The sequence below is a fragment of the Pelophylax lessonae genome, assembly GCF_965119305.1.
Source record: "Pelophylax lessonae genome assembly, chromosome: 4".
Lineage (NCBI taxonomy): Eukaryota > Metazoa > Chordata > Amphibia > Anura > Ranidae > Pelophylax > Pelophylax lessonae.
The window spans coordinates 600,364,837-600,436,925 of NC_138771.1; the positions used below are offsets into that span (position 1 = coordinate 600,364,837).

General features: G+C 44.1%; 2 protein-coding genes across 2 annotated transcripts in view; one reads left to right on the plus strand and one right to left on the minus strand.

The window, feature by feature from the left end:
* TMED1 (transmembrane p24 trafficking protein 1) overlaps positions 1–12,085 on the minus strand; it is an 18,933-nt gene extending 6,848 nt beyond the window's left edge. Inside the window, exons 1-3 of the mRNA XM_082256933.1 lie at positions 11,852–12,085; positions 8,244–8,341; positions 7,940–8,123 (exon numbers count right to left, since the gene is read on the minus strand). Coding sequence (XP_082113059.1) covers positions 7,940–8,123; positions 8,244–8,341; positions 11,852–12,013 — 444 coding nt within the window. The 5' untranslated portion in view covers positions 12,014–12,085. The remainder of the gene's footprint in view (positions 1–7,939; positions 8,124–8,243; positions 8,342–11,851) is intronic.
* An 8,890-nt stretch (positions 12,086–20,975) lies between these two features.
* LOC309553394 (protein HIDE1) lies at positions 20,976–59,608 on the plus strand. The gene is made up of 8 exons (XM_082254572.1): positions 20,976–21,109; positions 46,517–46,816; positions 48,219–48,269; positions 50,769–50,861; positions 50,949–50,973; positions 53,223–53,263; positions 54,006–54,055; positions 59,290–59,608. Exons 1-8 carry the CDS (start codon positions 21,088–21,090, stop codon positions 59,389–59,391), a joined length of 684 nt encoding a protein of 227 aa, XP_082110698.1. The 5' UTR covers positions 20,976–21,087; the 3' UTR covers positions 59,392–59,608.
* The last annotated feature ends 12,481 nt before the right edge of the window (positions 59,609–72,089 follow it).

Below are 72,089 nucleotides of genomic sequence, written 5' to 3' on the forward strand. Positions count from 1 at the left end.
AGTTGACCTAGAAACCTGGGAAAAGGCCTGCATCAATTTTTGGAACCTTATTCCAGGGGGCCCCTGGGTCCTCACCAAAAGGAAAACACCTCTTAAAGGCTTTGGGGAAGAAGGGCTTCCTTTCTGACTCAGCCCACTCATTTCTGAAACGGTTTGATGCACCAGAAAGGTGCGACACTTAGGATGTATACAAGCCTGGGTGAACCTATCGTGCAGGGATAGCTCCTTTTCCTCTTATAAACTGCCTTTAATAGACCATCTACCTGTTCTAAGGACAATTTATATTTAGAGGGTATGTTTTGAACCCCTTCCTCCTCTTCTTCCTCTGACTCCTCTTTGGAATGTGAGGGGGAATGACTTCCTTGGGTGGGAGGAACCATTTCTGTTTCCACCCAAGGAACCAATTGGGAGCCCCGAGAAGAGTGTGAAGCTGATGGCTGACTCAAGGAGGGATGACTGGAAAGATTGAATGGTAGCATCCAATTCCTTCCTTACAGATGCAATTAAATCGCTACATGCTGAAGACGCTTTTTCTTTCACCAAGGCGTCAATACATCCTTGGCAGAGTGACTTTTTCCAAAGTTCAGACAACTTTGTTTGGCATGAGGGGCCTTTTCCTTTAGCTATCGCTTCAGAAATTTTAACCAGTAAAACATGATAGAAAAACACAAAAAAATCTTTCTAAGGAGTCAGCCTATACCTCAGGGCCACCTAGGTGCACAGAAGACATTAAGATAAGCCCCATGTGCCTTAACAGGCCACCGGGGGGGGGGGGGGGGGGTAAAAAGGAAGGAGAGAGACCCCACAGTAAGACCAGGTAAATACAGTTACCCCTTACCTGGGCCTTGCTGGTGCCTGTCCCACTTGGTGCAGAAGCTGTCTCCATCACGGCGCTGGCGTGTTCTGTGGCTTTAGGGTACCGGTTGCGGAGACCCAAAGCGCCCCTGCGCTGGACCAGAACCAGAATAAGCACCAGCTTGCTCCTCCCCTCTTCCCCTGCATCCGGGGAAATGACGCCGCGCGCCCCCTGTACGAGCGCCGCTCCACCTGGAAACCTCGCTTCCAGCCGGACGAGCGGCACTCGATCCGGGTAAAGCGCCAGAAAGTTGAAGAAGCGGTGAGAAAAATTAAAGTTACTTACTGGTAACGTCTTTTCCAGTAGTCTTTCAGGACAGGCACTTCTGAGAGAACCTGGCTCCTCCCTTCTTAGGAAACACCGCCCCAATTTATTGGATTTAAGCCTCCCTCCAGCTGGCTGCCACAGTTCTTTACGAGTACCTCCGGCCACTGGGGAGACACAAAGATATATCATACTAACCTCCATCCTCTGATCATCTTATATTCAGACCTTCTTCGGGTGGGTATTAGTGCTGTCCTGAAAGACTACTGGAAAAGACGTTACCAGTAAGTAACTTTAATTTTCCCTTATCGTCTTTCAGGACAGGCACTTCTGAGAGGATAAGAGAGTACTTACTTTCAGGGTGGGACTACCGCTTGCAGGACTTTTCGCCCAAAAGCCTGATCTTTAGCGGATAGCAGGTCCAGTCTATAGTGTTTGGAAAAAGTTGTGTAGCTGGACCAAGTTGCTGCCCGACAGATCTGCTCCGGGGTAGCACCAGCTCTTTCCGCCTGAGAGGCCGCCATTGCTCTTGTAGAGTGCGCCTTAATACCCATAGGGACCTCCTTACCGAAAAGCCTATAAGCATCACAGATGATTAATCTAAGCCATCTGGCTATTGAACGCCTGGACGCTTTAGTACCCTTCTTTGAACTATTAAATAAAACAAAAAAAAAAGAGTCTGACTTCCTGAACTCCTTCGTGATGTTTAGGTATTGCAGAATGCATCTTCTGACATCTAAACTATGAAAACGAATTTCCTGTTCCCTCACAGGCTCTGAACAAAACGTCGGTAGCACTATCTCCTGGTCTCTATGGAACCTTGAGACTACCTTGGGTAGAAACGCTGGATCGGTTTTAAAGATAACCCGATCTGCAAAAATTTGTAAAAAAGGTGCTTTAACCGAAAGGGCCTCTAGCTCACTAACCCGCCTGGCGGTCGTGATTGCCACTAAAAAAACTGTCTTGAGGGTTAAATTTCTCACCGAACAAGACTCCAATGGCTCAAATGGCTCTTTAATGAGAGCCTGCAAAACTAAAGACAAATCCCACATTGGAAATGGGAGATTTCTTGTTGGTCTTTGCCTATTCAGGGCTTTGAAAAAACGGATCACCCAGGGATCTTTTGCTAAAGGTATTTCGAGGAATACGCTAATGGCTGAAATTTGGCCTTTTAGGGTGCTGATGGCTAACCCTTTGTTAGCCCTCTCTTGTAGGAACTCGAGTACTGATACTGTACTTCCTGCGTCTAAAGAGCTTGCTTTGCACCAGTTTCTAAAAAACTTCCAAGTTTTTAGGTAGATGCTCTGTGTCTCTTTCTTCCTGCTTCCTAGCAGAGTCTGCACCAGTTGGCCCGAGAAACCCTTGCTCTTTAACAGTTCTTCTTCAGTAGCCAAGCTGCAAGGTTCCAATGTTGTGTCTGAGGACAGAGTACTGGGCCCTGGGAGAGGAGATCTTCTCTCACTGGTAGCAACCAGGGGGGCTCTACCGCTAAGCGATTTAGGGTCGAGAACCACGGTCTCCTCGGCCAATGTGGTGCTATAAGTATTAGCGTCGTACTTTCCTCCTGAAACTTCCTCAAGACCGCTGGTATTAGCACTGGTGGGGGGAAGGCATAGGATTTGGGGAACACCCAGGGTTGAGCTAGAGCATCCACCCCTAGAGCTCCGTCCCATCTGCTCAGGGAAAAATATTGAGGTGTCTTTGTGTTCTGCCGTGAGGCAAACAGGTCGATGTTTGGCATTCCCCATCTCTGGGTAATTCCATTGAACACCTCCTGATTTAACGTCCAGTCTCCTTCTCTTACCTTCTTTCTGCTGAGAAAGTCGGCTAGTTGATTTAACTCTCCCTTGAGATGAACTGCCGAAAGAGAGAGAACTTGGACCTCGGCCCATTGCAAGATCTTCTTTGCCAGACCCCATAGGAGATTGCTTCTGGTTCCCCCCTGTCGGTTTAGATATGCTACCACTGTGGCATTGTCTGACCGTACCTGAATTCGGTGTCCCTGCAAGTCCTCCTGGAAGGCTCTGAGGGCTAACTCTACCGCCCTCAATTCCCTCCAATTGGAGGATTGTTTTGCTTCCTCCAGTCCCCAGGTCCCCTGGGCTAGCTTGGATCCCAGATGGGCCCCCCAGCCTATGCCGCTTGCATCTGTGGTGATGATGGTGGAGGCTATCTGAACCCAACAGAGGCCTTGTGATAGGTTTTCGGCTTTTCTCCACCACCACAGAGATCTTTTCACTGCGGTTGGGATCTGTATGAAGGTATCCAGGGAATCCTGGCTGCGGTCCCAAGCTTCCACGATGAATAGTTGCAGGGGACGAAAGCGCAGGCCTGCCCACTGAACTGCTGGGATGGCTGCTGTTAGTAACCCCAGTATAGACATGGATTGTCTGACTGAGATCGCTTGGTTTGCTTGCAACTGTCCTACTGCCTTGTTTATTTTCTGCTTTTTGTCCGGGGGTAAGAAGATTTTTTGGACCCTGGAGTCTATCTCGTACCCCAAGAACAATATCCTTTGTGTTGGTACTAAGGAGGATTTTTCTAAATTTAGTAGCCAACCCAGGTCTTCCAGAATCCGTGTTGCATCCCGGAGATCCCTGGACAATTGTTCTTGGGAGTGGGCGAACAACAGCAGGTCGTCTAGGTATGCGATTACCGACAAACCCTGTAGTCGCATAAATGCCAAGGTCTCTGCCATTACCTTCGTGAATATTCGGGGGGACGAGGAGAGGCCAAAAGGGAGGGCCTGAAATTGCCAGTGTTGAATGTCCTCCCCTGTTTTTACGGCTAACCTCAGGAACTTTTGGCTTTTCTCTGCAATGGGAATGTGCAGGTATGCATCCTTGAGATCTATCGAGGCCATATAGCACTGTGGGGGAAGGATGGTTCTTATTGAATAGATAGAGTCCATCCTGAACTTCCTGTATCTGATTGAACGATTCAGGGGTTTTAAGTTTAGGATTAACCTGTAACTGCCTGAGGGCTTTATCACCACAAAGATGTGGGAGTAAAAACCTTCTCCCACTTCCTTTGCTGAAACTCTCCGAATGACGTTTTGTATTTTTAGTTCCTTGAGAGAGGAGAGTATGGCCCTGGACTTCTTGTTCGCATTTTGGCAGATGGGTGATTAACATTCTGGCAGGAGGGGGGCTTGAGAACTCCAGCTGATAACCCTGTCTTATTATCTGCAGGATAAAGGGGCTGGAGGTGATCTCTTCCCACCGAGGGAGAAAGGTCCCCAGTCTTCCTCCCACAGTGGTGAGGTTGTCATTGAGACTTCTTGGGCTGTTCAGGAGGGCGAAAAATAGCCCCCCCGCGGCCCTTCCCTCTTTGACTCCAGGATCTTTTCTGTCCTTCAGATTTCTTTGGAGCCGAAAAATTTTTCTGGGGATAGGACTTTCTATTGAATCCCGTCTTTTTCCCCTGTTTAATTGGGAAGGATTTCTTTCGGTCTGCCGTGTGATCCAGGACGGTTTCTAATCCTGGACCAAATAAGCGGTCCCCTGTAAATGGGATCCCACACAATTTGGCTTTAGAGCCCCCGTCTCCTTGCCAAGTTTTTAACCAGAGGGCTCTTCTAGCCGAATTGGTTAAGGCCGATGACCTGGCCGTCATGCGCACCGACTCCGCAGAGGCATCCGCTATGTATGCTACTCCCCGTAGTAACATGGGAAATGAGGATAATATGGTCTCCTTACCAGTCTCAGCCTCAATATGTGCCTTTATCTGAGTTAGCCAATACTCCATGTTTCTGGCTACTACCGTAATTGCCATGGCAGGCTTAAGATTTCCTAGAGCTGAGTCCCAGGCTTTCTTCAGGAGGGAGTCTGCTCGCTTATCCATGGGATCAGGGAGTGATCCCATATCCTCGAAAGCCAAGTCCGTATGCCTGGAGACTCGCGAAAAGGCTGCGTCCAGTTTAGGTGATTTGTTCCAGACCGCCGAATCATCCTCAGAAAAAGGAAATCATCTTTTCAGAGCTCCTGAAAAGAAGGGTTTCCTTTCTGGATCCTGCCACTCGCTCTTTATAGTGTCTACTAGGACTTCGTGTACTGGAAAAACCTTTTTCTTTGGTTTGCCCAGACTCGCGTACATTTGATCATGCAAAGATAATGTTTTCTTCTCTTCCTGGATTCCTAGAGTGGTGTGGATAGCCGCTATCAGGCCTTCCACCTCTTCCAGAGACAGCTTGTATCTAGAGGTTCTTTTGGATTCCCCATCCGACCCCTCTGCCTCAGATTCCCCTGGGGAATTGGGGGGTGTGCTATCGCACTCTTCCCCTTGATGTACAGAACCCGCAGGTGCCTCCCCACTTGTAGAGGGTAGTAACTGCGGTGTTGGAGCATTTTCCTGCCGTGCCGACTGGGGGGAACTCTGTGGAAGCTGGGTGTTAGCAAACAATTCCTTAAAGGATTGGAAAGTGCTAGCAAGCTCCTTGACAGAGGTGGCTAAATCTGCGTTTTGACTTTCCGTGTGTTCCTTCACTAAACTCTCCAGACATTCTTTGCATAAGGGTTTAGTCCAAGTTTCCCCCATATTCTCTTTGCAGGAAGGGCATCTCTTCTTGGAAACATGGGCTGGCTTTTTCTCTGAGGCTTTCTGTAATTTCAAATATAAAAGGCATAGTTTAAAATCCACTACCTAATGCTCCCCAGCCTGCACAGCTTGCCCCACCAGAGGGTGTTGCTAGGGACGACCATCACCAAGAAGATCCCACAGTGTGACCCTCAGCCTCCCTACTCCCCTTAACTCTAAGGGAACAGAAAAATTGAGCTAGTGGGAGAAGTAAGGGAGAACCACCCCAGGCCTCCTTACCTTATGGTGGCTGGTGCTGTTATCTCCCGGAGCGGTAACTGAGGTATGTGCCTCCGACATGCTTCCTGGAGTGGCTCTTCTTAACCTGGCAGCTGTCCCCCAGCTTGCAGGACGCACCAGCCTTTCATATCTGGCGCGCTCACCGCCGCGACCCGGAACCGGAAGTCGCGGTTTGCCGCCGGAAGTGCCCGCCCCTACCGGAAGTGACGTCCCCCGTCATCCGGCCCGGCTGCTCCACACCGCCGCAAGCGGGGGGGGCGGAATGCACCATGGCGGACGCTCTCCCCAAGCGTGGTGAGCGGGCCCCCCAGCCAAGAAACTCCGCTGAGCGAGGCTGTGGTGATAAAAATTTTCTGCGGCCGACAGGTAAGCGGGTCCCCCCCGGTGCTGTCTTTCTTGGCCGCCTTCTGAGAGTACCTGACTCCCTCTAACTTCAGCCTCCTGGCTTCAGCTAAGGCTCCTCTTGGACGGTGTCTCCCCGCTGGAGGAAACACCAGAACTGAGGCAGCCAGCTGGAGGGAGGCTTAAATCCAATAATTTGGGGCGGTGTTTCCTAAGAAGGGAGGAGCCAGGTTCTCTCAGAAGTGCCTGTCCTGAAAGACGATAAGGGAAAAAATAGCCTCACCGCCAGCCAGAAATGCCATCCAGGGGCTGCACTCCCAGGGGTCCTTGCTCGTCTGAGCACTGAAAGGGAAGAGGGAGCCCATGCACTGCAGTAGGTCGCGTGAATGGGAGGAAGCAACCTCTCCATAAAAAAGGTAAGGTGGACGCAGGGCGCCCGGTCTCTCAGGACAGCACCTTAAGAGCCCCAGACTCCCCCACACAGGTGTTCCTTGGCTGGGGAAAACACAAAAACTGAGGAATGGTGGTAGAAGCCTCCTTTTAAAATCTGGTGGATGGAGTGTTTCCTGTTGGTGAAGTGTTAATGATTTGGCCTCAACACCAAGCAATAAGTCTTGTGGAAAACCAATACAGCTCACCATCCAAATAACACTGTCCCTGCAGTAAAGCATGGAGGTGGTAATATCCTGTTATGGGGGTGTTTCTCTGCAGCAGAGACTGGAGCACTTTTCAGAACAGAAGAAAAATGGATGGGGCAAAATGCCATCAAATTCTTGAGTCAAATCCGCTGCCCTCTGCAAGAAAGTTGTCAATGGGAAGAAGGTTTACCTTCCAACATAACAATGACCCAAAAGCACACAGCAAAAATGAGCACATAGTGGTTAAAGGAGAGAAATGAGAATGTCCTTGCATGGCCTAGTCAGAGCCAAGACTTAAACCCCATTGGAAATCTGTGGAATGACTTGAAGACTGCAGTCCACAAACAGTCACCATCAAATTTAATTGAACTTGAGCAGTTCAGCAAAGATGAGTGGGCAAATATTGCAAAGTCTAGATGTGCAAAGTTAGTAGAGACATATCCCAACAGACTAAAGGCTGTAAATTAAAGCAAAAAGATGGTTCAACAAAATACTGACACAAGGGGGTGATCCTTTTTCCAACTCAGCGATTCCGTTATTTTCTGACATGTTGGTTTTCTATTTTTCATTTAGATGTTAAAGGTTGTGCTGAGTAAATACAGCTGGATAAAAAACAAAAACTGTCTTCATTTCAGCCTGCAAAGCAACAAAGTGCAATTATTTTAAAGGTGTGTGTGTGTGTGTGTGTGTGTGTGTGTGTGTGTGTGTGTGTGTGTGTGTGTGTGTGTGTGTGTGTGTGTGTGTGTGTGTGTGTGTGGTGGGGGGTTGATTCTTTTCTATACCGACTGTATAGTTGATTTTAGTGACCCCCCCCCCCCCCCCAGACAAAACAAGCATTTAGTCCTTGCAGTGCAGGGGAATCTCCTCAACAAGGACAACTGTCCCCCCCCCCCCTCCCATTCTATAGAATCAGATTGTATGGTATATGGCTAGCTTACAATTGCACCGCTATGTGCTGAGAGTTTTGACAATTGTGAACGAGAATGGAAACACAAATGTAACATGAGAATCCCCCTAGACATACCTTGATGTCCTCCATCTTTATATCTAGAAGCTCATCAGGTTCCACCATATCAGCCCAGCTGTCCGGCTCCTCGTCTCCCTGCTGACTGTCAAATATGATCTCAAAAAACACCAGCTTCTCAGAAATGGTGCTGAACGAGTTGTCGAAGCAGATCATGTAGTCTCCAGCTTCTGTGGGCTCCACGCTGCTCCCAACAAGAGAGAGAGAAATCAGTTCAGGCCAAAGGTCAGTGACACAGAGCGCACAGGGAAACTATGGAGAGATGTAAAGGAGTAAAGGGCAGCACAGAGGATCATCTACTCACGTGTGGACCCCGTCTGATCTCCTATGCTCCATGATCAGCAAGATCCCTGAAGGGGTGGTGACGGAGAAGTCCACATCTAACCCGGCTCCACCAATAACCTGCAGGGGCAGCAAAGAGACAATGAAATCACTGAATATAGATGGAGCATAATCCTACCTACTGTGCTAACAGGGACCGACATTGTAGAAATATGGGGAGCGGTCATTGCCACTCTGTTTTCAAGTGGTTATCCCCATCCTGCAGCTTCACCACGTTGTTGTAATTCACTGATCTCTAACAAATACGCGTGTTGGATGTCCAAACATCATCACCTAAGCTGGCCATACAAGGATCGAAAACTTGATCTATGTACAGTTCAGGAGAAATCAATCCAATTGACTGGTCATGAACCAGCTTGCTGGAAAATGTTGCTTCAATCAGTGTGTGATCCAAAGATGAGCCAATGGGCTGAGCCACCATGAGCCAATGGGCTGCAACACTGATCTGTGTATTCTGACCGCGGGGGGAGGATTCCCCCATCCACTTCAAGTGTGTGGATGGGGGAATTAGACCTACGTCGCTGGACTCCTCCCCTTGTGGGCGGCGCATGCGCACCGCCAGAGACTCGCTCCCGCTGTTTTCAGTCACAGCGGGAGTCGGGCCAGGGGAGGAGTGGCGGCGATCGCCGCTGCTCTTCCCCGATCGTCGGGGAATCGAGTTTGGAGATCCGCCCGCTTGTGTAAACAAAGCGGGCGGATCTCCTAAGTGACAGGCAGGGTCAGATTGCAGGGTTCAGCATAGCTGAACATGTGATCTGTCCCTGTGTCACTCAGTCACCTCCCGCCACACACGTCAGTAAGCACCAGGCATACATTAACCCCTCCCTCTCCAATAAAATTAACCCCTTCCCTGCCAGTGTCATTTTTACAGTAACAGTGCATATGTATAGCACGGATTACTGCAGTAATGTCACTGGTAACCCCAAAAGTGTAAAAAATGTCAGTCAAGGGTCCGATCTGTCCGCCGCAATGTCGCAGTCCCGCAAAAAAACAAACAAAAAAAAAAAAATGCAGATCGCCGCCATTACTTGTTTTTTATTTTTTAACCAAACACGACAAAAATCTTTCCCTTAGTTAGTAAACGCAATAACTTTTGCGCAAACCAATCAAAATACGCTTATTGCGATTTTCTTTACCAAAAATATGTAGCAGAAAACAAATTGGCCATAAATGATAAAAAAAATTTTGATTTTTACATTTTTTGGGGGGGGGGGGGGGGGGAATTTCATATAAAAAAATGTGAGAAATATTGTTATTTTTTCAAAATTTTCGCTCTTTTTTGTTTATAGCGCAAAAAGTAAAAATCGCACAGGTGATCAAATACCACCAAAAGAAAGCTCCATTTGTGAGAAAAAAAGGACGCAAATTTCGTTTGGGTACAGCGTTGCATGACCGCGCAATTGTCAGTTAAAGTCGCACAGTGCCGAATGGCAAAAAGTGGCCTGGACGTAAGACAGCAAAATCCTCCGGTGGTAAAGTGGTTAATGAATTAAAAATAAAAAAGCAATAGTTACCCCAATATTTGTGTATAATGTGAAAGATGAAGTTACACCGAGTAAATAGATACCCAAAATGTAACGCTTTAAAATTGCCTATGCTCGTAAAATGCCTACAAACTAATGTACTTTAAAATCTCCATAAGCGATGCTTCAAACACCTTTACAGGTTACCAGTTTAGAGTTACAGAGGAGGTCTAGCGCTAGAATTATTGCTCTCGCTCCGACATTCGCAGCCATAACTCACGTGTGCTTCCAATACCATTTACTTATGTATACGCTTCTGCACAGATGGTGCTTTCATTTTTTTTTTTTTTTTTTTTTTTTTTTTTTTACATTTTATATACTGCCTAATTTTTTTTTGATAACTTTTATTCCCATTACAAAGAACGTAAACCTCTCTTGTTATAGAAATAAGGATGACAGGTCCTCTTTATGGAGAGATGTGGAGTCAAAAAGAGAGATTTACCTTTAAAAGTTAGAAAATAAAATTTGATCTTTCGCTTTATAATATAAATACATACAAATATATTTTATTCTAGCCTGGACCAGAAACGGGAGTCGACCAAAGAGAGTTTACTCTTAGAACGCCTATGGGTGCAGCCAGCCACACCACCAGATCCTCTCTCCGGCAAACGCTAAGCCTCAGAAACACCAGCAAGTGGCGGAGGGGGCGTCCCCTCCCGCCGCTTTAGAAAACAGGCTGCTTGCCACGTCGACCAAGGGTCACTGGCGCCCCCTCTCACTTCAACCAAGGGTCACTGGCGCCCCCTCCCCCCCCTCACTTCAACCAAGGGTCACTGGCACCCCCCCTTTCAACCAAGGGTCACTGGCGCCCCCTCTCACTCCAACCAAGGGTCACTGGCGCCCCCCCTTCAACCAAGGGTCACTGGCGCCCCCCCTTCAACCAAGGGTCACTGGCGCCCCCTCCCCCCCCTCCCTTCGACCAAGGGTCACTGGCGCCCCCTCCCTTCGACCAAGGGTCACTGGCGCCCCCTCCCTTCCACCAAGGGTCACTGGCGCCCCCTACAACAGCAAACGTGTAAGGAGAGAGCGAACCGCTCCGGTGAGGGGATGATCCCAAGCACATCCAGCACAGGTGCAGGCAAGGATCCGCAATCCAGGACAGCAACAATGGGAGGAAACAAGGACCTGCACAACTGGGTGGAGATGCAAATCATAAAAGTCCAAATTTTATTGGATTCCAAAAATAAAAACACATCCAATGTGTGACCACAGCAGTCGGAGACATGGAAAAAAGCACGGCGGTTGACGCGTTTCACGGAATCTACCGCTTAGTCGTTGGTTACGACTAAGCGGTAGATTCCGTGAAACGCGTCAACCGCCGTGCTTTTTTCCATGTCTCCGACTGCTGTGGTCACACATTGGATGTGTTTTTATTTTTGGAATTCAATAAAATTTGGACTTTTATGATTTGCATCTCCACCCAGTTGTGCGGCTCCTTGTTTCCTCCCATTGTCACTGGCGCCCCCTCCCTTCGACCAAGGGTCACTGGCGCCCCCTCCCTTCCACCAACGGTCACTGGCGCCCCCTCCCTTCGACCAAGGGTCACTGGCGCCCCCTCCCTTCCACCAAGGGTCACTGGCACCCCCCCTTTCAACCAAGGGTCACTGGCGCCCCCTCTCACTCCAACCAAGGGTCACTGGCGCCCCCTCCCTTCCACCAAGGGTCACTGGCACCCCCTCCCTTCCACCAAGGGTCACTGGCGCCCCCTCCCTTCCACCAAGGGTCACGGACGCCCCCTCCCCCACTCACTGTGACCAAGGGTCACTGGTGCCTCTTCTTCCAGGGGCACCCCTCCTTGGATCAAGAAGTCAGACAAAGGCCACTGTCACCCCCCTTCGACCAAGAAGAGTGGGCACTCCAACTTCGACCAAGAGTCACGGCTGACACCCCCCATGTCAACTAAGGGTCACATAGCCTCCACCTTCCACCTAAATCTCCTGTCTCACAGGTAATCCCTGCCCCAGGTGTACTCTCTGCCCCAGGTGTACTCTCTGCCCCAGGTGTACTCTGACAGCCCCCCTCCCCCCAGTCTCTGGAAGGGTCTCACCTGGTACTCCACCTCCATGCTGCCATTGTACAGCGCCGTCTGATAGAAGCACTCCTGTCTCCCGGCCGGCAGCAGGAAAGTCAGCTCCGAGTCCTGGGGTTGTCCCAGCCCGGCCGCTAACACCGGCAGCAACAGCCAAAGCAAACCGCGGAAGGGAGCCATAGAGGCGGCTAAGACAGCGCTCACACGCCGAGGCCGCTTCCGTAACACCCAACTTCCCCTCCTACTGGCTACACCAACCGTCAGTCACCTCACCTCAGAGTCTCATTGGCGAGCGTCCCTTACAGTGAGCAGCCGTTCATTGGAGAACGCGTACAAATCACCGCCCCACCTTCGTTTTCCCTGTAAGGGCAAGAAGCTGATCTGGACCAATCAGATTTCTGCGTCGAGGGGCCAGTAATACCTAGAAACCCTGACCCGTGTACACGCCTCACCTGAACACAGCGGAGGCTCTGTCTACAGGGGGCGGGGACTAGAGAGGAATGGAATCTGCGCTACGATAAGATGGCGGCTGGAGACAGCTTCCATAATAGTGTATTTTTTTTACTGTACCAATATGAAAGAGGAAATCAAATAACAATTACTGTTTTTTTATAACAATTATTGAATATATCTTTATTCTAATGTATATTTATGTTTTGGATAAGGAGGTGTTAGAATATTTGTTTCACCTCCCCCCATCCTTTCTCATTGCCATACCACACAGCCACAGGAAATCCAAAATGTTATGCAAATATTTCATGTGAATCTGTTGCAAAGTGTTTTACATGGAGATCCTGCCAGTAACAGAACTTCCTATTGCGGGCTGACCACACTAAGCCACTGCTTTACAATTACCAGTAGAGCGTTGTCAGCCTGCCATGTGCATGCAGTTTGTCATCGGGGTGGGGGTTCTTTTTAGGGCTATCAGATAAGCAGCCCAAAAACCAAGCTGAAGGTTCGTGCATGGCAGGCTGACAACGCTGCTAGTAATTGTGAGGTAGTGGTTTAGCGTTGTCAACCTGGAGCAGGGATTTACTTAAAGCGGAGTTCCACCCTGGGACATTTTTTTAAAAATAAAAATACCCCTGGGACAGTCAGGGCTAGTGCATTCCACAATGGCTAGCCTCTGATCAGTCCCGGGTTGCACTTACCTGCAAGAAGAAATACTTACCTTGAAAATTTATTCTCCAGCGCTGCCATCTCAGGTGTGGGCAGCTTGAAGCCAGCGCGTCCTCTTCTGCGTCCTCTTTCGTCTTCTTCGGTCCCACGATGCACTGCACCGGCCCCGCCGTCACATGCCCAGAAGCTGTTTAGCAAGGTATGACGGCGCCCGCACCGGAACTGACGTCGGGGCCGGTGCAGGCGCATTGATTCCTGGGAGCGATGACGTTCAGCTCCCAGGAATCATTGCAAGCCAGGAAGTGACGAATCGCCGTGGCCACCGAGGGGAGGAAGAGGAAGTAAGGTAAGTATATTTTCTTCTAAACATGGTAAGTAAAAAAAAAAAAAAAAATGCGATTATCCATTTGTTTTTCAGGTGACCCGGAGGGAGAAGATGGAGGTAAGTTTAATTTTAGGGTGGAACTCCGCTTTAACCACTTTACCACCGGAGGATTTTGCTGTCTTACGTCCAGGCCACTTTTTGCGATTCGGCGCTGTGCGACTGTAACTGACAATTGCGCGGTCGTGCGACGCCGTACCCAAACAAAATTTACGTCCTTTTTTCCCACAAACAGAGCTTTCTTGGTGGTATTTGATCACCTCTGCGCTTTTTACTTTTTGCGCTATAAACAAACAAAGAGCATAAATTTTGAAAAAATAACAATATTTTTCAAATTTTTTTATATGAAATTCCCCCCATTTAGGCCAATTTGTTTTCTGCTACATATTTTTGGTAAAAAAAATCACAATAAGTGTATTTTGATTGGTTTGCGCAAAAGTTATTGCATTTACTAACTAAGGGAAAGATTTCTGTCATTTTTGGTGGTTTTTTTTTTTTAACGAGTAATGGCGGCGATCTGCAATTTTTTTTGCGGGACTGCGACATTGCGGCGGACAGATCGTACCCTTGACTGACATTTTTGACACTTTTGGGGGTACCAGTGACATTACTACAGTAATCAATGCTATACATATGCACTGTTACTGTAAAAATGACACTGGCAGGGAAGGGGTTAATTTTATTGGAGAGGGAGGGGTTAATGTATGCCTGGTGCTTACTAAGGTGTGTGGGGGGAGGTGACTGAGTGACACAGGGACAGATCGCATGTTCAGCTATGCTGAATCCAGCAATCTGTCACTGCCTGTCACTTAGGAGATCCGCCCCTCTTTGTTTACACAAGCGGGCGGATCTCCACACTCGATTCCCCGACGATCGGGGAAGAGCAGCGGCGATCGCTGCTGCTCCTCCCCTGGCCCGACTCCTGCTGAGACTGAACACAGTGGGAGCGAGCCTCCGGCGGCGCGCGTGCGCCGCCCACAAGCGGAGGAGTCCAGCAACGTAGGTCGACGTCGCTGGACGATAACGAGCCACATTGCTGCAGTAGCAGCAATGTGAGCAGACGGCAAGTGGTTAACCACTTGCCGACCGCCGCACGACTATCTACGGCGGCGGTCAGCCCCTCACAGGCAAAGTGATGTAGGTCTACGTCGCTCGCCTGTGAGGGTTTAGGGAGCGAGCGCGCGCCGCCGGAGGCGCGCTCCCGCTCCCGCGTGGTCACGGACCCCCCCGCGCGCGTGACCGGCGGACCCGATCGCCGCCGGCCACTCTGCGATCGGCGGGGGAGAGGGAGAAAGTCAGGCAGCTTGTGTAAACAAGCTGCCTGTCATTCTCCTCTCTGTATGAGAGCTGATCACATGGATCTACTATGTAGATCCATTGATCACTCTGCATACAGTTGAAGCCACAGCCAATCACAGTTAGAATCACGCCCCTAGGGACACACACAGCCCCTCCCTCTCAAATAAAGTTAACCCCTTCACTACCAGTGTATTTTTACAGTAACAGTGCATATATATAGCACTGATTACTGTAGAAATGTCACTGGTAACCCCAAAAGTGTCAAAAATGTCAGTCAAGGGTCCGATCTTTCCGCCGCAATGTCGCAGTACCGCAAAAAAAATCGCAGATCGCCGCCATTACGCGTTAAAAAAAAAAACAACAAAAATGACAAAAATCTTTCCCTTTGTTAGTAAACGCAATAACTTTTGCGCAAACCAATCAAAATACGCTTTTTGCGATTTTTTTTACCAAACATAGGTAGCATAAAACAAATTGGCCGAAAATATTAAAAAATTTTGATTTTTACATTTTTTTTGGGGGGAATTTCATATAAAAAAAAGGGAAAAATATTGCTATTTTTGCAAAATTTACGCTCTTTTTTTGTTTATAGCGCGTGATCAAAAAATCGCACAAGTGATCAAATACCGCCAAAAGAAAGCTCTGTTTGTGGGAAAAAAAGGACGCCAAATTCGTTTAGGTACAGCGTCGCACGACCGCGCAATTGTCCGTTAAAGTCACGCAGTGCCGAATCGCAAAATACCCTCTGGTCGTTTAGCAGCCAAATCCTCCGGGGCTTAAGTGGTTAAAGAAGAAGTTCACCTAGTGAACGAACTCCAAATATCCTGGCCACCCGTCTGGACCCTGCTGCATGTAGCGGCTGTGATGCCAGAGCAGTGCTCTGTACACCCCAATACACAGCTCCGGGGAAAGTAGCCATTTTCTGGCACTTTTTGCTTACATGTGAAAATCTGGTTTTTTTTTTGCTAAAAAATTAGAACCCCCAAACCTTATATTTCTTTAAAGCAGAGGCCCTAGAGAATAAATTGGTGGGTTTTGCAAATTTTTTATGTCACACAGTATTTTAAATAATTGAGAAAAAAATATACTTTTTTACATTTTATTGCAAAAAAACCCCAATACTTAACCCAATTTTTTTTTTTTTTTTTTGGGAAAAAAAGGTTGATGTCACTTCCGAGTAAATAGATACCAAACATGGCACGCTTTAAAATTGCACAATGGCGGCAATTTTACTATCTATAGTCGCCACTTTAAAAGCCTTTACAGGTTACCACTTGAGAAGTACAGAGGAGATCTACTGCTAGAATTACTGCCCATGATCTGATGTTTGCAGTGATCCCTCACATGTGTAAGACGATCGCGGTTTGTGCGTGTGCAGGAACGACAAATGTGTTCTCCTTTGTGCGCTAGCACGGGGGGGGGGGGGACTTTACTCTTTTTTTTTTTTTTTTTTTTTTTTAAACATTTTATATATTTTTACACTTTTGCTTTTTTTTTTTTTTTTTTGAACATTTTTATTGCAGTCAAAAGGAAGGAAAACATCCCATGTGACAGAGTAATAGGCAGTGACAGGTCCTTTTTATGGAGGGATCTGGGGGTCTACAGAACCCCAAACCCCTCCTATGCAATTGAAAGCATTCAAAACACCAAGAACGGCATTGTTGAATACTTTCAATTTTTTAAAACTGGCGCCTTTAAGATTCCAGTAAACAGTAAGTGATGTCATGACATCGCTTCCAGGATACAATATCCGAGACCCGATCAAAGGTGATTGCGGGTCTCTGGCAGGGCCGGTGCTAGACTATTTTACGCCCTAGGCAAGACCAGCTACTTGCGCCCCCCCCAAAAAAAAAATGAAAGGGGTTAAACACTCCTCTATGTTATACCCAGTGACCCTGATCTGATGGTTCCTCCATGTTATGCTTTTATACCCAGTGACCCCCCATATTCCGCCATGTCACACCCGGGGACCCTGATGTCCCTCCTTGTCACACCCAGGGACTTTGATTTTTTTCCATGTCACACCCTTGGACCCCAATATTACTCCATGTCATGCTGTCATACCCACTGATCCTGATGTTCCGTCATGTCACACCCAGGGACCCCCGTGTTCCTCCATGTCATGCTGTCATACTCAGTGACCCCAATGTTCCTCTATGTCAGACCCTGATGTTTTTCCATGTCACAGTTGGGGACCCTGATGTTCTTCCAGGTCACACCTGGGGACCCTGATGTTCCTCCGTGTCACACTTGGGGACCCCAATCCCCCATGGCACACCCAGGGACCCCAATTCCTCATGGCACACCTGGTGACCCCGAACTCCTGTTACACCCGGTGACCCCTATCCTCCATGTCACACCTGGTGACCCTGATTCCCTTTCATACCAGGCATGCTCCATGTAACACCCAGGGACCCCGATCCCCTGTTTTGGGGACACTAACTGGGCGGTATGAAGAGAGTGGCCCCCACTCTGCCCTCCTTCACAGTGATCCTGCTGATTCCTTCTCCCAGGACGCTCCTCTCCTGGACCACAGTGCTCACCACAGCTCCAACTGGCTCCTGGTGGAGGGAAAAGCAGCAGTCAGAGAGCTCCGCATGTCCTTCATCACCAACCTCCTCAGACTATGCCGGTGCCTCGTCGCTTCTGCCCCAGTAAAGGTTCCGCCCTCCAGTGCCGAGCTCTGGCTCAGGTTCAGCTCCCCTCCGCTCCCTGCTTAATACCTACCCAGGGAAATGAACGGCTGCCTACCAGCTCAGTGCAGAGAGTCACTTCCTGCCTGGGGTTAAGTCCGTTCAGCTCCAGCTGAAGAGGATCATCATGCAGGCAGCACTCTGGTGGGCTCCATTCCTGCCTCTTGGGGCCCCTCCAACAGTGGTGGAAAGCCAGGGCCTGATAGTTCCACCACTGCCCAAGACACCTGGCATCTTTCTCTGTGCCTTCTTCCTCCCCTACCACCACCTCTCCCCTCAGCTCACAATAATCATTCATAATGGAGAGAGAGTGCCGACTCCTGGCTGCGCCCCTAGGTGGCAATGCGCCCTAGGCAGCTGCCTAGTTTGCCTAGTGGAAGCACCGGCCCTGGTCTCTGGCCAGCCAGTGGACGTGCCGTCTGGTCACTCAGGTCTCCTGGTGGGATGGGAGAGCCTAGGCGAGCAGCTGGAGGAGGGGAGGGGTAGGGAGGGGCATCCCCTCCTGCTGCTTGTAATACCAGCCGAGAGGCTGCTTAGCGGTGCCAAGGGGTTGGGGACTTCTGCCTTAATATATGTGATTCTTAAAAAAAACTTTTAGGGCTCATTTCCTTCCATCTTAAAGCATCTTTCTCACTCTGTTATCACTTGCAGAAGAAGAGGTTTGTACACACCTGTCCTGCGGCCTATTCCTCCAGTCTACAGACTTGCAGAGAAATGGCTTCTTCACATCAGTTGGTATGGCTTCTGGCAGTGACTGTATTGCATCTAATGGTCGTAAGTGCTTGGGCCAAACCCAGGAGCTGTCTCCTCTCCCTCTACATACTCAACAAATATTCAGATGGTGCTCCATTGGGTCTTTTCTCCTTTATTGTAGCAGTGACATGGATTGCAGTGCACAGCTTCTCCCGCCAGACATGGCTCATTTTCTGATGCATTTCGCCTCTGGACAGGGCTTAACCTAAATTGCATCAGGGGAGCATCTATATCCAGTGGGAGAAACCTGTGCATTGCAAGCTATGTTACTACCACAATTTTGTGTTGTTCTGGTTGTCTTGTCCCCTGCTGCACTCTGTGGATCCTTTGGTGGTCTCTATGTTACTACAGGCATAGTAGTGGTGTAGAGGTCAACGGATGGAACCACTGTGAAAAGCAGGGGATGCAGGCATCTGACACTTCTGGAACTGTGTGAAATACACTGCCTGGCCAAAAAAAAATCTCCATCTTTAATTACCTAAGCAACTAACTAAACTAAGCATGCAGGAAGTATCCTATTGCTGTCCCTTTTTTATTTACAAATAGACCTTTCTTATGGAGGTATTTGATCACCTCCTTCTGCGGTTTTTATTTTTTGCGATAGAAACAAAAAAAAAAAAATGTTTTCATCAGTTTAGGCCAGTATGTATTCTGCTAAATATTTTTGGTAAAAATAATCCCAATAAGCGTATATTGATTGGTTTGTGCAAAAGTTATAGCGTCTACAAACTATGTGATATATTTTTTGAGTTTTTATTTATTTATTTCTTTTACTAGTAATGGCAGCGATCAGCAATTTTTAGCAGGACTGCGACATTGCAGTGAACAATTCTGACACTAAGTGGCACTTTTTGGGGACCAGTGACACTAATACAGTGATCAGTGCTTAAAAAAAATGCACTTTCACTGTACTAATGACATTGGCAGGGAAAAGGTTAACATCAAGGGCAATCAAAGGGTTAAATGTGCTTCTAGGGAGTGTTTTCTAACTGTGTGGGGGAGGCTTTGACTGGAGAAAGACAGAGATCCGTGTTCCTGCAGAAACACAAGATCTCCACCTTCCCCTCTCACAGAATGGTGGGCTGCCTTGTTTACTTACGTAGGCAGATCGCCGTTCTGCCTCTCCTGACAACGATCGGCGTGTCCCGGCAGACATCGCGTCCACCGGACCCACTGATTGGCTCCAGTAGTGTCCAATTACAGTGGGAGCAGGTTGCTGGCAGAATGCGCACGTGCCTCAGACCCAGTGTACGAAACCACATACAGGTATGTGATTTTGCACAGGAGGCCCGCCCTGCCGCAGTATCTAAATCATAACCAGCTAAAGTATAACTAAAGGCAAAACAACTTTTTTTAGTTTTGGATAGCGTGCAGAGGGATTAGAACACCTGTCAGTTTTTATTACAGTCTGTGCTTCCTTTAGGGAGATTCACCCTCTCTATTTGTCATGTTTACCATTATCATCGAAAGTGAAAGTAAAAGAAAATCCCAAATTTTGGGTTGTCTTCAGAAAAGTAATAGAGGGGAAATATTCCAACAAGGACACTAGTTCTGGTAATTTGGGATTCCCAAAGGAATTTTCTTAACTACATAACAACCGCTCACATTGCTGCTACTGCAGCAATGTGGCTCGTTATCGTCCATCGACGTAGACCTACGTCGCTGGACTCCTCCCCTTGTGGGCGGCGCTCGCGCGCTGCTGGAGGCTCGCTCCCGCTGTGTTCATTCACAGCGGGAGTCGGGCCTGGGGAGGAGGAGCGGCAATCACCGCTGCTCTTCCCCGATCGTCGGGGATCTTGTGTGGAGATCCGCCCGCTTTGTTTACACATCTCCTAAGTGACAGGCAGTGACAGATTGCAGGGTTCAGCATAGCTGAACCTGCGATCTGTGCCTGTGTCACACAGTCACCTCCCCCCCCACATGTCAGTAAGCACCAGGCATACATTAACCCCTCCCTCTCCAATAAAGTTAACCCCTTCCCTGCCAGTGTCATTTTTACAGTAACAGTGCATATATATAGCACTGATTACTGTAGTAATGTCATTGGTACCCCCAAAAGTGTCAAAAAGGTCAGTCAAGGGTCCGATCTGTCCGCCGCAATGTCGCAGTCCCGCAAAAAAAATCGCAGATAGCCGCCATTACTCGTTAAAAAAAAAAAACACCAAAAATGACAGAAATCTTTCCCTTAGTTAGTAAATGCAATAACTTTTGCGCAAACCAATCAAAATACGCTTATTGCGATTTTTTTACCAAAAATATGTAGCAGAAAACAAATTGGCCAAAATGATAAAAAATTTAGATTTTTACATTTTTTTGGGGGGAATTTCATATAAAAAAATGTGAAAAATAGTTATTTTTTCGAAATTTTCGCTGTTTTTTTGTTTGTAACGCAAAAAGTAAAAATCGCACAGGTGATCAAATACCACCAAAAGAAAGCTCTGTTAGTGGGAAAAAAAGGACGTCAATTTCGTTTAGGTACGGCGTTGCATGACCGCGCAATTGTCAGTTAAAGTCACACAGTGCTGAATCGCAAAAAGTGGCCTGGACGTAAGACAGCAAAATCCTCCGGTGGTAAAGTGGTTAATTTGTAGGGATTTCCACATACTTGCTGTTTGGGTATTGGAAAGGAAGTGAAGAGTAATTTTTGCAATGGGACACAGAGGGTGGAATAAAAATACGACAGGGGTTATAACCCTCCCTTACTCTATCCAAAATGAAAAAAAGTTTTGCCTATAGATAGTTCTACTTTAAGAACAGGAGCATGCCCGCCGCCCGGTATGTTATAACAACTTGAAAGCATGGGCACTAGACATGAAAACCAAACTGTGTCTGCCCCTTGCAGGACTTCTCATTGGGCAACCACAAATCACTTAAGTCTCAAAGTCAGATGTCTCAATGTCACCAACGTAACGATCTCTTTAAGTTGTGGTTTCCTGGCAAGTAGTTCTTCTTCAGTTCCTTTTTTCTGGGTGTGGTGACAGAGAGGAACATCTAACTGAAAGAGTGGCATGGAGCTGTTGTTTGTTCTAGGTAAGAATTTTTTCATTCTTATTACTATATAAGACCTCCGTTCTCAGGTCTGGTATGATGGGCCCAGTTATAGAACCAGTGGGCCCAGATTTATAAATGGGTCTATAAATTTTCATGGAGAAGAACTGTTTAATAAATTAAGAATATAGCCCAAGGGTAACAATTTTTTAACACATGCAATATATCCTTTGTGAGGGTTTACTATGTTCTTAACAAGTATTTTCCATGGCTGATGGCATCTGAGTGAGATGGACATTACGCCTCCTGAAGCTCTAACAGCCATTCGTCCATCACCAAGCTGGATATTAGTTCTGGTCCAGTGACATCAACCACCGTGAAGCTCAATGGAATCATCTTCCCTGTCCAGGATTCTGCTAGCATTAGAAGTTTAGAGAAGAAAGATCATAATTCAGACTTGGACTCTAAAATAAAATGTTTCAACCCTAAATGCTCATTTAAAGTACAGTATGTGGATTTTTGTTTGCATTTAAACTGCCCATCTACCACATACTAATCAATATATATGAATATGTGGCTTGAACCAGTTTAACCACTTCAGCCCTGGAAAGATTTTACCCCCTTAATGACCAGACCATTTTTTGCGTTACTTTAACTTATAATTGCGCAATCGTGCGACTCTGTACCAAAAAAAAAAAAAACTGATTTCATTTTTTTTCTCACAAATTGAGCTTTTTTTTTTTGGTGGTACTTGATCACCTCTGCGGTTTTTATTTTTTGCTCTATAAACAAAAAAAGAGCGAAAATTTGGAAAAAAAAACCAAAACAATATTTTTTATTTTCTGCTATAAAACACCTCCAATTAAAAAAAAATGTAAAAAAATCTAATTTCTTCATCAATTTAGGCCAATATGTATTCTGCTAAATATTTTTGGTTAAAAAAAATCCCAATAAGCGTATATTGATTGGTTTGCGCAAAAGTTATCGAGTTTACAAACTATGGGATATTTTTATGGCATTTTTATTTATTTATAATGGCAGCAATCAGCGATTTTTAGTGGGACATTGCAGCGGAAAAATTTGGACACCTAACTGACACTTTTGACACTTTTTTGGGAACCAGTGACATTATTACAGTGATCAGTGCTAAAAAATATGCACTGTTACTGTACTAATGACACTGGCAGAGAAGGGGTTAAATAAAATAAATAAATTAAATAAATAAAATAAATAAGTCGCGCTTAGTGAAAAAATTAACAATTAAAAGTCCAAAAAATACCAGTAATTCAAGTCCTGATAATGCTGTGAATAGTGAAATAATGTGTATAAATGAATCACATTCAGTGGTTGGAAACAAACAAATATAAATAAAAAATATCGGATTTCCAAATCCTGACACTGACGTGTGGGTGATAAAAATAGTCTCTAAATAATCAAATTGATGTGTGCAATAAGAATCCAGACTTCCCTTATGAAATGTGTTTACCAAATAAATGGTTAAAAGAGGCGGGATATTATATCCAGGACATTTGATTGAAGATAGCCCAGATTGTAACTCACAGGGAAGGGGTTAACACCAGGGGCGATCAAAGGGTTAACTGTGTGCCTAGTTGGTGCTTTCTAACTGTGGGGGGGGGGTTTCTATGACTGGGTGAAGACAGAGATCAGTGTTCCTGCTTAGGAAGAACACAATATCTCTATCTTTTCCTCTGTCAGAATGGCGCTCTGCCTTGATTACATAGGCAGATCGCCGTTCTGCCTCTCCTGGTAACGATCGCGGGCGGCCCTCTTCACAGCTACTTAAAAACTCAATTTCATGTACATATTCTATTGTTTTAAATCACTCTTTTATCGTAGGGCTTTCTGGCTCTTGCCATTTTTTTGGTATTACACCCTTGAATATGGCACTAAAGTTTTCCTGTAAAGTCCTATTGTGTTATTTGTTTTAAAAAAATAGGCATACCCAGGGCTTTTTTTCAGCTGGAACCTGGTGGAACTCAGTTCCACCACCTTTGGCTCAGGCCCTTACTAGGCCCTCACCACTATCACTTGTAAACACAAAAGTCCGGCTTCTGTGTTTACAAGTGACAGCTTGTCTCCCAACGGCTCCCATAGATCTGATCTCCTGAGCGGCCCCCACTGAATGCAGGATGGGGACAAGGGAGATGCAGGTGCCTAGAGTGAAGTGCGAATGCTCACCCACTGAATGATCTTCCTGCAAGTGAGAGAGGCGGAGCAATAAGCGTATTTTGATTGGTTTGCGCAAAAGTTATTGCGTCTACTAACTACGGGAAAGATTTATGTCATTTTTATTGTTTTTTTTTTTTTTTGTTTTTACTAGTAATGGCAGCGATCTGCGATTTTTTGCGGGACTGCAACATTGCGGCGGACACTTTGGACCTCTGACTGACATTTTTGACACTTTTGGGGGGACCAGTGAAATTACTATAGTACAGTTACAGCGGTTCGCGCAGGAGCGGCTGCCTGCCGCAGTATAACTGCGGTGGGCAGTTGTAAAGCGCTTAATCTGTCCTAGCCATGAGAGTGGTTTAGTTATTATTTTTTTATGTCTACTTTGATTTCCTTCCAGAGTGGGATATAATTTGCTTGGCAGAGGTTTTTTAAAGATTCTTTCCTCAACCCCTTTCTTTCGTTTACCCCATTTATATAGGAACAAAATTTGGGAATTAATAATTCTTTAAAAATTTTATAGTAACAAATATTGAACCCAACAGGTCCTGGACTCTTCCCCATTGCTGTGTTTTTTAACGCTAATTTGATTTCTTCTTTCGTTATTGGTTCTTCTAGTAAATGTAACTTTTCAGCTGGAACTTTAGGTAGTTTTGCTGCTTTAATATATTCCTGTATTTTTTATTTTTTTATTTTGTTGTATCCATTTCCTGGGATCCTTTTAATCTTACAATGTATGAAGAGCTATAATAATTTTAGAACACTTCTGCAGTTTTTGGTGTTTAGTAAACTATTTCCCCTTTTTTGTTTTTAATTTTCTCTATAAAATGCATACATTTCTTATTTTTTACATTTTTTGCAAGATAGTTTCCGGGGTTTATAACCCCATCTCTGGTCACTCTTTTGAATACTATTCTTGTCTCTTGCTCCATTAACTCTTTTAGTTCCTCTCTCTTTAAGATCAAGGCCTGTTGTTTACCTATATTTGGTGTTTTTTTTATGGGTTTGTTCTAATTCATATATTTCTGTGGTTCGTTTTACATCTTGCTTATTTCTTTCCCGTCTTTTTAGCCCCTATAGCAATCAGGATTCCCCTTATATAGGCCTTATGTGCTTCCTAAATTATGGCCTCCGATAACTCTGGTATTTCTTTAATCAGAAAATATTGTTGTAGTTCTTCTCTTATTTTATTTTTTACCTCTTTCTCTTGTAGCAATCGTTCCTTTAATTTCCAGTTATTTATCTTTTTTTGAGTTTCCCATAACATTGTTTTCATTATAACTGGTGCATGGTCTGAAATGGATATTATTTCAATGGATGTATTTACTACTGTGTCTAAACATTTGTGATCTAGCATAATATAGTCCAGTCTGGAATACGTCCCATGCACTGGTGAATAGAATGTATAGTCCTTAACCCCTGGGTGTTGTACTCTCCATACATCTACCAGCTGTGCTTTAATTACGTTTTTTCCTCACTTTTCACAGTTGATTACTATCCTTCTCTAGTGCATGTGATGTATTATCTATTTGTGGGTTCATACAAAAGTTAATCCTTTTTTAAAGTCCATTAACTGCTCCACCACTTTATTCAGATAACCTGTCGGGTTTTTATTTGGACAATATATGTTTGCCTGGGTGCAATCTCTCTCCTGTAGCATCCCCTGTAAGAACATATAGCTCCCTTCTGGGTCCACTATTCTCTCCTCCAGAGAAAATGTTACCTCTTTTGCAAATCCTTTTGCCACTCCCTTTGCTCGTTTAGTTGTGGAATCTTCATAGTACCAAAATCGGGTGATCTTTTAAAAAAATGATACTTACAGAGTATTGTTTAATTTCCCTGAGGACCTTATGTCTCTTTGTTGGGGTGTTTAATCCTCGTACATTATATGTAAGAATATTTATTGACATCATGTCATGCTCTCTTCTCTCCTCCTCATCCTTCCGTCCACTTTCTTTTCTCTTCACGCTACCACGCTCGGTGTACTTCCTAAACTTAGGATGTAGGGGAGTGTTTTGGAAAATGAGAGAGAGCATTACTACTAGTGAGACTCTTATGCTTGTGGCAAAAAAAAATAATGTTCCCTCCTTCCCCTCCCTCTGCCCCCCCCCATTTCCATTCTCCCCCTCCTCCCTACTACTGCATCATAGGAATGGAGTTTTGACCTTCCCATGGTCATTAGGAAGTTAGATCTCATCTACCAATCTACTACTGAGCTAGGGTGGGCACTCTATCTTGGCCCCCTTTTAGGAACCCTCCTTCCTCCTTGGATGGACGGTTCCAAGCTTGCAAAGTACCCCAGGGTCCCCACCTACATTGTTACTCTATTGCATTCCCTTCCCCTTCTTTTCCGTTCCCGTTCTGTTTTTTAGCTGTCTCTCCCTGACCACTAGTTAGTCCATTGTTGGTTTTCTCTTTCATGTCTTTTCTTAATTCTTCTTTGGGACTAATTGCCATTGGACTTTTTCTGGTGGTAAGCCTTCTTTCCCTTTGTGTGAGCATTTAGGGATGTCTATCTTTGGGAACTCCAGCTTTCTACAGAAGTCTTGCAGTTCCTCCGGAAATCTCAGTTTTACTGAGCGTCCATTCTTCCTACCTTCTAAGCATGCGGCAAATCACCAATTATATTGGATGTAATGTTCACGCATTTGGTTCAGGAGTGGTTTTAACATCCTTCTTCTGTCTAAAGTTCTGCGTGATAAGTCTGCAAAGATCTGCAGATTTGTTTCTTCATATTTTAATGGAGCTACTTTCTGCATACTCCCCCAGATTTGCACTTTTTCTTCATAATTATTAAATCTTACTGTTATGTCCCTTGGTATGTCTTTTACAATATTCGTGGGTCTTCTAACCCTATGGACTCTCTCTATTTTTAAATCATCTGTTGGTAGTCTTCCTTTTGTGATTTCTCCGGTAGGCCTCTAATCCGCAGGTTTTTCCTTCTATCACGGTTTTCTTGGTCTTTCACTTTATACTCCATATTCCTTTGCTCGATTAGTAAGCTACCTATCTCTTTTTTTTATTTCCATCATCGCCTGAGCCGAGCGTGGGAATCTAGCCTCTTTTCTGTGTCCTCCACTCTTATCAATAGCTGACTGAGGTCGCTATGGAGCGCTGCCATGTCTGTCTTTAAAGATAGTTCTAATTTAGCAAACATGCTTGCCATTCCAGATTTTGTAGGCAAATGGGCCACTGAGTCACTTTCCGTATCCAGATCAGTTTTTAACGGATTGGGGGTAATCTTCTCTACTTGAGTCTTTTCTTGTGCGCTCTTATTGTTTCTTGATGTTTGTTTCCCACGAGCCCCCAATTGACTTTCCGAAGTCGGTCTTTCAGAGTTCCCGTCCTGTGACATATATTCCATTATAGTCCCCGGACTGGCACTGACCCTAGGTGATTTTACTGTTCCATCCCCTCTTCCAGTTTTACCCCTCATCTTAAGACCTTCTCTATCTTTGCTTCACTTCCAAGTGTTTTCTTATTTTATCTTGTTATCTGGGGTCTTTGTTTTCCTCCCCTGTTTAGTTAATTATGGTGTAGCAGGTGTGGGTGTGGGTACAGATGAAAGTTCAGTTCAACAAGTAACAAGTCATAATTTCCAAGAGAAACAGAGGAGAAAAAAAAAGGAGAGATCACTCACCGCACCTGGTGCTTTTTTTGGGGACAGAATTTTCTTTTTCTCTCCTCTTTACCAACTTAGTCCTTTACTGTGTTCTGACATTCTTCTCTTATTTGTCTTGGTTTTACCTGGTTATAGTTAGGGCTTAAAGTTGCCCATTCCTTTAGGTGCTGGTACTCCTTTAGGCTTCCACCCTTCAGCTCACTGGGGTTCACTGGGGCTGCCGGAGTCTGCCAGGTGCTGACAAGTCCCTCTGAGTGTGGCCAAGTTCCTCCTGGTGTCTTCGAGCACCTCTGTACCTGGCCGCCTCACACGAGCCTCACACGAGCTGTCCCTTCTGAGCAAAGCCGAATGCCGCCGGATACAGCCAAGTGCCGCCAAATGCGGCCGACCTCTGCTAGATCTCCCGCCTCCATTGGAGATACCGCCTCAGATCTCCTCGGCTCCTGCTCCCACTACAGCTCACTACAGCTCACGGCCCCTGTCGCGGCTCCTTCCTCCAGTCCGCTACATCGCTCTCCCACCTGCCTCTGCCAGAACTGGGCCATGCAAGCCGCTCTCCCAGCCTCCGGTCCTCCTTGCCAGGTTAGTCTCTCGCACAGGTTCCACCAAACATGGGAAATCAGGGGAAGCTCCAGAATGCTTACCCTATAGGTGGGGAACTTTTCCTGACGTGCCTAGCCCAGACCCAGACAGGCCCCATTGCTAGGCTCCTCCTGTGGAGTTGTAGAGGTAATTATTATTTTTTTTTGTTTTGATACAAGGACAAACACTGCAATATAAAGGCAATGATTGGGCATTTATTATGATAAAAGGGCAGTCAATGAAATATAAAGATAGGGTATTTGTTATGATACAAGGACAATCATTGCAATACTCAGGTAACATGTGGGCAATCCTGAGAATATGCAGGCAACAAGTGGCAACCCCTGAGAATACGCAAGCAACACATGGGCAATCCTGAGAATACACAGAAAGCATGTCATATGAGGCCTTGCAAAACCTATTATATCACGGTCCTGTTTCCTCTCTCCGACTGACTAATTTTATGAAGATGGTGATGAAAGCTTGGTCGGTGCTTTATGCTGCCCGTCCCAACTCTCCTGGACATGTTTCTCCACATACTCCCCTTTGGTTTAACCCCAGGTTGTCGGAGTTTCTGTCCGCTCCTGATCCACAAATATGGGCATTGAGGGGCATTAAATACATTAAAGACCATATTTGTTTAGAGAGACAGTTGTGAACCTTTTATAGCTTAAAGCAAGCCTATGATCTGCCCAACTCATATCTATTCAGGTATCTCCAGCTCAGACATGCCTTCCAAACACAATTTGACGAACAGCCAGTTGCTCTATATAATATACCTCAGGCCCCTACTTAGGGGGGAGTCAATGACTAAGCTCCTATCAACCATCTACAAGGAGTTACTTCTCTCCATATAGACCTCATTTAGAATACTGTGTCCAGTTCTGGAGACCTCACTCACAAAAAGATATTGATAAGATACAATGAGTCCAAAGACGGGTAACAAAAATGGTGAAAGGTTTGGGGGGATAAAATATATCAGGAGAGACCTCAGGAACTTAATATGTACAGTTTGGAGGAAAGAAGGGAAATGGGAGACATGACTGCAACCTTTAAATACATCAAGGGGGTGAAAAAGGTTTAGGAAGGCAGTTTTTTCAATATGAAACCAAAATCAAGAACACAGGGACATGACCTCAAACTAACTGGAGAGAAGTTCAAAACTAATCTTAGAAAGTATTATTTGACTGAAAGAGTAGTTACTTCAAAAAACCACCAGCAGAGGTAGTGAGAAAGTCAACAGTAAAGGGCTTCAAACATGCTTGGGATAAACGTAGATCTATAGTTAGACAACAAAGTAGTAAAAATACAAAAAAAACAAACAAAAAAATAAAAATGGACAGACTCGATGGACTACTTGGTCTTTTTCTGCTGTCACTTTTCTATGTTTCTATTCATGTTGGACTTGAGCCCCTTGAAGATAAGTGGCTCTCTGACCTCCCTGAGCTGGGTGAAAAAGACTGAGAGGAAATGTGGGAATGCTCCTTTTCTCAGTTGGTGTCTACTAGAGATAGACTGATCCAATTTAAGATTTAGCACAGAATTTACCTTACTGCCATGCAATTACATAGAATATATCCATCAGTCCCTGCTACCTGCTGGAGGTGTTTATCACCGGACTTCATTCATATTTTCTGGCGGTATTCATTAATCCAGGCATTCTGGACGACCGTAATTTCTGTCATCCTTTCAGTCACCATTATTCAGGTGCCATTGACGATTGATGTGTGTCTGCCGGGTCTGGGGGACTCCCTAGCTTCTCGTAGGGCCCCTAGGACTCTCTTGGGTCTTCTACTCTTTTATGCACGTAAAGCAATTGTTCTTGAATGGAAATCTTAATCAGCCCCCTCACTGAATTTTTGGAAGTATCCAGTCAACTCAGCCCTACCATTGTACAAAGCAACCTATTTAGCTTGTGGCTGTGCCATAAAGTTTCATAAAGTTTGGCATATATGGGTAGATTCCCCATCTACGAACATTGACTCTGCTACACCTGACTGATGATAGTTAATTCCTTGTGAAGTTGGTGTAATGGTGGTGACATGCCTATTTGCTTTCTGTACATGTCTTAACCTAGACTGGTTCTGTTTTTTAGAGTAGTGCTATAGATATGATCCTTCCCTTTATAACATCTCCGCCCTGAGTTTTGTAAGTACTGTGATTTATTTCACTTTTGTTGTCTGGGCGTACTTTTTGTTTTTGTTTCTTCACTGTTCTCTTTTTTTTTTATTGTTATGCTTCGCAAGCCTGGGTATGCCCAATAGGCTCTGTATTGTATATTTTAATCCCCCTATATATAAATAAACAGAATCTTAAAAAAAAAACACATAGACTTTGCAGTACACAAGCAAAATATTGGCAATTATGTGCAATAAACAGGTTATCATGACAATATATGAAAAGAGAATGCTAAATGTTTCCATACAAGAGCATGTGAGTGGGGTTCATGTGGGGACCTGGAGAAGCGAGGTGCCCATGCCCTTGCAGGCTTCCGGAGGTATACGTATGTCTAAACAATAAGGTATGGTGTTAAGGTGGCACTCTCCGTTAGGCCTCTTTCACATGGCCGCTCCGTATATGTCCGTATATCACCCCATCCGTTTGCGGGTGATATACGGAAATAATGCATGTCAATGGGACTGCGGATGTCAGCGGATGACTATCCGCTGACATCCGATTTGCGTCCTTTCAGTTCTGTTCCGTTTTTTGGAACGGAACAGAACCCTATTTTTCTTTCGTTTAAAAAAACGGAACAGATGCAAAATTGGATGTCAGCGGTGTCATCTGCTGACATCCGCAATCCCCATAGTAGGGCTGGGCGATTTTGCCTAAAAAAAAAAATCTTCGATTTTTAAAGAAAAATTCGAGTTTCGATTCGATTTTCGATTTTTTTTTCAATGCATTTAAAAAATTACTGCAGACATCAGATATAGAGTCAAAAGTGCAACTTTATTGCTATGATTGTCCTCAAGAGTTAAAATGCATAGAATCCCAAAACAAAAAGTAAATGAGGCTCTGTCATTCAACAATTTCAAGCTTTAACCCAGGTTTAAGCAAGAGTGCAACAACTTCACAGTAGCTTAAATTTTCTGTTAACGAAATCAGATAATTACAAATTTTGTAACATATAACATGACAATTAAAAAAATAAACTCTTCTCAGTATAGTGTGAACTGTGAATATAAAAAATGAAACATGCCTGTGGCAGCGCAGACATATAGCCTGCTCAAAGAGTGAACAAATGTAAACTTTTATCTATAACAACAAAACACGTGCTTGTTAGATCTCTGAAACATTGTGCATGCTCATTCTAAAGATTTTTTGCAAGAAAGATGAGCCTGTCCACAACCTCTGGCTTAATGCAGGCCCGGTTGCAGGTAACTATTCCCCCACCCACACTAAATACCCTCTCTGAGGGGGCACTAGTGGCTGGAATAGAAAGATATATTTTTTAGCCAGTAAGCTTAGCCTTGGAAAGTTGGGCTGATGCAGCTTCCACCATTCAAGAGGATCTGTGTCTGGCTCTATGTCTGGACAGGTGTGGCTAGTCTCTGTCTGTACCTATCACAGCCCCTGTATGGGTATAACCCCGCCTCCCCTCAGACGCACCGCCCGCTTCCTCTCCTGGCAGCTGACGTCACATCCAGGCCTGGCGGTGGCCGCTGATTGGCTCGTTCCTCATAGACTCTGAGCAGAGATGGCAGCGGCAGTGGTCCGGTTACTGGGGAGTTCTCGGTGTGTTGTGGCCGATTCCCGGGCCTGGCTGTGCGGTGTGCAGCAGACTAGGAGCTGGCTGGAGCCCAGGGCGGCCCGCCTGTACAGGTAAGTGTCCCGCATGCAGGCCATAAGGGGGCCCTTAGAGTGACCTCTAGTGTGTGTGTACTGTCTATGGTTACGCGGGGCGGGGGCTGGCTCATATCGCGCTATGGAAAAAACTATAGTGGCAAAAAACTCGAGTTTGAAAAAAAAAAATCTTTTTACACTAAAAAATCGATTTATCTATTTAATCGATTTTTTGCCCAGCCCTACCCCATAGACATACATTATGTCCGTATATCATCTGCAAACGGATGGGATGAAAAGCGGACATACGGACCGGATGACACAAGTGTCATCCGTGTCCGTGAAAAAAAAAAATAAAGTGCCGGAGCGGAGATAAAAAACGGAGCGGCCGTGTGAAAGAGGCTTTATGATAGGCACTTCTCCTGAGAAAATATTTAATTAACTCTTGATTACTCTAGTGTGGCTTACTTATTTCCTCAAATTAATATCACAGATATCAATTCATGAATACGCTACCCCCTCCCGTGTAGTGTGCACCAGACTTCACTAGCCCAGCAACCCGTCACCTCATCCCAGCGGCACAGATACACATGTTTAAAGCTTTATCTCTACTTTTAGATTTGTATCCCAGAAAGCTCCATACCAATACTGACTTGTGCTTTAGGGCCCTTTCTCTTTTTGTCAGGCAGACCTGATAGGGCCACCAGTTCTACTCTATGGGGAGGCAGATGTCAGCGGACATGTGTCGCCGACACCTGCCTGGCATCCGATCCAACAAGATCAGCTGAAAACAGACAGATGGCGATACGTTCCCTATCTGTCCAGTGGGTCGGATGAAAACGGACAGGCTGTCAGTTTTCATCCGATCTCCCCATAGAGGAGAGAGGGACTCTGACAGGTCCATCTCTGCACAGTGAGCGGAGACTGACCTGTCACCTGCCTGCTCAGTGGGGATCAATGGAGCGATCCACACTGAGCAAGTGGAGTCTGTGAAAATGGATTTCCCCTCATGTAAAAGGGCCCTTACTGCTCCAAGACCTCACTCCATTGTCAATGACATCCAGGCTAGGTTACTAAAACACCCCGCACCACATTCAGACCCTAGCTGGGGGTACTAATAGCTAGGGAAAGAACCAGGTGCACAGGCACCTCTGCTACTGGCGACCTCTGTCACCTTAGCTTCCAGACTAGGTGGTTGCTTTTATGCACATAGATGTTCATACTGTAATCTCTGCCAATGGTGACACAACCCCTCGAGGGTTTACCTAACTGCTTGTTAGCACACTGGTACTGTATTTTCTCCTTACATTGTCTTGGCTCTTGATGTGCCCATGTAATGTGGTACGCCATGCATGCACCCCTTTAAATAAGTGTTGAAATAACTTCCAACCAGGCCGTTGTCAGTGGCAACGGAACTTCTCTTCAGAAACTTTGTCCATTACAAATCTCAGCATATGACATCTATTATAACATGGTTTACAGTATTATTATAACTCCTGGTGTCACCTTGTAGCTCTTGCCCCATAATTACATGTACCTCAATAGTGTAGAAAATCCAAAAGGTCCATGGGCTGGAAACCCCACCAAGGGGAGAACACTAAGGCAAAGTTCAATTACAAAGCGACATAATCTTCTTTCCATACAGAAATCAGCCGAGCGTATCAGCAATGAGCAATCAGTGTAGCTACCCAGTAATCAAACTGAATAACAACTGTTTTTGGGCAAAAGCCAGAGAAATCCAAGTCATGTGGAGGAATAATTTTCTAACATGCCTGATCAACAGTTCTCCTGCCAGTATCCAGCTGGTATTGCCATGTGGCTATGGGTACCTTTAGCCGCTTTCTGACTGCCTCACGTAGGAGGCACGCCGGCTGTGCTGTGATTAGTCATAGCACAACTCGATCTGCCAATGAATGACCCACAGCACCCGCTAAACGACGAGGAGGAAGTCAGGACACCCTCTGTGAATGTAAGCAATACAGAGCTCTGTCCTGTCAGTGGGGAGGTGCTGGTTTTTGTTCCCCTGCAAAGCAGGGAATAAAAAATGGCACATCCCTTAGTGAAAGCACCTCACAGTACACACATAAACACTGGTTAGGCACACATTTAACCCTTTGATTGCCCTAGATGTTAACCACTTCCCCACCAGTGTCATTAGTATAGTGACAGTGCATATATTTAGCACTGATCACTGTATTAGTGTCACTTGTTCCCACATAGTGTCAGTTAGTGTCAGATTACCCACCATACTATCGCAGTCCCACTATAAATCGCTGATCCCCGCCATTACTAGTATCAAAAAAAATAAAATAAATAAAAATTCCAGAATATATACCATAGTTTGTAGACTCTATTACTGTCGTGCAAACCAATCTTTATACAATTATTGGGATTTTTTTTCCAAAAATATGTAGCAGAATAAATATTGGTCTAAATTTATGAATAAATTTGATTTTTTTTAAATTTTTATTGGATATGTTTTTAGGCAGAAAATAATTTTTTTTTTTTCGGTCTTTTTAGATTGTAGTGCAAAAATAAAAAACCCAGTGGTGATTAAATACCACCAATGCATAAGTGTGCAATTGTCAGTTAAAAAAGAGTGGTCCCAAAAAGCAAAGGGGGGTAAATCTTCCAGAGGTCAAATGATTAGAGTCTCTAGAAACAGGTTAAGGAGCACAGATAATGGTTTCATTGCTGCTTGCTGCTTCTTTCATGGATTTAGCTTAGGTTTGAGATTTTGTTTCTATTTTATTCCCATCTCTGCTGGCTACTGTCACGCATCTCGGTTGCTAGTGATAGAGTACACCAAATCAGGAAATAACTGTGCTATATTTAATTCTTTATTCAGCTAAACTTTTTTTCTTGTTTTGTACTGAGAGCACCCAATATGAAATAGTTTATTCACAAATTCTTTTCTTTCAGGATTATTTGCAGCAGAAATTATTACGGTCAGCTCAGGTAAGTGATGCACGGGGTGATAGGTGGGGTGTGAATTTTGATGCAAATTTAGTGTAAATGACAATTGGTGATTAATAACCTCACATTTTATTTGTTGAATCAATTGTATTACTAATAATAAATGATAGAGGTGGTGTTTATACTTTCCTACCTGAGCTTTTCCCATAATTTGGAAATTATCCACCGCCTGGAGTAAATATACAGAGCTGTAGCTAAAACCTGAATTCTGACGTTAAAAGTTAAGATCTGTGCAACTGGGGGGCGTTTCAGGACAAGATGAACAGATGGCTATATCCCCATAGGTCCATGCAAACAGATGAACAGTTAAAACATGGTCTACAACAAGCACATCCAACATGCGGCCCCGGAGGCCTCATGCGGCCCAGAACTGCAGGCAATGCGGCCCACAGCTCCCTGAAAATTGTTTTTAGCTGGGTAGGAAGGAAGTCGGGTCGGGGGCATGGCCACAGCAGCTTCCAACTAACTGTAGGCAGAGGCTTCCTCGGAAGGGATCATCCTCTAGTTGTGTTAAATTAGTGCTGGTGGGGGGGGGGGGGGGGGGGGGTTGGCGCAGCAGCCTTTTATTACTTATATACCAAAACTATAGTATATATTTTATTTGCGGCCCGAGAAAATTTCTCTACACTCAATGTGGCCCAGAGGAGCCAAAAGGTTGGACACCCATGGTCTACAAGATTCCAAGTAGCGTTAAGTTAATCACTCTCCACTCAATAAAAAACTAGAAAAAATGTTTGGGCCTTAGTTAAAGTTAAAAATAACATCTTGGAAGTTCAGTTGGAGTGCTGTTATTTGTATGTTTAGCAAAAAAATCTGACAGAAGTTCAACTATTCCCTATTCTCTTGGGTCCTTTTCACATGGATGAACCGATCAGGTCCGCCTGTCAGTTTTTCAGGCAGACCCGATCGGATTATCAATTGCTCTCTATGGATCAGCGGATGTCAACGGACATGTGTCTGTTGACACCCGCCGACATCTGATAGATGGGGATGCGCTCAGTTCAGCAGGGATCAGCGGATAGATCCCGCTGCTGAGTAGGCGGATCCACTGGAGGACTCGGGCACTGTAAAAGGGGCCTTATACTGTAAAAAAAATTCAGTTTTAATGGTAAGTTCTTAAAATAGAGTGACACTGGAAAATATACGGTAATTAATTTACAACTGTTTAAAGAATTACTGATCTACTATTACTACTAATACAAGAGCATAACTGAATATGATAGTTGATATACTTGAGTCTTCTGCCATTTTAATACATGGTCCTTTTTTGGAGGCTTCTGAACCTATTGATTTTCCGCACTTATTATTTGGGTGATAACAAGCATATGTGAGCATCACAATTGGTAATTATGGTTTGCAAAGATTTTCAATGCATGTGCCATTCTCTGTGGTCATTATCGGATCATCCATTTTCCTTTATGTAATACAAATTAACCTTTTGATGGATATGGACTCAACGTTTCCCGAGTCCAGTTATAAAGGTATTGGTCAGATTTCTTGTCTCTGTCAATAAGAAAACTCTCAACCTTTGGTCTGATTTATAAAGGTACTTATCCTTCCCCCCAGGATAAGGGCACCATAGGGTACTAGATGGTACCTTTATGTTCCAGGTCCTCCTATTATATCAACTTTCAGTGCCGGTTTACACTAGGTCGCTCCGACTTCGGGGGCGACCTGTGAAGTCCCGGCACCGGGAATGTCTATGCAAGTCGCTCCAAGGTCCCCCCGAAGTACAGGACCCTTTTTCTAAGTCGGAGCGACTTGTGTCGCTCCTATTAGAACGGGTCCTGTAGCACTGCATGGAGCACGACAGACCGCGACTTGTCAGGCTGGCAAGTCGCCTGACAAGTCGCGGTAGTGTGAATGGACACTAAGGAAGGTCAGGTTCCTTCCAGTACAAGGAAACCAGTGTGCACCTTGTGCATTTGAGTGTATGCTTGTCACTGGTGTTGGTGTCCAGTGAGCTATATAAACTGGAGCACTGCAGAGAGAAGTTTCTAAGTGGTCTCTAATTAGGTTCTGATGACCTTAAACCTGACCAACCATATCTACCTTTCTGTGTATGACCTGACTTGCCTTCTGACCAGTCTATTGACCTTTACCTACTTGTTGTGACCTCAGTCTGCCTTTTGGACTCTGTTTGCAGCCCCCTGACTTGCACTTTATCTGTTGCTGACCTCAACCTTGGTCCTGTCCCCTGCTCTGGTATCCTTGCTTTCCTTCACTTGTTTCCTGCTCTGTAGTGCACATTATTCTGCTCTATGCATTTGGCAGCCTGGCGGATCCAGTACTGCCAGCAGCTTCAGCACTCATGCCACTGAGCGCCCCAACCACTCCTTGTCACCACCTTTAGTTGCGTTGGGCAGAAGGTGCAAGAAGAGTCCCTTATCTACTCAGTCTCTACCAGGTACAGTACATGATAGTAATGCCATCACCTGCAATAGTTGAAAAGGGGTTCCCCTGTATTTGGGAAATGGGACTTTAGAGGCTCAAGGAGTAAATACTGTTATATTTTCTTAAAAACTGTAATTTTTATTATTTATAAAAAATAGTTATAGTACAATATATAGAATCAAGTTTATTAATAAGTATAAAAGTAGGGTACCAAAAATACTCATGACATAGTATCACAATGTTGCTGTAACAGTCAACATGCAGAGGTTTACAAAATCGAACCCGTTTCAGAGTTCTAAGACTCCTTCATCAGGGGAGTCTCTACAATATACTGTTGATATGGTCTATGAATAAAGAAATTGTGTCATATTAGTTTAACCACCTACATTTATATTGTATATACATTACATGGCAGTACAAATGGCAAAACGTGGGTTGCAAGATGTATTACTCACACAATGTCTCTAAAGAGTCACCAGTAGGTGTTATTAGGGTGAAAGCCCTTAGGCTGGGCAGGAAATGCTCAGCACACACTGAGACCACCTGGTGCCAAACATGAATATACAAAGCAGATGCTACAGTCTCTCTATTAACTAAGCCCCACTCATCCTTGACCTTGTGTGATCTTTGGCAGTCAATTATGGAAGGCAGAATTTCCATCTCAAGGAATCCCTGATATATGACTTTTTGCAGACATTTTTATTTTTTTTTTGCTTTTTTCAGACATCTTGCTGCCCTGAATGCACATGCACTGCAGTCAAGCAAATGAAAACAAAGCCATGTTTACCCTGGGGTGCATACTCTCAAAGCATAAGGCAATAAAAGGCACAACTAGGAGATTTTTTTTGCAAAACTGTGACATCGGTGATCCCAAACGATCAAGCAATAACAAGTGGCGCAAGATACATACACCATTGCTTGAGTCATAAGCTGAAATTTTCTTCCAATCTTAGTGGACGGATATGGCACTGTGAAAGGTTTTCTTCCTCTTTCTCAATAGAAGAGGAAATTATGGTCATCTGTTGTGTCGAGGTTTTCCATCACAGCAGAACATCTGTGCCTTCCTTGAAATATTTGTCATTGCTTTGTTAATAAAGTGGGAATTCCAAGTTACTTCGTGAGGATTCCAAACGAAACAAAAAAATAGAGCAACCACTTTGAAACCTATCTTTATTTAGAAAATAAAGCTGTGTGAATACCTCTGGGTGAGTCTAGGATGGAAAAGGACCTGGGGGGACTGGTAGACAACAGGCTTGGCAGTGGCATGCAATGCCAAGCGGCTGCAAGCAAAGCCAACAGAATACTGGGATGTATAAAAAAGGGGATTCACTCCAGAAATAAAGAGATTATTCTCCCTCTCTACAAGACTCTGGTCCGGCCACATCTGGAGTATGCTGTCCAGTTCTGGGCACCGGTCCTCAGGAAGGATGTGCTGGAACTGGAGAGAGTCCAGAGAAGGGCAACAAAAATAATTAGGGGAATGGAGGGCATCAGCTATGAGGAAAGACTACAAGCACTGTTTATAGGTGTGCGATTCCCTGAGAAGTTTTCAGTTCGGTTTTAGCCGTCATCCCAAAGTATTTTGAATGGGGAGGTTTTTGGTGCCTCAAGTCAAAGTGTGGGACTTTTTAGGGCTAGTATATAGAGGAGTATCTCTTGAATATAGTAAAATAATATTGATTCATAATAACATATAAAGTGGATACTGTACGTTTGGGTTACAGTAATTGTAGTAAGTATAGTGTATGGGTTAGAGACCCATAGGTGAAGGTGAAGAAAAGTATGAAAGAAGTGACATGGTGGTAAGGTGACATTAGTCTCTCTCTTTTGGTCCGACCGTCTTTTGGGTGGCGTTGGATCTTGGTATGACAGAGTGTTCAGATTTCCTACGCGTTTCGGCGGGGGAGCCTTTATCAAGGAAATATGTCAATCATCTCTGTGGGTATATTAAATGATAGTAAAGGTATTTATTTTATTTTTGACCATTTGGAGACATTTGTTTCTCATTTGGTCATATAGTACATACTTTAGAAGTTAGTAACATGTTGTGCCTGGGCCTGCTTATGGTCCTCGGGTCCTCATAAGAATCAACTGGGTGTAGCTACTGGACACTTACAGAGCATGTCCATAAGCAATTTTTATTTACCGCTAGGCCGTCATGTGGCCAATTACCACAAAAATCGCATGCCACAAGTCCAATTCTCCACTCCACTTTTCTTCACCTTCACCTATGGGTCTCTAACCCATACACTATACTTACTACAATTAATGGAACCCAAACGTACAATATCCACTTTATATGTTATTATGAATAAATATTATTTTACTATATTCAAGAGATACTCCTCTATATACTAGCCCTAAAAAGTCCCACACTTTGACTTGAGGCACCAAAAACCTCCCCATTCAGACTACAAGCACTGAACTTATTCTCTCTGGAGAAGAGACGCTTGATATGATATCAATGTACAAATACTTTACTGGTGACCTTAGCATAAAGAACAAACTATTCAGAGAAAGGGAATACAATAAGACATGTGGCCACTCACTAAAACTAGAGGAAAAACGGTTTAACCTTAAAATACGTAAGGGGTTCTTCACTGTCAGAGCAGTAAGGATGTGGAATTCTCTTCCACAAGCAGTGGTATCAGCAGGGAGCATTGATAGTTTCAAAAAAGTATTAGATGGGCACCTTAAAGACCACAACATAGAGGGGTATACAATGTACGGTTAACATCAAACACACACACATCATACGTTGAACTGGATGGACTGATGTCTTTTTTCAACCTCACAAACTATGTAACTATGTAACTATATAAGATGATTGACATATTAAGAAGTGTTGTAACTGTCATTGGGTCCATTCTGCAAGGAAGGCCTATACCACAGTTGGCTGGCTTCAGTCTGTGTCACTGCCAGAGCAGTCTGCTGTTTGGCACCTTGGTTCCATACCTGATACCTGTTCATCTGTGCAACAGCTTTCCGAAGTCCCCTCGTGCTTAGATGTTTATGCTCCCCATCTGCTGGTTCTTAGTGAGAAGTCCTACCAGACACTTCCTCTGAGGTCATGTCCAAGAACACGAAACCTGTCAGTACACATGGAAATTGGCTAAGCAAAGATCTGTCTGCGTATCAGTTCCCAGGCTCCTGTACCCATGATCTCTGTTCCAGTTCTGATACCCATTTATGACCTCTGTCTGTTTCTCAATAGTCCTTGATATCTACCTACCCTGACCTTTTGCGAGTTCCTTAATTATTCTTGTTATCCTCCTGTTCTGACCTTTTACCTGTTTGACCATGACCTTGCTTACTGATTTTGTAACACTTTTTCGCTTTTGCTTTAGTGTGTCCAAGAGCCCCAACATGGGAGCTGTACACAGCAATGCCCATCATCCCTCGCAGGGTGCTCTCCTTCCTTAGAGCTGGCATCTCAACCATCTTTAGGGCCTACATTTGTCTGGTGACACAGAGGGTCTACTACCTCCATGATAGCCTAGTAAGGTTCCTATACCAACTCCATTGGCTTTGGACTCCAAAGTTGCCAGAGCTGAAGTGATTTGAAAAGGAGAAACATATAGCTTATATAGTGATTTTCTCTCCAATCTTTCCCAGTTTTTGTTCAGATCAGTAAACAGAAGAGTTGTGGAGAAACATCTAGCACTTAGGCTGTAAGTTCCCACACAGGTCTGTTGTTCAGCATGTCTGCTTTTTGCATGGTGAGTCTACAGTTTGAATGTAAGGGTCCGTACACACTTGACGAAAATCGGACGAAATATCCTCCGATTTTTCTCTGTCTTCTCAGCGTTCATTACCATTTTTAGTTGACAGAGCATAAATGTTCACGAAATTTCTCGTCCGATTTTTCTTTTTTTTGGCACATTTGTTCCTAGACTTCCGGGTTGTCAGCAACTTCAGATCATGCGCGGTTTTTCGTATCCGATTTTTCGCGGACGTACTGCATACACATTAAACGAAAATCGGTCATCTGGGGATGGATGAAAAAAATTTTGGTGTTTGTCCCTCCGTTTTTTTTGGTTGAAAATGTCGGGATCGGCTGCTGAAAGTTGTGTACACACTAGGCGAAAATCGGACGATTTTACCTCGGACGGAAATTTCCGGCAGATTTTCTACTAGTGTGTACCCCACTTTAGGTAGAGGGGTCAGTACCCACCAAGACGGGACCGGGGGGGGGGTTAGTTTAGTATTTGCATCAGGGCCCCTAAGGCTAAACTCCAAGCAAACATTCACATACACAGTTAGGAGGCATTTGTATGAACTGTTGTATTTCTGCCAGTTTACCAAGGCCAGTGATCTCACTTTTCTACATGAGCTCCTGAGCTCCACAGCATGGCCATGGGCCCACCCTCAGCCTGCTGTTTTATTAATTAAGTAGCAACAGCCCACTCAAGAGCTGTTTCCTTAGACTACACTGGTCTGCAGGGTTTGGGGAAAGGAGACTGACAGCATTGTGAAAAGTGGTGGAATTTGGTTGGCTCAGAGTGCTGTCCCTCCCTCAGCCGTTTGAAGTCTTACTGTACAGTGGGCTTATATCAGATACATGGATATATATATAGATACATATGGTAGTTACAGAATATATACAGTATATATATATATATATATAAATATATAGTCAAAAGTATTGGGACGCCTGTCTAGTCTTAGTCTGTAGGGATCAATATTGAGTTGGCCCACCCTTTGCAGCTATACAGCTTCAACTCTTTTGGGAAGGCTGTCCACAAGGTTTAGGAGTGTGTCTATGGGAATGTTTGACCATTCCCCCAAAAGTGCATTTGTGAGGTCAGGCACTGATATTGGACGAGAAGGCCTGGCTCGCAGTCTCCGCTCTAAATTCATCCCAAAGGTGTTCTATCAGGTTGAGATCAGGACTCTGTGCAGGCCAGACAAGTTCCTCCACCCCAAACTCGCTCATTCATGTCTTTATGGACCTTGCTTTGTGCACTGGTGTGCAGTCATGTTGGAACAGGGAGGGGCCATCCCTAAACTGCTCCCACAAGGTTGGGAGCATGAAATTGTCCAAAATGTCTTGGTATGCTGACGCCTTAAGAGTTCCCCTAATTGGAACTAAGGGGCCAAGCCCAACTCCTGGAAAAACAACCCCACACCATAATCCCCCCTCCACCAAATGATTTGTTGGACCAATGCACAAAGCAAGGTCCATAAAGACATGGATGAGCGAGTTTGGGGTGGAGGAATTTGACTGGCCTGCACAGAGTCGCTTCTGGAAGAATGGTCAAACATTCCCATAGACACACTCCTAAACCTTGTGGACAGCCTTCCCAGAGGAGTTGAAGCTGTTATAGCTGCAAAGGGTGGGCCAACTCAATATTGAACCCTACAGACTAAGACTGGGATGACATTAAAGTTCATGCGCGTGTAAAGGCAGGAGTCCCAATACTTTTGACAATAAAGTGTGTATATACCTTATTATTAGCTTGGGAGAGATAACACCTTAGTACATTTTTTTTAATACATTCCCAGTGCGTGGCGGGGGAAACTCTGTCTCACACCCACTCACATGCAGGAATGATGTAATCGATTGAGCTAAAGTGAGTGGAAAAGGAGAATCATACAGTATATGGCTTGCAGTATAGGAAGATTTTATCTTCATTTAAGACGGAATAGGATCAACCTAGAGGGAACTATTAAATCTTTGTAAACACCCGCTACAATTAAGTTCTAAGATATTATTGCATAACTTTCTTTTTCCTGAACTCTTGTTGTAAGTGATCATTAGAGGACAGAATTGGTCAAGATCCCCTGCCCTATCCAAGTACCCCTCTTAGGGACACCCCACCCCTGGGTGGGTAGGTACTATGGGTGGGTCTAGCCTATCCCTTTATAATACAGGCCAGAATAACTATAGAGCAGAGGTTGATGGGAAGAGGTACCCCACAGAACATCGCTATGTAGGTTATAGTCCTAGTGGAGTAGTAGTGGGGTAGCTCTGTTGTACGCCCTGAGGAAAACCCAATCCCAGGGAACCTACATCTGAGGAAAATGGAAATGAAGGTCAGCATCCCTGAGTTAAAAATAAGTGCGGCCTGTACAATAATTCTATCGTTAGGTGGAAGGCGGGAGAGGTGTACTAGTGTATTTGGAAGAACTGTACACTATGTTAATATTACAGTAAAGCATTGAAAATGCTGATTGTGTGGATATTCCTTGATTTCTGGAGATAGGCCTCTGGCCGGAAGCATGTGAATAACCAAGATGGTGGAATTCCTCCATTGTACAGGTGTATGGTACCCCATCTTGTTCCTGTTGCATGAGAAAGATGGTAGGCACCCTGGGCTGGTATAGCAGCAATTTAGGGGCCTGCTAACATGCAGGTATCTTTAGACATTTTTTGAGCAAAACAACAAGACATAGGTGATATAATCTTCATATTAAAATTCACCTTTTGACATTGCTGCATTTTTAAAGGAACCAGTGCAGATTCAGTATTATCAAATTCGAAGACTTCAATTCTAAGGAGAATTCTACATAGTTAAAGAGGGCCTGAACTGTGGAAGTTGCGCTCAAAAAAGCTTGCAAAGGACTTGTCACCATTATTCCCTTTGGGCTTTCTGTGTAGAGACAGCTTTCTTGGTAGAAGAGCAGAATTTTGCTTCCTCATATGGGAGCTTCCCCCCTGACAACTGGTTGTCTGTTGATTAACCACTTAAGCCCCGGAAGATTTTACCCCCTTCCTGACCAGGACCTATTTTGCGATATGGCACTGCGTGACTTTAACGGACAATTGCGCAGTCGTACGACGCTGTACCTAAACGAATTTGATGTCCTTTTTTTCCCACAAACAGAGCTTTCTTTTGGTGGTATTTGATCACCTGTGCGATTTTTACTTTTTGCGCTATAAACAAAAAAAGAGCGTCAATTTTGCAAAAATAACAATATTTTTCACATTTTTTTATATGAAATTCCCAAAAAAATGTAAAAATCAATTTTTTTAACATTTTAGGCCAATTTGTTTTATGCTACATATGTTTGGTAAAAAAAATTGCAAAAAGCGTATTTTGATTGGTTTGCGCAAAAGTTATTGCGTTTACTAACTAAGGGAAAGATTTTTGTCATTTTTGTTGTTTTTTTTTTTAACGCGTAATGGCAGCGATCTGCGATTTTTTTTGCAGTACTGCGGCATTGCGGTGGACAGATCGGACCCTTGACTGACATTTTTTGACACTTTTGGGGTTACCAGTGACATTACTACAGTAATCAGTGCTATACATATGCACTGTTACTGTAAAATGACACTGGCAGTGAAGGGGTTAACTTTTTTTTTGAGAGGGAGGGGATATGTGTGTCCCTAGGGGCGTGATTCTAACTGTGATTGGCTGTGGCTTGAGGTGTAGGAACAGTGATCAATGGTCCTACATAGTAGAACCGTATGATCACCATTCTTACACAGGGGAGAATGACAGGCGGCTTTCTCCCTCCAGCGGCGCGCGCTCGCTCCTTAGACCCTCACAGGCTAGCGACGTAGCCCTACATCGCTTTGCCTGTGAGGGGCTGACTGTCGACGTAAATAGTCGTGCGGCAGTCGGCAAGCGGTTAATGGAGGAAAAGCACAGATCTACAGAATGGATGAAGCCGAAGCAAGTAGATCCTTGCACTGCAGGTCCTCCGGCACAACTTCCTCTCCAGCAAGTTGAAGAGCGTGTAGCAAACTGGTGACATCACCGAATCTCATTTCAAGTCTGGTTAGACTAGCAATGTCTTAGATCAGGGGTGTCAAACTCAATTTCATTGCGGGCCGCATCAGCATTATGGTTGCCCTCAAAGGGCCGGTTATATCTGTAAGATTAGATGTCCAGAGCACCCCCACTCCCCCTTAAACCCTTACATGAGATGTCAAGAGCCCCCCACCATCATAAATCAAGAATCACCCACCCTTCCTTACATCACGATGCACCCCTTACCTTGTGCTACTGCCAGGAAGCAGATGCGGGTGGATCTGGGAAGAAGAGAGTGCAAGGTCTGGAGGAGGACCAGAGGAGGACTGGAGTCAGCCTACAGAGTCTGCTGAATGCTGAGACCAGGGGAGGCAGAGACAAGGTTGTGTTGTGGCTGCACAGAGAGGTTCAGGATCTGTAGGAGGAGTTCTGCCCTCCTCTCTGCTGCAGACTGCTAAGAAGGGGGGGGGCAAAGATGAGCCTTTCTGCAGCAGCACAGAGATGCACAGGATCTAGCAATGGAGTTCTGTCCTCTCTGCTGCTGACTACTGAGACAAGGTGGGGGCAGAGACAAGGGGGGGGGGTTCCGCAGCTGCAGGAGAGTTGGGAGGGCCACATGAAATGGCCTGGGGAGCCGCATTCGGCCCACAGGCCTTGTGTTTGACACCTGTGTCTTAGATGATCTCATACTGCTCAAATACAGCTATGAAGCTGTAAGTGTTCTATATTTAATTTTTCAGTGTACTGCTTATGCACAATTACCAATCCTCGATGTTTCATATTACATTGCAGATCTTCCCTTTTTGAGTTCAGGTTCACTTTAAAGACACAACCAAGGCATATCTACTGTAAAAACATACCTGGGAGCTCAAGAATTGATTTCAGAGCCACAGGTGGGGCCAAGCTGTTGCACTGTAGGTTGTACATCCAGGTATGACGTAAATGTTCATATTATTGTAGCGCACCCCCGAAGGAGCCACTGGCATTTCCTCTTTCTCTCTGGCTAAATAACAGTCGAGGGAGTGACTTTTTATGGTTTTACTGCAGATTAATCTTGAATGGGGTGGGGGGGGGCATGGGATACCCCAAAAAATGCTGAACTAGCAAAGGTCGTTGATCTAGTACTGATTCACAGGTGGAACAAGTAGATGACATAGCATTTCCAAGAGAATCACAACTGGCTGAATAATGACTAGAGCCTTTTTAAAGAACAGGGAGCTGCACACAGTCACTAAGGCTCTGAGTTTAGGGCAGTACTCACACGCCACAGGATCATCAGTTGCCTCCTTCCAATATCCAATGACCACTTTTCGGGAAGGGAAAATAAAAACTCACAATATCACAGGACAGCTGGACACCCTCCTCCAACTTTCACCGGCAGCACCAATGATAAGGGGGTAGCACCTGCATATCTGTACAGAGCCCAGCGTATTTTGATTGGTTTGCACAAAAGTTATTGCGTTTACTAACAAAGGGAAAGATTTTTGTCATTTTTTGTGTTTTTTTTTTTTTTTAACGAGTAATGGCGGCGATCTGCGATTTTTTTTGCGGGACTGCGACATTGCGGCGGACACATCGGACCCTTGATTGACATTTTTGACACTTTTGGGGTTACCAGTGACATTACTGCAGTAATCAGTGCTATACATATGCACTGTTACTGTAAAAATGACACTGGCAGGGAAAGGGTTAACTGTATTGGAGAGGGAGGGGTTAAGTGTGTCCCAGGGGCGTGTTTCTAACTGTGATGGGACATGGCTACTAGTGTAAAAACAGAGATCAACGGTCCTACATAGTAGAACCGTCTAATCTCCATTTTTACACAGGGGAGAATGACAGGCGGCTTTGTTTACATTAGCCGCCTGCCTTTCTCCCTTCCCGGCGAACGATCGCGAGTGACCGGCGGACATCAAGTCCGCCGGTCACGTGCACTGACTTGTTAGGGAAGGAGCCGGGGCGGGCGCGCGCCTCAGCGGGCGCGCGCTCGCCCGCTATTGGCTCACAAGCCAGTGACAGGCTAGTGACGTACCGGTACGTCACTTTGCCTGGCCGGGGCTGACCGCCGCAGTATATGTACTTGCGGCGGTCGGCAAGTGGTTAACTAAATGTATCTAACATCCTATACCTAAACTAGGAGGGCACTAAACCATGACAATATGAGGAGTACATTGAATGTTGAGAACCTTTTCCTTTTAAATTATACAGATGATCTACCTGCACCCCAGCTGTCCTCACAAGCGTCTGCTGTCTACAAGGATCAGTCAGTGGTTCTGCATTGCATAGCACCCAGCAGTTACCCAGAAGGCATCTTCGACCTTTATTCTGTAAATAGTAAGGACTGGGTAGAGCGAAAGTCAGCACCAGAGACCAAGAACAGTGTCACATTCACTCTCCAGCCTCCGACAACTGATGGCACGATATCATATTCCTGTGTGTACCGCTGGTGGGAGCAGGACAAGGAAAGGATATCCCAGCATAGCAATGTGGTCAACGTGACCATTCTAGGTGAGTGTTATCCCCTGTGATTGCTAACATTCATCTCTGGCACTGACTTATATAGTTTTCATGCTAATTAGCTATAAAGTTATTATGATCCCTGTAAAGTAGGCACAATGTCTGCTTATACCTTTTTTTAATGTCACCTCTGCGCATCTGAGGATGTCCCCCGAAAACCCAGGAAATTCTTTACTTTTACTCCGACTTAAAGCGGTTGTATCCCCTGTGTAAAAAAAAACAAACCCTGCAGGACAATGGCATAATGTGCTAGTATGCATCGCATACTAGCACATTATGAAATACTTACCTTAGAACGGCGCCCCCACACAGTCGCCCCCCCGGACACCGCTGAGGGAGCTGACATGTTCCCTCGGCGTCTCTCCTGGGTTCGGTGGCCCCAGCACTGTGAGTGGCCGGAGCCGCGATGACGTCACTCCCACGCATGCACGCGGGAGTTCACTTTCTGGCAAGGAGCTCTGAAGGTACGGCAAGATACACCGGACCTTCATAGCGCACGCGCCGTTGGTGTCAGCAGCTGCATGCACGGTGAATATCTCCTAAACCGTGCAGGTTTAGGAGTTATTCATTTTACCTACAGGTAAGCCTTATTATAGGCTTAGCTGTAGGTAAAAATTAAAAAGCGGAGTATACTACCGCTTTAAGGCTGCTTTAAAAACTTTATTTTTTATTTTGGATAGAGTAAGGGATGGTAATAAATCCCTCAGGTTTTTTTTTTTTACTCTCTGTGTCCCATTTCTCAAAACAGGAAGTGAGAAGAAGTCCCTCCAAAGTAAGGAATCCCTGGTTGTCACCAGAACTAGAGTCCCCATTAGAAGATTTCCCCTCTATTCCTGTTCTGGTGACAACACAAAATTTGGAATTTTCTTTCACTTTCTGTGATGATGGTAAACAGGACAAATAGAGTGAATCTCTCTAATGGGGGCACAGACAGCAATAAAAAAAAAAAAAAAAAGCCTGACAGAGGTTCTAATCCCTCTCAACTCTATACAAATTCCTTTAGTTATATTTTAATACATTAGCTCTCCATTTTTCATTTATTTTATTTTGTTTTTTACAAATATTAATATAGCGCTGGCAATTTACGCAGCTCTTTACATGTTCATTGAACATTCACATCAGTCCCTGTCCTCAAGAAGCTCACAGTCTAAGGTCCCTAACTCACATTATTATACAGTATACACATATTAGGCCCAATATAGATGGGAGCCAATCAACTTACCAGCATATAACCAAAACTTTATTTAGATTTATAATTCAACTATTCTACACTTCCGAACTGCATATTTTTTAATCAATTCTCAAAAAAAAAAAAAATATATATATATATATATATATATATATATATATATTTTTTTTTTTTAATACTAATAATATGTAACTTCTCTTACAGGTGAGCCTGCACCTACAGAATCATCCAATGCCTTACAGGCCGCACTACCTGGTAATAAAACAACTGTCTCTATTCTGGTTTATTGTACTCATAGAACACAGCAATTTCAATGCCTGAACTTAAAGAGGTGTTTTTTCAAGTTCATAGGCTTTGAAATCATGTTATATATATTTTTACTATTGATATTAAATGTTGATTTAAAAAAAATAAAATGTAATAAACTTTACTGCACCCATGATGCTGTCATTAGAGGACTATATGGGCTATAAACAACAGCACAGCAGAAGCTGTTTGCCTTTGTACTCTCTATTTGCATGATTTGCATGGTATTTCCGTAACATACTTGTTAAATGACACTAGGGGGTTGATTTACTAAAGGCAAAAACACTGTACACGTTGCTGAGTGCAGTTGCATTCTGCAAGTGCATTTGCTCCAGAGGTTAGTAAATTAGGTAAAGCCTCACTTTGCAAAGAATACCTAATCATGTGCAAGGAAAGTAAAAAAAAAAAAAAAAAACGGTTTTGCTTGCACATGATTGAATGATGTAAGTCAGCAAAGCTCCTGCTCATTTACTAAGCTCTGGAGCAACTGCACTTTGCAAAGTGCACAGTCTATTTGCCTTTAGTAAATCAACCACTATGTACAAATGCTTAAATTGAGTGTACCCTAATGGTACTTTTTTCAAATTCAAAAAAATCTTTGTAAAATAAAAAAAACTAAACAGAACAGGGAGAGAGCAGGTGGAGTCATATATATTATATTTTTAATTGTGTGAACTTCAGACTGAGCTATTGAGATGAGCTCTGAAATTTTATTTAAAATAAAGCAGCCAAGGATAGACAGGAAAACATACAAAAAGGAGACTAGGGTTCCCCTGCTGGCCGGAAAAATAAACATGAAATATTCATATGCAATATTTTCAATATTTAATATTTACCTGTCAAACAATAAGGATTTTTTCATTAAATGAAATAGATACTAAACCTTAGACATTCATTTAAATGGTCTGTCCAGTGTCCACCCACCCATGATAAATTGATATTGCTATGATTTATGATATTGCTGGATGAGGAAAGAACGTTAAACCTTCTTACGGTTTCTTATACCTCTCGGAGACTCTGGTGATGAGATGTTTGAGTTCTTGGGTCTACACATTTGCAGTAGCCACTACGAGGGGGTCCCGCTCTTCCTGCTAAAATTTTGACTTACCTTGTTTTCTGGAGCATGCACCAGATAGAGTGGGAACACCCCATTGTTTACAGGAAATCCCAACTTTTAGGTAAGTGGTGAACAGAGTCTGAATTGGGGCAGGTAGACCCTGAAGTAAAGCCAAAGGAAGGCTAATCCAACCTCTCTAACTGAATGATTTAAGTGGTCTAAGTTTTTAAACTGGACATAGACACTGGATGGCATTGGGATGGATTGTGTCTGATTTCTGATTGGTGTTTAGACATCCACTTTTGTATGGCATGAGTCTGAACACTCAGCAAGCACTCACTATGCGACAAATATAGATGGCCTGGAATTTTAGACCTGGCTGAATTCAACACTCATACAGTTTGCAGGCACATTCTACTGTTGTCACAATCAGAAAACCCACCCTGATATTAGCCATGCAACCAGCCCTTAAGACAGGGGTGTAACTACAGGAGGAAAATGGAGGAGATTGGTTCCTCAGGTTCCTCTGTATGCTGCCTCCGCCACTCCTCCTATCCAGTTCACTTGTGTTCTGCTGTCTCTGGGCCCCTGTGTGCTCCCCTGCTCCCCCCCCCACTGTGCTGCCCCCCCCCCCACTGTGCTCCCTCCCCTCTCCTGCCTGCTGCTGCAGGGGATGTGTCACAAAGGAAAACCAGGAAGGGTCGGTAAATATGTAATTTATCAGCTCCTTCCTTTACTGAATGGACAGAGTCATAGTCAGTGACACTGTAAAAAAATAAAATAAAATGATAAAAAAATAATACAATTACAATACCAAAAAAAAAACTACTGACTCCAGTGGGTGAACTTCCAGGATCACACTTCCAACCGGGCCCTGGCATTCCACCACCGTGGGGAGGCCCCAAGATGGCAGGAAGGGGGCCCTCTGCAGAACTTGTGAAAGGGTCCTGCTGCGGGACCGTAATAAAGGGCCCCGCAACGAAAGTAAAGTGCCCCAGGATCAGTGGGAAGAGCTCCAGGCTTGAAGGTAAGGGCCCCGGCCAGGGGTCTGAGGGGCCCTTCATGGTTTCTTGTTATGCCTTTGCCTTAAGAGCATGTAGACAGTTAAGTGGCTGCAAAGAAGCTGCAAGAGATCAGTAGCACTGAGATTTAACAAACAATTAAAAAAAATATATATATAAAAAAGTGAAGTCAAATACTTTATAAAAAAAAAAAAGTTTTTTTTGATACACAATGCTTTAGCATTCTGTTAGTATATATCTACTTTAATACTACTACTACCAATATTAATAATAATAATAATAATAATAATAATAATCATTTATGTCTACATCTACTACTGTCAGTTCTGGTTATATTTATTTATATTTTCCTTCTGCTGTGTACTGTAGTTCCTTTGTGGGTGATCCTCCTGGTCTCTGGGCTCATTGGTTTTGCAATCCTGGTGGCTTCTGTATCTCTGATTGTTTGCCTAATTCAAAGAAGTAAGTATCCTCTGTATGTCTCTGGATTTTGTAATCTTCATCATTTGTCCACCCTGTATATAATCTGATTTATTTCTTAATTGCTAGGGAAACAGAAGAGGCAGGAACAGAGGTAAGCGTAGGTGACATAGGAACTTCTTGTCCTCTTCTATGCTTTTTGTATTGTTTTTTGAAATAAACTCATATTCAACCATAAGGTACTTTTTGTCTGTCGCAGACATTTTTCTAACTGATTAAAACCCATTAAAGATTGTTTGCATTTCATTAAATAGAATGCGCATTTTCCTGTGTGTGTGAGGATCCTTTTCTGATAGATCTCTCCGTTCATGTATTGGGTAGGGCCTGGTTCTCATATGCTTTAAGCCCCGTACACACGCACAGATTGTTGGCCGTAAATTGTTGGCCAACGTCCGATCTGCCGATTGTTGGCTTGTTAGTATGATGCTTCCGACAACCAACTGCAAATTTTCGGCCGAAAAAAATCTGGTGTGCAGGCTATAAAATTTTTGTTGGCCAACAAAGAACGGCTGATTGTTCCTCAGTCAGTACAGATTTCGGCAGACAAAAATCAGATGAGCAAGACTGGGCATGCTCAAAGAAGAAAAAACACACGGAAAGTCAACCATCACATGACATCACTTCTGAAGTTGGTTTTTGTTGGCCAACAAAAGTCCAGTGCAGGTCTAGAGCACATTTCAACCAACAAACAACACTGGACAAAAGTTGGCCGATCAGTTGGCCAACAATCTGTGCGTGTGTACGAGGCTTTAGCTTGTAAATACTACTCTGAGGACTCGGAGCACTGTGCACAACCAGCACTCTAAGTTTTTTTGCAACCATCAAGAAGCTTTCTTGGAACTCTTAAGGCTCCTTCACATGGGTGGCCACAGAGCAGTAAAAACTGTCAGTTGAGATTGCCCATCCAAAGCAGGGCATGCAGCCAGTCAGGGCTGTATACATGCCGGGGCCATGTCAAACATGAAACAGCATATTGCAGTGGGTGATGAATTCAACCCATGTAAGCGTGTGAGGCCAAACTGCAACTGCAATTGCAGCATGGTGGTGCAACAATTACACCATGGATCGCTTTTCTGAGGTCTGCCACACAAATGAATGAGCACACAGATCTTAGTCTGCATTCATATCTGAGTGTCATGTGAATGGGAGTTGTAAATTACATTTTATTTTTTATTCTCCTGTACCTTTTTAAGTGTTTTTTACCCAGCGTTTTTGGGTGTTTCTCACACACGAAAAAATGTGCATCAGCCGGCTGCATTTGGAGTGCCATTACTGATGAATAGCAACGCAGGCGTGTTGGACGTTCACAGAATGCTTAGATGTTAATAGAGCCTAAATGTTTTAAAACATTTTTAAAAAGGCTTTTCTGCAAACACAAAGGTCATTACCGTGTTTCTGGTCGCCATTGTCTTCTAGTGCTATGCTGGCTTTTGCATTGGACATGCTTCCTAGCGTGGCACATACCTAGTCCTCCACTGTGCCCTGTGGTTCCTTCTGCTGACCGCTATGTCATTATTATGGTCTATGGTAAAGTAGAGGCTGGAAGAAGAAGCCACAGTGCGCAAAGTGGAATCAGCCAATCCGACAGTCCTGGAAGTGTCGGATGTTGAAGATGTTTAAGCCAGGGTAGCCATGAAGATTTGTGGCATCGGTGGCAGTATGCAGAGCAAAAGCAAGTAATTAGCCTGTTGTTCATTAAGTATTTAGTCTTTAAAGTTGGCTGAAAATATTGAATATGTCTTGTAAATGTTTGCTATACACATTTTCTTCCATTGACAAAAGCTGATGATGTGAACAAGGACAAGAATGCTTCTGGAGAGCGTTGGTTGCCATCAGCATATGATATTTGGAAATATAAGACTTCGCGCTATGGGGTATATATAATGGATGTGTCAGTGGGCTGCAACCTCCCAGAAAATAGCCGAGGCTATATGCTATATAAAATGAAGGTAAAGGAGTGGGAATGGCGCTGCCTACTAATGAAACGGTAATGGTATCTAGACAGGATACCTGTCTAGATACCATTACCGTTTCATTAGTAGGCAGCGCCATTCCCACTCCTTTACCATCAGCATATGATATTTGGCTGTGGATCTACACCCAGTCAGATGTTGGTTGCAGAACTGGATGGCAGGGAGCTTGTGTGTAGCTTATGGTGTTTGGTTATATCTGTGTTTTCTCTAGGTAACATCTTGGTTGGCAAAGATTAGGGAGTGTTTGCAAAGGGGGTGGACGTAAGATTTTATTGTTTTAGATTTCATATCATTGGGAAAGTTATAGGTTTGTCCATTCTGTAGCTCTGTCACCTACTACGTGTAACTGTCTACTGTTTCCAATCTACAGGGATAAAGAATCTATCTGGATTAATCAAGAGTTGGCAAAAGGTTGTTTTCATTTTCATCCTTCACTTACATTATGGGGTTGATTTACTAAAGTCAAATTTACTGTGCACTTTTGAAAGTGCAGTTGCACTCTGCAAGAGGAGTTGCTCCAGAGCTTAGTAAATGAGGGAGAGCTCTGCTGACTTCCATCATCCAATCATGCGCAAGAAAAAAATGCTGTTTATTTTAATTTTTCTTGCATGTGATTGGTTGTTCTTTGTAAACCTCATTTACTAAGCGTTGGGGCAACTGCACTTTTAAAGGGGACTATTTGCCTTTAGTAAATCAACCCCTATGTGTCTTTCCTCAGCCCTTCGTGCTAAGCCTTCAGTGTATTTCCTCATCACTCAATTCAGTTCATGCATCATCCTCATTCTTGGTTCATTCCTTGTCTTTACTCCCAATTTACTCCTCTTCCTCACTACTCGACCTTCACTCACTTTTCATTCCCATATGGAAGAAAAATGTATTTCCAATATATTTAGGGAAAAAATATTTTGAAATATATTAAATATGGCCAACATTGTAGCATTTCAAATACATTTCCAATATATTTGGGAAAAAATAAAAAATGTTTTTTTAAAATATATTTTTAATATATTTTTCTTCCATGTGGGTTTTTATGGCCGTTTGCTCCCTCACTGATATGCCTCCCCTTGTCTTACTTCCTGCCTGCTGTCCATGGTACTTGCCTCTTTCTTACTTGTATAAGAGCCTACTTTTATTTCTTCTCCTCTTCTTACAGATTGGACTCTGAGCCGTAATAACAAGGTCTTTCCCATGGTGAGCTCTCAGGTACGCCTATTGCATGTTTATTTCTACCAATATATTATGGATTGTATTTGGGACCTTTAATTCTGTGTTCAGTATGTGGAAAATCTATTAAACTTTGATGAATAACTTTTGTATGGAAGAGTCAATGGTAAAAACAATACTTGATGTCTACTTTGGTCAAAAGCAACGGTCAACGAATGCTTATCTAGAGTTCACTGACCTGTGTAGTGAGAAAATCTTTGCCCTTTTTGAGGAATTCCACAAAGGACATTTGGGAGATAATGACAGAAGTGAATGAACCGTATTCCCTTTTCTGATAACCTTCCTCTGGCCAAAGTGTGGGCAGGGGTTCTGTTGCATTCAGAGAAGTTGTCATAGAGTAAGGTGGACCAAGGGGTGACAGCTAACTAACAGATGCCTAAGCAGTGTAAGTTGTTGGTCAGATGGTCAGAGCAGACAGAGTCAGCTGGGTGAAGGGCAAGCATAAACAAATATATGAGTACAAATGCAGCCTGAACAATCACAGGGCATGAAAAGTTGTTGTGGAAATTTTGATAGACATTTCTTTAGTTAAATAGTCATAATGTCTCCCAGTGTCGAGTTTTACCGATAATTGCTATTTACAGTGATTATCGCTTTAACTGTCATTGCAGGAAAGACTTGTTGGTGAAAATCTTCCATTGGATGAGATGGCACAATACTAGTAGCAGAGAGAGTCCATCGCACAGATCTATGTCTGCAGTTCGGGGCCCTGTACTGCTGAGATATGTCTGTGATATTGAAATTCTTAGCATTGTACCAAGATAAATAGATGGCTCCTTTTAGTCACATTCGATCGGTGTGACTGGGGGGCTGCTGCTATTATCTTATGCAGATAAAACCTCATCAACTGGAACAAATAGAATGGTCACTATCAAAAATGGTTTATATATGAAGTATTTTTGATGAAGACCCACTAACAAGTAATGGACTCATGTTTATGGATTGACATGAATGAACAATGAAAAGCCATGTGCCCCTTGTGGCAGTTGAGCCCTTTGTTCGCTCGTGTCCATTCATGGGCATGTACTCCAGTTTCTATTGTTTTTTTGAATGTATACTTGTTCTGTGATTGGTGGTTTTGAAGCCCCTCTCTGTAACTCCCTTTTGTTAAATAAACCGGATGTGTCCTGGAAGAGGGCAGTTTTACTCAGAGGGACCCTCCAGAGAGCATCGGATTGACTACAGCAAGCGTGTCTGTTCATTTCTTTGCTGCCAGTGCTTGGTAAACCGTGACACAAAAGAGCGGTACAATTGTACTTTTCAGTACAAGCTATTAATGGAGCTTGGTGCGTAATAATCTTGAGCGCACTGAAGCGGGTTTTCATGCTCCAAGCCCTATTAATTTCCACGACAAAAGTCCTCTATCCAGCCTATGAGACAATGTGCAGAAGTTCTGCTGACTTCCATCATCTAATCATGTGCAAGCAAAAAACTGCAAAATGTTATTTTCCTTGCATGTGATCGGGTATTCCTTGTAAAGTGAAACTTTACCTCATGTACTAAGCTCTGGAGCAATTGCACTTTGCAAAATGCACAGTCTTTTTGCCTTTAGTAAATCAACCCCTATATCTCATACCTGAGGGGACACTAAGGAAACTGAAAATCACTGTAGTAGTCGGCGTTACTACAGTGATAGCTGCAATCTTCGAGTCCTGCTGTGAGCACCTTCTTCTCTGCACATTTACCAAAGGGGGTTTCTAGCTCAACACTGCCACCATTCATAAATCGCCTTCTATATTTTTTCAATGAATACAAGGTGTTCTCTGATTGGATAAGGCAGAGATTGTACCATCACCGCCCCTTCCTCTCCCCCTCATCCAATCAGAGAACGCTTTGTATTCATTGAAAAAAGTACAGGGAGTTCTATGAGTGCCGACCGAATGACCCCCCCTCTGGTAAGTGTGCAGAGGGAAAGTTGCTTGCACAGAATTCCAGCAAGACTGGGAAGATCATGGCTACCACCATAGTAGCGCCAACTACTAACTACTATAGTAATTTCCAGCTTTCCTAGTGAGCCATCAGGTATGCTTAAAGGATACTTAGACCGTGCTAAGATGGACCAATGCAAGTATGCAATACAGATTATTCCTGGGGTTAGGCTTGAAGTTGCACCAGCACATTAATGAGACGGGAGATGAGTCCCCAAAATGAAACCAACATGTGGTCAGCAGAAGCACCCAATAAAAAGGTGATTCCAAGTACAATCTTCAGGAAGGTCAATATTTATTGATCCTAAGAACAGGTTAAAACACTCCAAAACTGGGAACTATGACCTTTAGCATTCTGTATCATGAAAAATTATTACTCCATCATATACTGAGATATGAGATTACAGTATACCCAAACAACTATTACCACACAATATTACAGTACAAACCATTGCATATGTGTAGCTTACTACAACACCCAATATGCATACACTATATTACCAAAAGTATTGGGACGCCTGCCTTTACACACACATGAACTTTAATGGCATCCCTGTCTTAGTCCGTTGGGTTCAATATTGAGTTGGCCCACCCTTTGCTGCTATAACAGCTTCAACTCTTCTGGGAAGGCTGTCCACAAGGTTTAGGAGTGTGTCTATGGGAATGTTTGACCATTCTTCCAGAAGCGCATTTGTCAGGTCAGGCACTGATGTTGGATGAGAAGGCCTGGCTCGCAGTCTCCGCTCTAATTCATCCCAAAGGTGTTCTATTGGGTTGAGATCAGGACTCTGTGCAGGCCAGTCAAGTTCCTCCACCCCATACTCACTCATCCATGTCTTTATGGACCTTGCTTTGTGCTCTGGTCCAAATTATTGGGTGGAATGAGGATTATGGTGTGGGGTTGTTTTTCAGGGGTTGGGCTTGGCCCCTTAGTTTCAGTAAATGGAACTTATAAGGTGTCAGCATGCCAAGACATTTTGGACAATTTCATGCTCCCAACTTTGTGGGAACAGTTTGGGGATGGCCCCTTCCTGTTACAACATAGCTACGCACCAGTCTGTTGACACAGACAGTGGGACTTGGCACCAACCCCCGCCCCTCGCTCCCTTGTTACTGGCTTTGTTTGACAGCAGTAAGAGCCGATGGCTCCGTGTGCCCCAGCAAAGCCAGTGAGACCTGGAATTGAGGGGAGAGAAGAGCTTCAGACGGGCACAGCACTGGATTGAATGAGGGCTCAGGTAAGTAAAAGGGAGAGGGGGGGGGATGCTGACACCTAAACATTTTTTTACCTTAATGCAAGTGTAGCCCTGCCCCCTTGGGGGTGGCTTATTGCATGGGCGTCCTCATCACCTCTGACACCCTGAGCCTGCTCCAACCCATCTGACACTATCAGTTCTGTCATGGTAAATGATTGAGACCACAAAGGTTGCAGTGAATAAACAATTTACTGCTCTTTTAGTTTTAGAAGTAAATCAAAGTAATCAAACAAAAATCTGAAATAACACAATCGTTGCAAAGGAGAAAGGATCTAGAGTTCCCAGCCAAGGATTTATGCCTTTTTGCTCAGCACTCAGGATCCAGTACACAGGCCACACATAAATACACAAACAAATGTGTATGTATGCTAAGAGGATGGTGTTCTGCAACAGTGAGCAATGCTTTAACTAATAAATGTGGTTAGAGAGAGACCGCGGATAAAGTTACTATACTCAATGACTTAAATGCAAAGTAAACAGTGTAATGCTATAACATCAACTTAGCAAAGTGCACTCTGTATACTGACGGGGTTTAAGATGAACTGCAAACGTCTCCTGGAGAGTGAGGCCTCACTTATCTTCACCGGCAAGGAATCCCACAATCCAAGAAAGTATTTGTAATCCAAAGAGAGGCAAATACAATTTGTCCTGCAATTCACCACAGATTAACAGCCTAGAACTGGATTGAGGGCTTAAGGCCTGATTCACCCACCTCGCACTATATTTGTATCTGTGTCCAGTGGTTTGACTAAGTGTCAGTATGGCCTTATTAAAGTACACAATCTATTTGCCCTTTCCAGAATCAGTCTAGGTCTGTAATGTAAGAGAGATGTAGATACTGGATGTCTCTCACCCAAACCGGGAGATCCGTTTCACTCTGCGACCAGGCCCCGCTCTCATCAGTGTCTCCATCTTCCTGTCAGCAACCTTCCACTCGGCCACGCCACCGAGACTCCTTCGCACACTCACACTGCTGGCTTCACTTCGGGGTCTGCCACTAGGCCTCGGCCTAAGTTCCTGCGATCCGCAGCAGTTCTTCCCCCTTCTTTCCAGTCCGCTGTCCTTGAGGCAAGAGAGCGAAGCAAAGTCCCGCCTCCCTTTATATAACCACCCCCAGCAAGCTCCGCGCATCCTGTTGCTCCCTTGGAGAAGGGTCCCTCTGTCTCAGCAGTCTATGATCCTGGCTCCTTCGAGACTACATTTCCCATAATGCCGAAATCACAACACCAGCCGTGCGACCCGGCTACACAAAGAATGCATTAAGGTAAAAAATGTTTAGGCTTTACATCTACTTTAGTAAAATCAAATGAAAAAAAAAGAATAAAATTGAATAAAACAGAACAGAATAGAAAAACAATTGAATGGAATAAAATAAAATTGAAAACAAATCAAATAGAATAGAATAAAATAGAATAGAGAAGAAAATAAAAGAATAGAATGGAAAAGAATAGAATAAAAAAGAATAAAATAGAATAGAATGAAAAAATAGAATAGAAAAGAATAGAATAAAATAGAATAGAAAAAATAGAATAGAAAAGTATACAATAAAACAGAATAGAAAAGAAAAGAATATAACAGATATGAATTATAAAGAATAGAATACAATAGAATAGAAAATAAAGGAATAGAATAGAAAAGAATAGATTAGAATAGAAAAAATGAACAAATTTAGCCATCTTCAGAAATGTGAATTATGAATCAAAATTTGAAAAAATGAATATATGAGACAAATCCAAATATACTAAATTAATTTAAAAAACAAATCATTCTAACAGAACAAATAAGACAAACTAAATAAATAACTTAACGAACAAATCCGAAATGAAGCAAAACACATTTTTTCTGTTGTGCACATCTCTACAAAGGCTGTTCATGAAGATAGATTCAAGTATTGATTTTAGCTGCATTTAAAATGTGTTTGATGATTTTAGTCAATGCATAACATAGTAAAAGTTTTTTCACATTTGTCTGGAGTAGTGCTTTAATCCATGTAACTGAATAATCAGCTTATTCTTTTCCCTTGAACCAGGAATCCACCACAGAGACCGAGATGTCCCATCCATACTTGACCAATAAAAACTCTTATACATTCCATGGATCTGCAGCACCTTTCAGCAGCTTCAGAGCATGACCTGACTACGATTTCATTTCCAAATCAGGACTGTGACCTCTTCTAACCAAAGTGCAGACTCTGTGATCCATGGAGCAGATCTCTAGTTTGTGTCCTTGTTTGCCTTTGTTCTTATTCGAATGTCAGTTAAGGAACATTCACTGATGTTCAAAGCCTGAAGACCTAAACAGGACATATCCTGGGTCTTGATGTGACATTACCAATATGTAATTGATTATCTACATTATAATAGTATAAATGTATTTCAGTCTTAAAAAATACATCTTTTAAATACATTTTTCTAATCCAGAAAAGACAAAAAATAAAGAAGGATCCAGTTTGCTTTAAAAGAAGAAAAAGCCTCCCTGGCCCACTTTAGGGCCCATTTTGATCTATGTGTGTGCGCAGAGGTGTGTTTTTTTATAGGCAGGGCCATTGTCTTGCATTATTGTGCATTTTCTGTGTCTTGACATGTGTTGCTGTGCATTTTCAATGCATTTTTGAATTTAGAATTTGGAGTGCATAGGGTTCACAGCCAATGGCCAAGACCGGTTACTATGGTTCTACCTTTTTCCAGGGAATCAAAAGGCATGCTATATGTGTTTTGATGCGCTGCCCATGACTTCAATGGGCCTCCCATGGCATTTGACTTGGTGAGTTAACAGAAAGAAGGAAAGGGGATGAGTGAAGAATATAGTAAAGACAGGTAGTGGCAACAAGAGACCAATGGACAACAAGCAATAAAGGAAGATTGTCCCATCACACTTTTTAGTAGGTTAGAACTTGTTAGGGTTTGGGTTTGCTGTATTGGTGGTTGCAGGGCCGGTGCTAGACTATTTTATGCCCTAGGCAAGACCAGCTACTTGTGCCCCCCCCCCAAAAAGGGAAGGGGTTAAAAACTCCTCTATGTGACCCTGATCTGATGGTTCCTCCATGTTATGCTGTCATACCCAGTGACCCCCATATTCCTCCATTTCACACCCAGGGACCCTAATGTCCCTCCATGTCACACCCAGGGACTTTGATGTTTTTCCATGTCACACCCTGGGACCCCAATATTACTCCATGTCTTGCTGTCATACCCACTGACCACCCCGATGTACCTCTATGTCAGATCCTGATGTTTTTCCATGTCACATTTGGGGACCCTGATGTTCCTCCGTGTCACACCTTGGGACCCTGATGTTCCTCTGTGTCACACCTGGGGACCCCAATTCCTCATGGCACACCTAGTGACCCCGAACCCCTGTTAAACGCGGTGGCTCCTGGTGGAGGGAGAAGCAGCAGTCAGAGAGCTCCGCACATCCTTCATCACCAACCTCCTCAGACCATTCTAGTGCCTCGTCGCTTCTGCCCCAGTAAAGGTTCCGCCCTCCAGTGCCAAGCTCCGGCTCAGGTTCAGCTCTCCTCCGCTCCCTGCTTAATACCGACCCAGGGAAATAAACGGCTGCCCACCAGCTCAGTGCAGAGAGTCACTTCCTGCCTGGGGTTAAGGCCGCTCAGCTCCACCTGAAGAGGATCATCATGCAGGCAGCACTCTGAGGGGCTCCCTTCTTGCCTTTTGGGGCCCCTCCAACAGTGGTGGAAAGCCAGGGCCTGGTAGTTCCGCCACTGCCCAAGACACTTAGCATCTTCCGCTGTCCCTTCTCCCCCCTCCCACCTCCGCCCCTCCCCTCAGCTCCCAATAATCATTCATGATGGAGAATTCATGATTGAGAGAGAGTGCCGACTCCTAGCTGCGCCCCTAGGTGGCAATGCGCCCTAGGCGGCTGCCTAGTTTGCCTAGTGCTAGCACCGGCCCTGGGTGGTTGGGTATTGGAATCAGGTGTTAGTCACAGCTGTGGTAGGTCCTTGATGGTGTTCCAAAGGAATGGAACTCATTTGTAAGGTTATATTTTGGGTTATAGGTTGTTTTATGCAACGGTCACAGAAACTACGCCTGAGTTTCATGGGAGTTGAAGGGAGGCCTCCTAAGCTATGGTAAGCTTTGTAAAAATTTGGCAGTGTGGTGTGAACCCACCAAGCTGGTGTATAATGACTAGTGGCTGCTATGGTTGACCAACTGTTGTAATTTGTGGGATGCTGTCAAGGACCTGTTTCATTGGATAACATCTTTGCTTCGATGGTGTTTGTTATCTGTGTGATGTTAATGTTATTATGTTATTGTTGGGTCATGTTAAATTAATTTCTCATATTAAAGCTTTGGCCAGGAAATATTCCAAAGTGAAATCCGTGTTTGTGTTTATTTATGGAATATTGAGACACAACAGAAAATAGCCTCTAGGTCACTCTCTTTCTATATCCTCAAAAAGCAGTGAGCTGGGAGTCCCTAGTCATAACTAATTGAATTACCTAAGAATATAGAAATACTAGTTATGGACTCAACCAGACATGGAAAGGGTATGTATTTATTCAATAGTTCGGATAGCCAAAACACTGCATAAACCCACTCTATTGTACACAAATATATTCTTAAAAACTTTCTAAAAGGACCTCCACTGTACTACAAATGGATGACCAAGTGCTTACTGTATATATAGATTGAAGACGAAGTATTAGATGTTGCAAGAATAAACCCTTGCACATATATTGTGATGTCCAAGCAGCAAAAATATTGAAAAAATAATTGAAAAAAATATGTCCATATGAGGAACCTATGTTGATGGATCAAATACAACACATGCAGTGCCTATATAGAGACACGTGTCCATATATCGATATATAAGTTCATGAACTTCGTAAGTTCAATCCTTTGTAATAAATCAGTTTTCATTTGTTAAGAACACTTTACACCTCTTGACTAGAGATATATAAGTTGATGAACTTTGAAAGTCACCAGAGATGCATGAGAGTGTTGTAGTGTGGTCTAGAGGGCCCACTAAATAGGGAAAAGGATGTGCAGACGTACAACCACATCCCTCACACTGTGGTAACAATGAATTTTGTTTCTAGGAAGTTGTTAGTCCTTGGTGTGAATAATATATAGTAGATCACACACGCATTAGTTGATGGCTAATGAGCAATAGCATTATTGCATATAGACAGCTTGATGGCTAATAAGCAGTAGCGTGATCACACATACATAGGTTGATGGCTAATAAGCAGTAGCGTGATCACACATACATAGGTTGATGGCTAATAAGCAGTAGCGTGATCACACATACATAGGTTGATGGCTAATAATCAGTAGCGTGGTCACACATACATAGGTTGATGGCTAATAAGCAGTAGCATGATCCAGGGGAGGGTTGTGAAGTCATGCAATCTCCCTCACACGTTATATTGAAAGGCTTGTTAATGCATATATGTACTGGATGATGGTATATCCAAGTTCCTGATGTGAGCACATTGAATGCACATGCAAATCCTGTTAAAGGTTAATATAGAGGCGTGGTCCAGAGGAGGATTTCAACCATAGAAATATTTTACACCTCCCTCACATGCCTATTTTACATAACCACATATCAGAGGCCTAACTAGAACCTTCAGGGCCCCGGTGCAGGAAACCATGAAGGGCCCCCCCGGACCCCTGGTTGGCCTGGTCAGGACCCTTTCCACTGATCCTGGGGCCCTTTACTCCCGTTGCGGAGCCCTTTATTGCAAGTTCTGCAGTGGGCCCCTGTCCTGCCATCTTGGGGCCTCCCCACGGTGGTGGAATGCCAGGGTCCTGTTGCAAGTGTGACCTTTGCGATCCAGGAAGTTCACCCACTGGTGTCAGTAGTTTTTAATTTTTGGTATTTTAATTGTATTATTTTTTTATCATTTAATATTTTAATTTTTTACAATGTCACTGACTATGAATCTGTCCCTTCAGAAAAGGAAGCAGCTGATAAATTACATATTTACTGACCCCTTCCTGGTTCTCCGTTGTGACACATGCCCTGCATCAGCTGGCAGGAGAGGGAAGGGAGCACAGTGGGGAGAGGGCAGCATAGTAGGGGGTTGATGGAGGAACCAGGGGAGCACACAGGGGCCCAGAGACAGCAGAACACAAGTGAACTTCACAGGAGGAATGGCGGGGGCAGCATACAGAGGAACCAAACTCCTCCATTTTCCTCCTGCAGCTACAGGAGAAAAAAGGAGGACAATGATTTCTCTACGTACATGCTGCCCCCGCCGCCCCTCCTATCCAGGTGTACAGAGGAGCCACACAGGCCCCCTGGAGCATGGGGCCCGGTTGCAATTGCAACCCCTGCAACCCCTGTAGTTACGCCCCTGCCACATATCCATCAATGGCCCACAGAGTCTCTTAAGTGCACTGCAGGTTTCCCCATGTAGTTTACACATCCACTGAGAGATAGTCAGTCCCCTTGGGACTCAAAGACTGGGCATCACCAAACAAAAACAGTCCTGGGTTTCCATGCATGTGTTCAATAGTCAGTATACTTATCGCTCAGGCATGCTTGCTTTCATGGTTAAGTCATCGGGTCATCTGATCTGAGAGAAGTGGAGGACAGAACTCCAACCTGACCAGTATCACTGGATCTACCAGCTGCCTCAGAGGTACGGCTACCATGTTTGGCTTGCATCCCATCTGAACTTAAAATGGACACTCAGGCTCCATCACGCAAGCACACCACGGCATGACGTCACTCGCGAAAACACGTGCGTGATGGCATATATGCGAATGCGCATGCACATCTTAGACCTCAGTAATATATAGAATAAAGGCATCACACAATGACTACAGATAAGTGCAAATTGTGCCATCTAGTGGGGAAAATAAAGTAAGCCCATCTAAACTGTGTCAAAGTAATGCAGTGTACAACTCAGTGTACACATCTTCAGACCTAATACAATTTTATAAATAGCCTACCTATTGATGGGCTCAATGCACCACATCCACTCATTAAAGAATATTATGTGGGTGCATGTCAAAAAATGTTTGTAAAAATCAAATAGTATACATTTGTACATCATTTCTTAATATCTTAAGAACCTTATCCAAAACCTAGTATACACGAAAAAAAAGAAAAAAGAGAGAAGAGAAAGGGGGGAATGCAAAATGATCTAGAACAGAATTATCACAGGGCCCCAGAGCATAGTCTGAAATATTATATTTGTTCAAAAAGCAAAGCAAAGGTAATACTGTCATTCAATCCCCTGGGTTTGGTTGCCTCAAATTCCCAGATCCATCTGGTTTTTTGTTGAAGGACCAACTTATCGAAGTCATCCCCTAGTACTCTGGAGGACAACCTCAAGAACCTAACATTTAAAGGAGTTGTAATGTCAGAAGGTTTTTTTTTTATCTTAATGCATTCTATGCATTAAGATAAAAAGCCTTCTGTGTGCAGCAGCCCCCCTCAGCCCCCCAAATACTTATCTGACCCCCATCTCTATCCGGCGATGTCCACAAGTGCTTCAGCCATCCGGGACTCTTTCTCCTAATTGGTTGAAACACAGCAGTGGTGCCATTGGCTCCCGCTGCTGTCAATCAAACTCAGAGAGGGGACGGGCCCAAATGTCAGCTCCGTGTCTGAATAGATACAAGGTGCCCCCATAGCAAGCTGCTGGCTGTGGGAGCACTTGGCAGGAGGGAGGGGCTAGGAGCCCTAGCCAGGGACCCTAGAAGAGGAGGATTGGGGCTGCCTTGTGGAAAACCAACTGCACAGAGGAGGTAAGTATAACATGTTTGTTATTTTAATAGAAAAAAAAACAAGACTTTACAATCACCTTAAGGAATCTAGGGTCTCTATTGTGTTCCATACATACATGACTGGCCAGAGGGAACTTAAGGTGATACGTCAAAATCTCATATAGGTGATCATGGAATCTCTTGCGTATCATGTTTATCCTCTTCCCAATGTAAAATAATCCACAGGCACAGAGAATCACATAGACAACCCCCATAGAGTTACAGTCGGCCTTTTGCCTACACCTTAATGTCCTCCCCTTCAATAATGAAGGTACAAACTTCACATCTCCCACATTTATGCATTCCCGAAACGGGTCTGTAGCCTGGGAGATCCCCATTTAATATCACCAAGGACCAATAGTTTCCCTAGCGATTTAACTTTCCTATAGATTACGTTTGGATACTCTGTGGTGAATTTATGAACCAAGGAGTCCTCCTTTAGTAATTGCCAGTGTTTGGCACAGAGGTTCTTCTCTTTATTTGATAGCTCTGTATATTTTAAGCTTAAAGTGTTTGTTAACCTAGAAAAAACAGATCCTGTTTCCTTCTTAAAGCATGTTATATAGCCTAAAAAACCTGGCTGATCCTGCCAGTTTCTACCCTTCCCCTGTTAACTGACCATGGTTTTTCATGGCTGCTGAGCCCTGACAGTGTGGTCAGTTTACATGCCTCCGTCATCTGCAGCCCTGCACTGTCCTCTCTGTCCTCCTCTACCCCCTTCCCTCCCTGCCTGTCTGCTCATGTCAGTGCCCGTCCCTTCCTGTTGCTCTCATAATTATTATAAAATCATCCCATCCCCTCTGTAATATAACAATAAGTGTCCCTTTACCTATGCTATAGAAAAAAATATGTCGATCTGTACCTATATCAGAGTGTCTCCTGGCGATCACGTGACTGTTTGGCTCTCTCTCTCTCCTCTCTTCCCCTCCTCCCCAGCTGATGTCAGCAGCAGTGCTCGGTCCCACCCACTAGAGCTGTCAGCCGGGCAGAGAAGAGAGCTGAGGAATCAGCTGAGCGCCGGGATCCGCTCTGATGAAGGTACAGATCAGTATATTTTTTCCATAACACAGGCACAGGGACACTTATTGTTATATTACAGAGGGGATGGGATGATTTTATATCAGTGGCTTAACAACCACTTTTTCCTAGCTGTGTCCCAGGAATTTTCATCAACCTCTCTCTGCCTAAAAAATTCCTCCTTATGGTTTGAGTTCTTAGCTCTCTGGTAGGCTTTACTGAGCCATTTCTTTTTATACCCCCGCTGCAAGAATCTCTCGCGTAGATTGGTTGCTACCACCTCAAATTCCACTATATCTGAGCAATTCCTACGTGCTCTTAGGTATTGGCCTACAGGGATACCTTGGATGAGGGGACCAGGATGAAAACTACTCGCATCCAGAAGGCTGTTGGTAACTGTGGACTTTCTAAACAATCTGGTTTTAACCCCTCCTCTTCCATCCAATTCTACTACCAAGTACAGAAATGTTACTTTCCTCCTATCAAGTTCATTGGTGAATTTGAAATTGTAGGGGTTAGTGGCTAGTCCCCTCACACATTCCTGGGCCTGTTCCTCGGAGTCCATCCAGAGGATGAGGACATTGTTGATGTACTTGTACCAAGCTAAAATCTTGGGCAGGCACACCGACGATGCCCCCCATCGAACAGCCAGGTCTCCCAGACACCCAGATATAAATTTGCATACACTGGGGCACACTTCGTGCCCATAGCAGTGCCCTGGGCTTGACAGTAGGACTTGGCACCAAATGGGAGCTTGTTGTGGGTTACCAGGAATTCCAACAGCCTGATTACAAAGTGATTATGGCCCTGTTTATCTGCTGCTCTACTGGAGATTGTTTTATCAATAACCATTTGAATGTGGAATTGATGAACAGAGAGCTTCTATGTCGAGAGGTAACAGAATTGCGTCTCTGGGAATAGTCAAGTCATGTAAAATAGTCAACAGGTGCAAAGTGTATATATATATACAGTATATATATATATATATATATATATATATATATATCAATACATACCCTTTCATGTCTGGTTGAGTCCATACCTAGTACAGTAAAACCTTGGTTTGAGAGTAACTTGGTTTAAGAGCGCTTTGCAAGACAAGCAAAATTTTCAAATAAATTTTGACTTGGTTTACAAGCGATTGTCTTGATATACAAGTAGCCTCAAGTCACAGCTGAGTAGAAAAGAGAAGAGAGGCGCCTCTAAGTGTAGCAATATGGTTAAATTTAATGAAGGTACAAACTTTAGCAACTCAGATGGTTGATGATTGGAACAGGCACATCTAAGGATGCAGGCATCCAGGCTAAAGCTGTCCACATAGACCGTCCTCCGCACCAACATCTACGTCATCCCTTCCATGCTGCCCCTCGCTTTCAGATCGCTTTACTGCAGGGTGGTCTTCCCGGTCAGGATTACAGACTGGCAGCCGGCGGTGCAGAAGATAGTCTATGTGGACAGCTTTACCCCGGATGCCTGCATACTTAGATGTGCCTGTTTTATTCATCAACCATGTGAGTTGCTAAATGTTGTACCTTCATTAAATGGAACCATATTGCTACACTTAGAGGCGCCTCTCTTCTCTTTCATACTCTGTAGCTCCTGCTGGATTTTGCTTCTAATCCCCTTGTGGAAGCGGCTATTTGTGGATGGACATTTTATGGTTATATAACCTCTCGCAATGCTATAATCTTTTTATATGGACTATAAACTGAAGGACTTATGAATAAATGGTTGTGGAACGAATCATCTGAATTTCCATGATTTCTTATGGGGAAATTTGCTTTGATATAAGAGTGCTTTGGATTACAAGCATGCTTCCGGAACGAATTATGCTCGCAATCCAAGGTTTTACTGTATTTTTATTTAAGGTATATTGTGGGGGAGGTTGTAATGGGGTTGAGTTGTCAATATTAGTACCCATCTTTTGTAAGCGTGCGCATTCCCTGCAGCCTAAGCTACAGTAAACCAATAGCAGCAGTAGAGTATTATACCGTGTTATCCATCTATTACAGTGATCTTCAAACTGGGGCCGTATGTGGCCCTATAGCTTTATCTGGCCCTTGGTGCACTACCCCTCCAACTGACTCCCATGATGGGACACCATTCCTCTCACTGACAAAATAAATGGGGCACTGTTCCTCTCACTGATACCAAAAAGGGACAGTATTATTCCCATTACAACCAATGATAGGGCATTGCTTTCTTCCACTGACCACAGTCCAGCACACCAAAAGCTTGAAGGACAGTAAACTGCTTCTTAGCTTAGAAAGTTTGGAGACCCCTGATCTATTAATATAGTAGGCCTGGAGTTTAAAGCAGAACTACACTGCATCTGAGCACCATAAAACAAAAACTCTATTTATCCCCTCCTGCCCGCACTATAGCCCCCTGCGATCCTTTAGACTCAGCTGATCACAGCCCTTTACCACGTGATCAGCTGTGTCCAATGACAGCTGATTATGGAAGTAAACACAAGCCGGCTGAAGCCCGCTGTCAATTAATGTCAGAGGGCCGGTCCAGGCTGGGAAAAGACCATGATCGGTATGATATGGACGGGATATGGTTGGGATCCATCCAGATTCCTGGATGGGCAGCCGGCTCAGCCTCTCAATGAGCCACTGAGAGCCTCAGCCAGCTGCTCCCGCCCCTCCACAGCCCAGCTCTCTAGTGAGCGTGGGAGGAGCAGAGCTGAGAGCCAGTAACTGGCAGTTACCAGCTTACTGCTCATGGAGCTCTGAGCACCGAGTGATCAGCGGTGTTTGATCGCTCAGTTCAAAAGTCTTAGAGCTGGCGGGGGGCCGATACAGCATCCATCTACTGTAAGTAAGTATGATTACAAAAAAAAGAAAACCCTCAACTTCTCTTACAAGTATAATCGATGGACTGGACTTCCACATTAACCAATTGCCATCTGCATACCGCATATTTACTGCGGCAGGTCGGTTCTATTGCCAGAAATGACGTACCTGTATGCTGTTTTGTGTAATAGCTACTGGGGGGGGAGCATGCGTGATCGCGCGCTGATTGGACACAGGGGATGCCCATCAGTGGATCCAGCAGACCCGGTGTCCGCCGGCCACCCACAATCGTTCCCGGGAGAGGCATGTAAACAAGTCAGATTGCTGTTCTGACAGGGGAGAAGATGGAGATATTGTGTTTCTGCTAAGCAGCAACAAAGATCCCTGTCTGCCTCCAGTCAGAGCAACCCCCCCCCCCCTCTGTCCGCCACAGTTAGCAAGCACCCCCCTAGGGACACATTTAACCCTTTGATTGCCACTGATGTTAACGCCTTTCCAGCCAGTGTTATTAGTACAGTGACTGTGCATATTTTTAGCACTGATCACTGTATTAATGTCACTGGTCCCTAAAAAAAGTCCTTAAAAGTGTCAGTTAGATATCCGATTTGTCCTCCTCAATGTCGCATTCCTGCTAAAAATCGCTGATGGCCGCCATTACTAGTAAAAAAAAAAAATTCCATAAAAATATCCCATCGTTTGCAGATGCGATCATTTTTGCACAAACCAATAAATATACACTTACTGGGATTTTTTTTACCAAAAATATGTAGCAGAATACACATTGGCCCAAACTGATAAAAAAATTGATTTTTTTCATTTTTTTTATTGGATAGGTTTTATAGCAGAAAGTAAACAATATTGTTTTTTTTTTTTTTTTTTTTTAATTTGTGGTTGTTTTTGTTTAGAGCGCAAAAAAATAAAAATTACAGAGGTGATCAAATACCACCAAAAGAAAGCTCTATTCGTGGGAAAAAAAGGACATCATTTTTTTTTTTTGGGTACAGCGTCGCACGACCACACAATTGTCAGTTAAAATAATGCAGTGCTGTATCGCAAAAAATGGCCTGGTCATTAAGGGGTAAAACCTTCCGGGGCAGAAGGGTTTAAAGTGGAACTTCCCTGTTGCGTCAAATCCCCTCCCCTGTCCCTCTTCCATACTGCCATCGTCCAAAATCCTGAGCATGCACATATGCCCTTTGGACTTAAAAAAAAAAAAAAAAAAATCAATTTAAGGATGTATTCTTAACTCAAACAAGCCCTTCTTGTGCTCTCAGACTCATTCAAATCCCTTTTGTTATGCTGCTGTGATCCAACTTCTTATTAGAGGGTGGCTAAGTTCATTCTCCATGGTCCCACTGTATGTAGGGAAATATTCACCCCTCTCTTGCTCACTCCTGAATTGGACTATGTACTATGGGGTTTGTAGTAGGGATCGACTGATTATCGTCAAAGCCGATATATCGAAGGCCGATATGGACTTTCCCTGTGTTAGGGTGCTGGTGGTAACCTGACGGCCGACATAGGCCCCGATGTCCACTAGAGGGGAAGCTTGGACGGGAACCCCCAAGGTAAGTGACACAGGCTAGCCTGAGGTGCGGAGTCTAAGTATCCACCGGTTTTCGCCAGAGCCTCTGGTGGTGAGGATAGACTTCGCTGCGTGTGGATACCAGGTCACGGTCCTCATTGTCGCCCCACCAAGGGAGAACTGATCAAGGTCCGAAGGCAGGTAAACAGACAAGGGAGATCCGAGGGAATGGTCAAACAAGCCGGGGTCAGGACAGGCAGCAGACGAGCGGAGTCAGGAACAAGCCAAAAGGTCAACAGGAAATCAGCAGGAAACAGGTCACAGGTTCAGGAACAACGGCAGGAGCTGAAGACAAGACAGCAAAGTGCCAATGCATCAACTGCCTTTAAATAGGCCTTCCTTGGCCCCAAAACGTCTGGGTCAGTGCGTGCAAACGTGCGAACGCATGACGTGCGCATTGGCTAATTAGCAGTTTCTAACAAACGGTTCCTAACACCCCGATATATCCGAATCGGCCACCAAGGTGACCGATATTGACGATATTTCGGGAAAGTGCTTGTACCGGAGTGATGCTTGCCGGGACCGGCTGAGAAGCCACTCGGCTGTAAATACAAGGAGCGAGAGGCAGTGTTAATTTCGTCGACTAAAACCGACTAAAACGTTTTCGTCGACTAAATTAACACAATTTTAGTTGACTAATATACGACTAAAACTAAAATAATTCAGATGACTAAAATACGACTAAAACTAAAATAGCATTTTAGTCAAAAGACTATAACTAAAACTAAATTGAAATTTGCTGCCAAAATTAACACTGGTGCATGCTCAAAGCTTAATACCATATATAATAACATATTTGATTTTTCACTCCAGCAGTAGTATATAATGAGTTTAGAAATTGTAGAGAAATGCTTAAATAGTGCATTACAAATTACAATTGAACTACACCCATTCGATTATAGATGACTAAAATGAGTTTTAGTCGACTAAAATGTAGGACGTTTTAGTCGACTAAAATGTACTGGAGTTTTAGTCGACTAAATACGACTAAAACTAAAACACTTGCAGAAGACTAAAATGGGACTAAAACTAAAATGCCATTTTAGTCCTAAGACTAAGACTAAAACTAAATTGAAATTTGCTGCCAGAATTAACACTGGCGGGAGGGGACGTCCCCCCCCCCCATCCCGCCGCCTTCCGCGGCTCGCCTGGGTTTCCCGTCCCACCAGGAGACCTGGGCAATCAGCCTGCATGGCCGCCGAGGGCCCGATCAAAGCCACATTCGGCTCTGATCAGGTCTCCATGCAAAGACCCGGACGTGATGTCACGAGTGACATCACTTCCGGGTACTCTGCGCCAGATTCGAAAAAATGACAGCATTCAAAAACAGCCAAACTTGGCGTTTTGAATGCTTTTAAGTGCAGAGGAGGGGTTTGGGGTCTTTTAGACCCCCAGATCCCTCCATAAAGAGTACCTGTCAAAAAAAAAAAAAAAATTTAAATGTACAAAAATATTGTCCAATATCCGGTATTGGCAACGGTATCGGTCGATCACTAGTTTGTAGTGTAGTGTGCATAGAGCAGTGCACATGACTGCAACTAACGCGGCTTGGGAGCTCACTGTGGACATTACAAGAAGGTAGAAAAACACAAAGAGATTACAGAAGCATTAAGTAGTGGATGTTTATGGATGATTTTTAGAGAATATGAATATCAGTTAGAGTCACTTTAACCTAACGCAGCGA

Coding starts and splice junctions, on each gene's coding strand:
- LOC309553394 (XM_082254572.1), top strand. CDS start 21,088: ATGGAGCTGTTGTTTGTTCTAG. Junction 46,817..48,218: donor GGTCAACGTGACCATTCTAG/GTGAGTGTTATC, acceptor CTTCTCTTACAG/GTGAGCCTGCACCTACAGAA. Junction 53,264..54,005: donor TAATCAAGAGTTGGCAAAAG/GTTGTTTTCATT, acceptor CTCTTCTTACAG/ATTGGACTCTGAGCCGTAAT.